Source organism: Onychomys torridus, chromosome 17, assembly GCF_903995425.1.
Source record: "Onychomys torridus chromosome 17, mOncTor1.1, whole genome shotgun sequence".
Classification (NCBI taxonomy): Eukaryota; Metazoa; Chordata; class Mammalia; order Rodentia; family Cricetidae; genus Onychomys; species Onychomys torridus.
The window spans coordinates 3,167,534-3,239,622 of NC_050459.1; positions in this window are offsets into that span (position 1 = coordinate 3,167,534).

Here is a 72,089-nt window from a genome sequence, read left to right on the forward strand (position 1 = left end):
TTTATTTTTTACTTCTTTACTGATGAAAAGTGTCAAGGCTAAATAACTATTATACTCAAATTTCATAAGATTTGATGACTCCTATGACCCTGTCTAAGGCTGTAGGTGGAGAAAAAGCAGTGTCTAGAGGAATGCATTCAGAGAAATAATAGATTTTTAGTGATTAAAACATATTGTAAAGTTACCTTACCTCAAAACATCTGAAATTAAAAGATAAATTGATATCTCCAGATTTATTTTTTAGTGATCCTAGTTGAATATGCTGATTTATTATATAAGAATTGAGATTATTTTTTTAATCATTCTGGGTAAATGGATTTCATTAACCCATCTAAAATGTACACAATCTAGCAAATGACATATAAGAATTACAGTAAAACTATTTATAATATTTCATAACACATAGATAAAAGATTTCTATTCCAGGTGTTGAAGAAATCATAGAAAAAATGCTGTCAAGAGCCTCAAGGTAATTCTGTGTCAAGGAGTTATCACCAAACACACTGACCTCAGTTCCATCATCAGGTCAGAGAGACTGACTCCTAAATGGTCATCTTACCTCCACATTTACAACCATTCATTCTCACCACTCCAACTAAGTAATAGAATGCATTTTAATACAAGATTTCAAATGTCATCCATTGCAATTTAAAGTATTTTAGTGGCAGAAAATATGAAAAGACAAGGAAGATGTTTTCCAGTTAATATTTTGATTGTACATAGTATGTTGAAATCACATGAAACCTACAAGCAAGCAATAAATAATTTAGAAGAAAGATCAATATCTAGGTGTTGTAGCAAATGCTTAAAAGCTCAGTGCTTAGGAGGTAGAAGCAAGGAGATCAGGAATCCCAACTCATCATCTTCTTTATGGGTAATTCAAAGTCAATACTAGTGACATAAGAACCCATTTCAAAACAAAACCAAATAAAGAAAAAGATAAATTACTGAAAATATGTCAAAATATAAAAGTGGTAGTTCATAGATGGGTATATGAATTAAAACTGGGTTATTAGTTTGGGTATTAATTATTCAAACTTTATCCAATTTTTATAAAGTCACTTAAGTATATATATATATATATATATATATATATATATATATATATATGAGTTTTAAATGACCATAATGTAATGCATTAAGATTCAAATACACTTTGAGTCCCATAGAAAATGACAGCAGTTGAAAATAAAACCCAATCAACCATGTTCATCCTTTTGTAGACATCAGAAATACAGCAGCAATGCTGAAAGCTGGTTCACAAAGCAATGCACAATGAAACAAAAAGCACACAAAGCCACATGCTGAGAGCATCCTTAATGTTGGGATCCTGGGTACCACATTCATAATACTGGTTACCAGGGGATGCTCACATCTTTCCTTATATGACTCTTGAGTAATAAGACAATGTAAACAAAATCATTAATAATTTAACTCTTTAATGAAGTTTACTGTACTAGTAGTATAGTGAATTTATAGAAAAGATAAAAATTAACAGGAAAATCCTAAGAAGGTCTATTACATCTCCCTTATTTGAAAAGCTACTGCAAATTAGAAAATTCAGAGAGGGAGAAATGCACTATCAGAGATACAAAGTTTGTGAAAATAAGTATATAAAATAGTCCAAATTTCCCCACTTTAGAAGAAGCTGGAGAGATAGCTAGTGGTTTATACCACTTAACACTTTTGTAGAAGACAAAGTTTCCTTTCCAAGCACTCACATCATGTGGGTCATATCAGCTTTACTTCCAATCCCAGGACATCTGAAATCCTCACCTTTCCTCTTGAAGGCATGTTCATATATACACAAATAAAAAAAATCTGTAAGAGTGGATTTCTTAAAGTAAACAATTTTTAAAAAGTAGAGTCTATAATGTATTGCCTTACATGTCTGATTGCAGAAGGATATACCATACTTGGGATATTATGCAAATGAATAAAGTTATATTTTATTTCATAATATTATTATGAAAAGATAACCATCTTAATTCAGTGTAATTAAATTTAAAAAATATAACAATTATTACTGTAGGAAAGACCATGGTATCTATTTTCTTGGTAATATAAGAATTAACAAAATTTAGTGGCTGCCTTTCAAGAAACTCAGATTCACTTAGAGTTGCTACTGAATTTGCATAACTATAATATGAGGCACATGTGGGCAAATATTTGGCTGGGGAAAGTGGGCATATTAATGTAATTTGCATTGAGCAATTTGAACTACATAGCGGAGAAAGCAATCTACAAGGCTGGGATGGGCTGTGACAGGCTAATGAGATTAGCAAAGAATCACAATAGTTACTTACTGAAACTTGTGTAAACACTTCTTATTCAGTGGAGGCTAAATCAGGCAAAAAAGGAACATCCAGCTGTTTCAAGCGGACCTCCACTTACTCCTGTGAATAATTTGAGCAAACTTCAGAAGACCATTACAAACTCACATGTCACAAGCAACATTAGAGAAGAGAAATGTTGCATGTCTAAGGAAAACCTTTCTCTGTAGTCTGGATTGCTTCTGTTAAGGTGGGTGTGTCAAAGAGAAATATAGATATATTTCTGTAAAGCTTTATTGAAGATTGCTGGGGATGCTGTGAATGTGTTGCTCTGATTGGCTAATACATAAAGTGCTGATTGGCCAGTAGCCAGGCAAGAAGTATAGGTGGTACAAAGAGAGGAGAAATCTGGGAAGTAGAAGGCGGAGGCAGAGAGAGATGCTGCCAGCCACTGTGATGAGAAGCAACATGTTAAGATACCGGTAAGCCATGAGCCATGTGGCAACTTATAGATTAATAGAAATGGGTTAATTTAAATATAGGAACAGCTAGCAAGAAGCCTGAGCCATTAGGCCATACTGTTTATAAATAATATAAGTCTTTGTGTGTTTGCTTGGGTCTGAGGGCTGGAACAGGATAACTTCAGCTACAGAAAATCACTTGTTTTTACCAATTTAATGATCAAATAGGTCACTAGCAATCCCTTTGAAAGTTTTACATCTACTTTTACCCAAGGGCTGGTGTCCTTTGTAGCTATTTGCATATTTATCTATTGTTTCATGACTCAATAAAGTCAGCTGGTACCTAAGGCTTCTCTGGCTTGGTTTCTGTCATGTACAATGTATTTAGGACAAAGCCCTTTCTTTGTTAGCATTACCTTCTTATGAATGTAAATCATTTTCAGTCAAAGCTGTCCATTTCCCCAATTGTTCTAGGTTTTTTGTTTTGTTTTTTTATCAGCAGAACATGATAAGGATGTTTGTCAGATATGGATAATGTCAGATTTTGTCATAATCCTGCAAATATCACATCTACCTAATTAGCTTCAGGGATAACTGTGTTCAATGACTAAACATATAGTGTCTGTTCCAAGATCATAGAGATTTGTAGGTTCTCTGAGTGGCCTTGGACCCATGAGCCAAGTACTCTTACACAGCTTCCTTGTTTCCAATAGAAAATATTAGAGTTCTGATCTCTAGGTCTATAGAGAAGATATGATGGAACTCTAACTACTGAGATGGGACACTAGGAACATGTCGAGCAAGTATGTTTTATGCAGCATCAATACCATGAACATAGACCCTGTACCAGTGTGCAAAACTGATAAACAGTCTGTCAGTATTCTTATGGCTGATTAGGAAGGAAGTAAAAGACACAGAAAATACCTCCATCCAGTGATTTTCTTGCATCCATTATTCGTGAGAAATATTCTTCCATCATTTAAATTGAAACCACAGGCCAATAGAACATGGGAAATGAAACCAGGGATACTCACATCTTATCCACACCCTTGCCTGACCTTAGGAAAGCACTTCTGTTACCTTCGCTGTTTCAATTTGTTTATATGCAAATAAGGGAAATAGTTCACACTTGTGGTTTCTTTAGATTAAAGGCGACTTTACAAGAGAAGGTATTCGACACAGGGAATGGCTTAAAATAAATTCTAGGTGTGTCTAACAACTACACTCTATCATTAGCTTAATTATTTTCTAATCTATATTACTAGTACATTAATTTTATGAAAGTGATGTATTTTAGCATATTTTCATAGCTAGCTAGTGCATGTAATCTCAGTTAATCATATTTTCTCTTTACATTCATTTGTCACCTCTCCTCTTCCTTTTCCTCTAAGATTCTCCTTTCTTTACTTTCTTAATTGCTATAGATTTTTAAGAGACCACAAAAGAGAAACAAGAACATAATCATTTCAATTTTTTCTTTTAAAACTTTATTTTTTTGCTGTCATTGTGTGTATTTGTGTGTGTGCATATATGCATATGTCAGAGTATATTTGAGAATCAGTTCTCTTTCATTTGTATTGGGGCATATTCTCTCAATGTTTCTGCCACAGCACTGCAGTCCAGGTGAACTGGTCCTGTTTTATGGGTGCTTCTCCTGTGTCGGCCTCTCATTTCCCTGTAAGATTGGGGAAATTACATAATCCAACCTCTGTACTCTGCATTTTATGTGGGTTCTTTAGATCAGACTCAGGTTATCAGTGTGATCTATGTATGTTTTTACCCACTTAGCAATCTTGCCAGCCTCCTATTGTTATCTTTGAGATGTCCAAGCTTGGGGAGACACCTCAGTGGGAAAGAATGCTTGCTGATAAGTATGAAGACTGGAGTTTGATGTTTTGTCTTTTTTTTTTTTTTTTTCCCAGAGCTGAGGACCGAACCCAGGGCCTTGCGCTTGTTAAGCAAGCGCTCTACCACTGAGCTAAATCCCCAGCCCCAAGACTGGAGTTTGAATCTTCAGCATATATGCAAACTCTGAAATTGGTTGTGAACCTGTATAACAGCAGTGTTACAAGAGATGAAAACAGAAGGATTGCTGGGACTTGCTGGCTACACACCCAGTTCACTGTTTAATAAGAAGCCTTGTCTTAAAGAATAAGGTGGAGAATGAAGAGCAAAATGGCCAAGTTCTCCTCTTCCCTCCATTTGGACACACAGAGGCATTCACCGGGGTCCCAAATACACACATTACATTTATCCCCACCCCTTCATCTGTCACATACAGATACACAGATGCGCACATACACCATGCTTATACTTGATATTCCTGGAAAACATCACATAGAGGTGGAAATAAGTTTTACTATTACTTTCTAACTGAATTCTTTTTGGAATTCATATGAAGATCTTGCAAATGGACAGAAAATCTGACCCTTCAGCCACCTGCAACAGGGACTCTGGAGATGAAATTTGACTATCAGTTCTTCAAAAAGATATTGTTGCCTTTTTTAAAGTGAAGCTAAATTGAGGGTCACTGATTACAATCTCATTCATTAATTCCTCCTTCCTAAAACTCTACCCAGAAATAAATGATGCATGACTCAGGGCGATCTGAGCCAGATGTAAAACTACATGGTGACTGATGCGTGTATTTTGACATTTTGTCTTGATAAATGTCCATTTCTCAAACTGAGAAAATATGCAGTTGATTACTTATAAAGTTACAATCGCAGATACAAAATCATTTCAATGGTTGACTTTTTTGTTTGTTTTTGTTTTTTAACTAGAGACTAGCAGGGAGATAGCCCCACCTGCCTTATGTAGGCTCGCTCAGAGTTGGGGGTCTAGCCTGCTCAGAGCTTCCCAGAAGGCAAGAAGAAAGCCAGCCCAGCAGGAGGACAGCAATACCTGCCTGATGCAGGTTCGCTCAGCAGGGGAGAAGAAAGCCAGCCCGGGTCCCCTCATTTAAGGAAAGGAGGGGGAGGAGGGGGAGGAGGGGGAGGAGGGGGAGGAGGGGGAGGAGGGGGAGGAGGGGGAGAGTTAGAGAATTGGAATGGTTCATACACCATGAAAAGATACATAAATGAAGAAGTCAGATGAAGAAGATTAGGCAGATGTTTGAGGCCAGCTTGTCACCTGGGTCTATGGTGAGGGAGGTGAGAAGTAGGCTGGGAAGGGAGATCTGCTTAACAGCTCAGGGAGTGGTGGTGGTGGTGGTGGAGGGGGACCATTGCAATGGCCAGATTAGTCTGCTACCAAGGCTCTTGGATTCTGAAGTAGCCAGAGACTGTGTTGAAATCCATGGCTCCTGTTGCCGTCAAGTGCCATGCTGACTCCAGTGGGCTGGGCCACCTCTGGGTCCATGAGCCATGCTGCTTCTGGGGCTGTACTAACCTGGATGGCCTTAGCCATCGTCTGGGGCCATGATGACAACCCAGGTCTAGGTTGCTGGCAAGGATCATGTCTGTGCCTATGGTCCTACCGCACCTGAGATCTGTGTTGATGTCCATGTTCCCATGGATCCACCAAAGGCCACATGAAGCCAGAGGTCTGGGCCCCATCCTGTGGCCTTGTTGGTATCCAGGGGACATACTGTCATCAGAGTCATCCTGATCTGAGTGTCTGGAGCTACCACTTGGAACAAGGATGTCGACTAGGCTAAGAGGCAGCATGAGGCCATGTGTGAGTCCGTGGCCACCTACAGCTGAGGTCTGTGTTGAACTCTGTGGCACTGGTTGCCTCTAGGGGCTATACTGAGGCCCTGATCTGGACCAGAGCCTGTGGCTTGGGTGGAGTTAGGGGGGCCACACCACACAGCAGATATGGGTGGCTTGTGCTACCACCTGGGGCCAGCGTGTCATCCGTGCCCAGGCAGCTGTGTAGGGCTATGTCTGGGTCTGTGGCCCTGTAGTGGCCAGGGTCCTGGTAGACATATGTGGCTCCAGTTACCACTGAGAGCCATGAAGAAGCCTGGAGTCAAACCAGCCAACTGAGTCCGGGTTGGTGTACGAAAACCAGGATGCATTCATATCAGAGTAGCCTGTACTGCTTGCTACTCAGTGACATGGTGATGTCTTGGCCCAAACTACAGCTGAGGGCCACGTTAGGGTCAATGGCCCCACTGGAGCCAGGGTCTGTGCTTGATGCTCTTGTTTGACGCCACTGGGGGCAGGGTGACAGCCAGATCCAGCTGCTGCTAACGACCATGCTGTGGTCCATGGTCCTATTGCGACTGGGGTTCTGGCCTGAGGTCTTTCTTGATCCTGAATTGCCACTAATGGTCAGGCAGAGGACCAGGGTTGGGGCCACAGCCTGAGGTCTTGGTGATGTCAGACGAACAAACGGCTGCTGGAATCATTCCCACCTTGGTGGCCATTCCTTCCACCCAGAACCAGGATGTTGTTGAGGCCTAAGCTGCTGCCAAAGGCTGTGTCTGGGTCCATAGTCCAGCCACAGCTGGGGTCTGTGTTGGTGTCTGTGGCCAATGTCAGAAGGCCTTAGGAACTATGCAAGATAAAATCAGGGGGCTATTCTGAGCCAGTGCCCCCTTCGCTGCCCTGGTAAAGCTGGCCTAGCCTTTTGTGGGCCACTACAGCAAGAAAGATGGCCCTTGCACTCGGGATAAACCTACCCTGAGGGCATGCATGTAGGGGAATTGACTCTGTCACTGCATCCAAGGCGATGGCCACAGTGGCTCAATCTGACCTGCCTGGCTAACACCTAGGCCTACAACAGGGCTTTGGTCCTGTTAGAGCTCAGGAAGAGACTAGTCCTGTGGAATGATAATGGCAAGATCTCCAAGACACAGGATACCCAAGAAGAGCTCTGATGAGGATCCAGTGAGGATGATGTACCAAAAACCAGAGGCCTTGAACCAGACAGACCAATGATTCATTGCAATGAGCAGTTACCAGTCAAGCTGATGAGACTAAAGGGGTATACTATATGATACATCAAAGCCTCGAATGTCATCAGGACAGATGAAGAAGTGGTGGAGAATCAGGAGAGGAGAAGCAGATATTTTTCTGTTTCTGGTGTGGTTTTTGTTCTATTATGGTTTATTGAGAGTGGGTTGTTTGTTTTTGTTCTTGCTTTTGTTTGCTTGCTTACTTTGGCTTTCTTTCATGGGGGAGTATGCAACAGGGATGAGGGAGAGCTATGGGGGAAGGTGAGGTGAACATGATCTGAAACCCTCAAAGATTCAATAAAGAAGTTTTTTAAAAAGATGCATATCTATGTCACTGTGGAAAGAAAATTGGAACTTGAAAGAACTGTACAGATGTATGAGGCAAGAATGTAAGGATTGCTATGGGCATAGGTACACAGATGCTTTGGACCTGTGAGCTACTAAGTATTTGATTCAAATTGTCACATTTCCACATTCAAAAGAATGTGGTTTTACTTAAGGCCCTATGTCTGTGGTAAGCACTTATTTCATAGCATTTACTGTTTACAGAGGAAAAGACAAGTTGAACTTGATTTTTGTAGTAAATCTGAATTATGGTTCTCATGCTATTTTATTGACTCATTATAGAAAGATCCTATAAGGAACCTTGATGTAAATTCCTAGTAACATACTTAAATTCAACATAGGTGAAGAATAAAAAGTTGAGGCTCACTTAAAGTTCTAGTGGGAGGAACCAAGAAATTATAGTCATTCTTGAGCTATGCAACATCTTTATATTTTAAATTTTTATTACTTTTAAAATTTTTTTGGAGAGACATATGGATAAGCAGTTAAGGACACATAAGAACATAGTCACAAAAAATCTATTTAACATACGCTGAAAATAACTAAGGTTTTGGTCCAGTTATGTGGGAAACTTGAATCCTTCCTCTTTTTTTTTTCACAAATCAGAGCATCTGAATTCTGTTATCATTAAACCTTAATTAGCCAAATGGAAAAGAGGTCACAGACTTAATTTGGATAATGAGGATTGCAGATAAGGATGGAAATTTCTCATGTAAATGACCCATGAATGCAGAGAAGTAAGGTCTAATGCAGACAACAGAGCTTTCTAGATAACCAACTTTTCCAGTAGTTGAATACAAATGCAGTTCAAAATGCAATTAGAAATCAGTTAAGGGCAGATTAGTGCAATATGAAGATAAAGTACAGAGGCAGACTCATCTCAACAGAGATGAGGCAGCATGCTCCTTTTAATCAACCAGACTTCTGTTTTCTTTACTTACTTATGCTTTATTTGAAAAATAAATTCCACGTGCATTTATAGTACATGGAATTTTCTCATGGGCAAGGTCACTATGGGAACACAAACAATTTGTTATCTAATGTGCTATTCCAATAAATACTGAGCAGACATTTTCCTCCCTGTTGGTCCTGGTGGACCTAAGTCAAGTTATTCTTGGTTCACATCCAAAGCCCTTACAGCATCTTATATCCCATTGCACACTATATTTATGTCTATTTGATGCCAAAATTGGATGATCAGCTTAGTTAATATAGTTAAAAACCTATCATGGAAAATAGGGAAAAAATAAATTGAATAATTGAGTTAGCTTCTTCCTTATTATTTGTAACAACATTGTCTAGTAAAAGAAACACTAACTGTCCATTGTTTGATGGGACATTTCTTGCATTTCTTGAAAGAAAGTGAAATTGTTCAATGATTGAAACAGTAAGCATATGTTACAAATTCTCTAATTTGAGCCTAAATATCCTTATCTTTCTATTTCTATATTAGTCGGGCATATTTTCTATTTGGAAATGTATCTGTACTACAACAAAAATTCATCTTGAAATTAAAAATTTAAATGCAGTAAGTTCACAGCAAATTCATTTTGTAAAATATTTAGAATAGTTAAAAGAAAATTATTTCATAAATTATTGGCTTTATAACACAAATATATACATATACTTCTATACATTTTTGTAATTTAAATAATATATCTTTTGTTTTAACAATATAATGTGTTGAGATTATCCTTTCAAGACTTGAAGTTCTTGGCACATGCTTTCTTTGAGATAGAGACAAAGTTTAATTCTAATATCATCTCAAGTATATAGGCATATGTTCACCTGTCCCTGGCTATTAAATGACAAAGCCACACCAAGATAAAAAATTTTAATTAATGGTTAAACACACAGAGTAGAAGAGCTGATTACTTTCATTCTTCAGGTGAAAAATATAATCAGATACATATCATCTGAAGAATTAAAGTTTATAGAAACAAATTTGGATTTAAAATTGTTGTATCAGTTCATTGTAAAACAGTTCTAAAACAGAGAAGTTCACTGAACTTTACCCAGCTGACAAGTGGCAGAGCTGAAATACAAATACAGTATGTCGATAAAGATTCTGTGCATAGAAGAGTTATACCACACAGATGCTATGGCAAGTGTGTGACTTCACATGATCTAAGAATCTGTGGGGACCATTCTGTAGATATTTTTAGACAAAGCAAACAGTTATACAAGCGAAGAATCCATGGCAGGATGAAGAAAATGAAAAGACTAGAATGAACAGAGATATAAAAGTGATCAGTGTTATTCCCAATGGAAAGCAACCTCAAAATTTCCTTTCTGTATCAGGAAGCTTGCCATATCTCATCTAGTTCAGTATTATGGCATACCTCTGATTCCATAGACTAGGCCTCAGTTTTGTTCAAGCAAGGTTAAATTTATATCTGTTCATAGCAACCAAATGAGGCTTAACTAAGCCAAATGCTTTAATTGCATTAGAAATATATTATACATGGTACCAGATGTTGAAATGAAATAATGGCTACAAAATACTGTTTAAGCAGATTTTGAGACATTTAGAATTATGAATTATGATAATTCTTAGTAATGTAAAGTCAAGGACAGCTACAGATGAAGCAACTTCGAGAATGTGGGCTGTAATTGAAATATGCAGTAAGGTGATCACTTTGGAAAGGTGGGGGCTGGAGAAGAGCGGGAAGTCAGGAATTAGATGAATATAGGAAGAGTGGGGCAAAATTAATAATAAAAGCATCAACTGAATATCAATAAATAATATGGATATAAGTGTGTCTTTTCTTTCTAAGTAAATGCCCAAACAGACCAAGAGGAATTAGCCAATAGTAATTATTTGAGAAGAAGTCTCAGGAAAGTAAAAGTAAAATGAATTATATTTTGACAAGGGATATGAGCAAGAAAGCACTAGAAAAGAAGTATTGTCAACAGTAGTAAAATATACTTCACTTTTTAACTATTTGGGAGAATTTAGGTTATAACATTCAGTACTATTTATTTTCTATTGAAAGTCTTAAAATTTATGGCAATGAAAACATTTTCATGTATAAGTTATAAATACCTGAATATCAATTGCAGGATCTGATAATGATTTGAATGCACATATCTCTAAACCAGAAACCTACTACCCTAGCATCTTTTATGAAAAGTAAGACTAGCCATCATAGATAAGAACAATTTTTAACATATTTAAATATTTTTTTGGAATTTCATACTGTTGAAATGCATTTATGTCATTCCAGACCTGTTTTCCTCTCTCTAGCCTTTTCTGTGCCCTTATTCCATCTCAAATTCATAACATCTTCTTTAATTCTTATTTTATATATATGAATACATGTATGTATATAAAAACCAATGAGTCAAGTTAGTGTGACTCATGTATTTGTGTTTAGTGTTGAACACTTGATATATCTATAATTTTTATTAAGGCTATGTTATTGATATACATTTACAGGGGCATATTGTACAACTATATAAATAAAAGACATAAATAGATACATATATTCTCACACAAATATTGTTTAAAGAATGAGTGGTTTATCAATTTGATAGCATGATTTATTTTTACCAAAACCAAATGTATATCAATATATAGATAATATATTTGTAAATATGCTTATTTACAATCAGTTGAAATGTTACATTCTTCTCTGTGGAAAAACAACCGCCAATTATTGTTATTTTTCTTTTGTAATTTAAATGCACCTCAAGGTTCAGTTCTGAAGACAAAATCTATTTTAGTTATTCCAATTAGGTAGAATTTTGATATAGTAAAATGAAGGCTACAAAGAATTGTTAGATCACACACACACACACACACACACACACACACACACACACACACACACACAAGTGAGTGAGTGAAGGTGTTAGAGAAACTGTCCACAAACACATTTAGTTTTTGATAACTTCCCTATTTAGCCATGAATTTATCCTTCTTGAGTTTTTGTCTTTTGGTAGGATGGGTTCTAGTCTTGTTTTATCTTGGTGCACGATACAACTCCATCTAACCTACATGTTCACATGGCCTCTCTTGCTTGACTGTTCATACAATGAGTTTCTGGTGTCATCTGAGTCTATATCCATTTACATAAACATCCCTGGAAAACTTTCTCTCATAGCAGCATTTCATAGAGTTAGAATAAAGGTCTTGTAGGTTTCTCAGTCTGGCCTCAGAAGTTACAAAGCAACAACCTATTGCACTAGGTCAAGGTAAAGAAAGTCACTGCGAAACTTCAGTCAAGGTTCCATCTGCTAGTGGGAGGAGAATCAAAGTAATGTTGAATGGAGACAGCCTGGGGTTTGTAGCAATGTGTGATATTCTTGCTAACTCACACCACAGAATTAAAACACTGAGTGATGACTTGTTAATATAGAGTGATATAGGTGCATCTCACCCAGGAAACAACAGGCTCACCCTCACCTGAAAAAGGAAAGACAAGAAATGAGGATGCTCTATATTTTTTCAGCCTTTCTGTGAGACTACCATGTTAAGATAGCACACTAGAAAAACCACAGAGCATTTGAATCACAGGACCCATGGCACAACTGCACTCACTGTTCCTATGACTTGATTATAAGGCACAAATAGAAACATGCAATTAGAGGATAAATCTGCACAAAAGCATTGATCTTCACTTCGGCACAGGATGAAAATGTCATTAACATTTGTTTTCATTTCTTTCCATTACTTGGGGTTCCCTGTTTACCTCTGCACTCAGACATTTTGTGGTCCGATTGACAAATGATCCCATGTAGGATCATATATTTGAACACTTGATGTTCAGCTGATGGCACTGGTTGAGGTTATGGAACCTTTAGGAGGCAGAGTCTTGCTGGAAGAAGCATGACACTAGATAAAGGCTCTCCCATTTCAGTCTCTTTACTTCTGTTTGGGGTTTGGAAATGAATTCTCAGCTTGTGGTCTTGCCACCATTCTTACCTGTTGCTGCGTCATCTCTGCCATTATGCTCTCTCCAGCGCCCTGGAACTGTAAGCTAAAATAAACATTCTTCCTTAAGTTTCTTTTGGTTATGGAATTTTATCACAACAACAGAAAAGGAACTAGTTCAGCATGGTAGTTACTCAAGCAGAGTTGATATAGAAAGCAGCAATACATAACATTTCTTCTGTCCTGTTCCAATGTAAGTCTGAGGCACACAGTTTTGGTCTTGTCTTAAGCCCTTTTGCACCTTGAATTCCAGGAACAGCAAAGGCTACTTCCAAACTGTAAGTGCACATCTATGATAATAAAGAAGCAGGATCCTAAGCAGACCCTCTATGGGAACCACAGTGTTTCCTCCTATCCACAGAGTGATTAGTCAACTAATAATACATTAGGTCATCTTGCTCAACAAAGATAAGGAAATGGTGAGATGAATTTCATTTTGACCATGATTGCTAATAACTATACATAGTTATTGTCCCTGTCCTTATTCTGCCTCTTCTTAGACCTTGTGCCAATACCTTGAAAGACAAACTTGGAATTACTTTGCCCTCTATTTTCTCCTCTTTGTTATGGGTATGGATTAAATATCCTTTCTCTACTCACCATTATTCTTTATTTTCAATTTGGAATGTAAGAAATACAAACCTACTCTATCATAGCTGTGAAACTGAGCTTTACTCCAAAAAGTCTAGTTACATGACAAATCTCTGCAGGACTACTAATACTCAAGGTATGGGACAAACTCTGTATCCATCAATACATGAACCAATTAAAAAATAGCTGCATATACTTCAGCTTTTATAAGGACATCCTGCCATATGACCAGGAGGACATTGAATCAAAATTATAAAAATACCAAGTACAGATGAAAAATTACGATTGATTTCACTTTTAGGTGGGTCTCATCAAAGATGGTGAGATAGATGTAAGTAGAATTAGATGCTAGGTACCATAGGCTAGAAAAAAGGTTGGGATGATCCTAATCAAAGGATACAGGATAGGAGCAATAAATTCCAGAGATGATTTTATATTATAGTAACTATAGTCAATAATAATAATTCATCCTGTAGCCAGGTGTGGAGGCACACATCTTTAATCCCAGCAAAGTTCATAGGCATTCAAATCCCTAAGGTTAAAGTCAGCCGGGTCTACAGAGTGAGTCCAGCACAGCCAGAGCTACACAGAGAATCAATATCTCAAAACTCAGAGAAGAATTTTTAGTATTCTCAGCATAAAATCATGATACCATTAGGTAATAAATCTATTAATTACTTTAATTTTCCATTCTGCAATGTATGTGCATTTCAGAGCATCATAATTTGTGTGTAAATTTAAAAGTAACAAATTCACTTAAAGATAAGGATTTTGCATCATTCACCTTAAGGACTATCATTTAATGTAGACATAGCTTTTGCATTTCAATATATAATGTACTTAATAAAAATGTAATACATATTTAGCATTATAAGGCTATTAGATAAATGCTTGTTTACAAAGAAGAGTATAGATCCAGAAAGATGTCTCAGTGGATAAAGGTGCTTGCCCTCAAGCCTGATGATCTGAGTGGAATCCCTGGGACACATGGTGGAAGGAGAGAACCAACTCCTGAAAATTGTCTCTCGTCTCCCTACCTGTACCACAGCACTCATGTGACCTCCACAAATAAATGTAAACAAAAACAACTTAAAAGAAGGATACACACTTAAATTAAGCACTCCTTGTATATATTAATATTTTGGCAAAAAATAAAAAAAATTCATTATTCAAAGAAATTTAGAAAATATGTTCAAAACTACAAAATATATATCACCTTTGTGATTATTGCAGAATACTACAAGGATAAAAATTACTTCAAGCACAAATAAAACCAAAAATTTTGAATCAATTGCTTTTGTAAAAATGATAAATTATAATTTTATTATTCCTTTATATAGTGTTTGCTTTTTTTTGCCTCTTGTAACAATTTTTTTATTATTATACTTTCATATACAATGTCAAATAGTACACAAATAAGATCTTGAAATAGTGAATGCCTATACAAGTTTATTTTTTTTTTATTTTATAATTATAAATGTTGGTTTTCATGTATGCATGAGCACCACCAGTACACTTACTGTTCATGTAGGGCAAAAGAAGAATCAGATCCCTTGAAACAGGAGTCACAGTGTTTGAGAGGCACCATCTGGATGCTGAGAAGTATATCTGGATTCTCTGCAAGAGCAGAAAGTACTCTTAACTTCTGACTCATCTCTCTAACCATAATTTTTTTAGAAGGATAGAAAGGTGTAATCCAAGTGATAAAACTATGAGAATTTCCATATGACAAAGTACTGTGCATTTCTCTTGCATCATATTATCAAGCATGTCCAATAAAGAACTGGCCCACATACTCCATAAGGTAAAAACTCACAATAAGAACACATGAGTCCTGTATCATTTTCAGTAGGGATGTACAGTTTTGTCAGATGCAAAAATGGGCATAATGGTTTCCTCAGATGATTATGGTGGAAATATGTACAGTCATATTTTAATGAAAGCAGCACTGGTGAGTGAGTTCAGGTAACCCTTGCATATATCAAGTTTCTAATACTGCTATTCACAGCTTGCAAAGAAAATATATCAGCATCCACTCTGAATTTAGGAATAATATATGCAAAAGGTTTTGTGCTTTTAAGAAACATAATGATGTTATTTTATGCTCCATCACTTCGTGTTTGAGGAATATTTCCTCTTTGAAGTCTGGAGTGAGTTTCAAACAGAATGCAATTTTCACTAGTTTAATGTAAATGAAAAGTGAGCGCATGATTTAAAAGAGATGGGAAATTATATTTTTATACATATAAAATTATATTCCTTATATATTTAGGTCTACATAAATATTTCTAATGACACAAGAATGAGGAAGGAGATTTATAAAATGACATAAATTACTCATGAGCTCCAAACACTATACTTTAAATGTTTTAATTTGAACCTCAAATAGTTCCATATTACAACTTTTGTTGAACAGCAGAAACCCCTTATGCTTACACACTTTTTCATACTATTCAGTGAATGATAATTTACAGCACATTTAAATATGTAAATCTGGTTGAAAAACTTACCTTTTGATTTTCTCCTTATTGTCCTTTCAGCTACTTATTTGCTTCTTTGTTTTGAGTCATAGATAACAGTCTTCCCTTACTTCCTCACACTCTTTGATTCATTCTTCATTCATTCTCAGATCAATCTCTATAATAAACTTAAATGAAGTCTTAGAAGCTTCATTCTGAAGAGTGTTTTTTTTTTTTTTAGCCAGTTTATGTGATCCCATAGGAGTCCTGCTTAGTTTATTCGGGGGGCCATATTCTTCTGGTTTCCTCCATCCCCTCAAACTCCTACTTTTTTCCACCCCCTCTTCTGTGGGGTTTCCTGATTTCCAAGGGGAGGGACTGAAGGACACCTCCAATTTAGACTCTCCTGCATATTGTCTGTCTGTGGGTTTTTGCCCTGGCTCCCATCTGATGCTGGAGGATGACTTTCTGATGATTACTGGACAAGGCATGTATAACAAAACATCATTAGGAATCAATTCATTGAATTTTTTTTTTTTTTTTTTTTTTTGCCAAGTCATGTTTGGTTCTACTCTAGGTCTCTGAGCTATCTAGTCTCCAGTGTCTGGCCATTCTGGCTGTACAGGACATGGGCTCCCTCTCATGACTTGGGCTTCAAGTTAAACCTGACATTTGTGGGCAGTCTCACAAGTTCTAGGCCACCATTACCCCAGCACATCTTGTAGACAGGACAGATTGTAGAGCAAGGGCTTTGTGGCTAGATTGGTAACCAAGTTTCTCTTTCTGTAGCATGAAGAGTAGTACCTTCTTGTATCAAAGAGGCTAGAACATAGGGGTGAAGGCTCCAAGCAGGCACCAGCTTGACCTCTCTACAGTCAATGAACTATATGAATGTTGTATTCTGCAAATGGTCCCCACTGTCAATTTTTGGAGAGTGTTCCTCTGTCCTAGCATCAGCCAGAGTTGTTTGGGGATCTCCATGAGACTCTGTTGGCCAACAACTCAACCGAATACAACTCAGTCCCATCACTGGAAGCCTTGCCTGGATACAAAAGATGTTTCAGTTCAGACTATATCCTCCATCACTAGGAGTCCTCACTAGGCCCACCTTCATAGATTCCAGGAAGTTTTCACTGCACTAGATTTCTATACAGCCCCACAAATGCCCTCCAATTTCAGCTGCCTCTTCCCATACTCTCTCCCACTCCCAATCAACCTGATCCTTCCCACTTTGCTTTCCACCTGTGTGCAGTCCACCAGCAAAATCCATTTCCTCTTCCCTGAGAGATCCCTTTATTCCCCCTAGAGCCCTCCTTATTAGTTAGCTTCTGTGCTCTGTGCATTGTCGCTTATTTAGCATTTACTTAGCAGCTATTCTCCACTTATTAGTGAGTACACACCAGTTTTGCCTTCCCTGGTCTGAGTTACCTCACTCAGGAGGATTTTTTTCAAGTAGCATCCATTTACCTGCAAACTTTATGATATCATTCTTTTAAACAGATGAGTAATGCTCCATTTTTAAATGTAATATACCACAAACTTATCTATTCTTCAGTTGTGGGGCTTCTAGGTTATTTCCAATTCTTGTCTATTATGAATAAAGCTACAATGAACATAGTTAAGCAAGTGTCTTTGTGGTACAATTGAACATCCCTTGGTTATATGCCCAAGGGTGGTATAGGTGAGTCTTGAGGTAGATCAAGTCCCAATTTTCTGAGGAACCACCACATTGAATTCCAAAATGGCTGTGCAAGTTTGCAGTCTCACCAGCATTGGAGGAGTGTTCCTGTAAGAGTAGTTTTTATAATGGTTGCCTTAGTCTCTATAGCTACCATTCTTCATCAATGCTTTCTAATTTAGTCAACAAAATTCAGTGCCATCGAACTCTCATTTCTACTTCTTCAATATTGCAACACACAAAATAATAGTGGGAATAACTCATTGTCAATGGTTCCTTCATGAACAAAAGAAAACATTTTTAAACAAGCCCACTTTCTAGTAAAAAGCAATTGCTGCTTAAATTTCCAGAGATAGTAGTCACTCATTGTGTAAAGGATGGTCTCTTCTCTTGATTGTCTAATTACTGTTTAAATGAATGCTTGATTTTCATAGTAAATGAACAAAAGAGAGAGAGAGAGAGAGTCACAGATGCCCTCTAGCTTCATTTCAGCATATTATATTACTAGTTGAGACCTTGACAGTTCCTAAAGCTCTTTATATTAGCAACAAAATGAATGATCTGGGTAAGATAAAAAATGAAGTTAGAAATTACTATTCTAAATACATATTAGAGAAGTAGTTTAAGCCCTGTGCCAAGTGTAACATACTAAATGGAGATGTACTCCAAGATAATAAGTCCAGTTCCATAAACCAAAGCTTGGAGTTAGAATGTGAATGGAATTCAGAAAGAAATAAAAGTAACTCTTACATAATCAATGGTGGAATCAAATCATTGAATTTCTGCATTCTAATGCTACCCAATGTCTTCTTAATTTCTCTTTATTTAAACCAGTGCGTATTTTTAATTGGCATTTAAGAGTAATTTTGTATCACATGTGTATAGTAGTGTCCATATGTGTAGATTCATTTCTCATGTGTAATCTGCATGGTCTATTATGCATTAAAGATCTAGCATTGATATTTGGAGGATGAATGAACTATAATTTCTTGGCAAAAATACAGCTGACACTAGTTTGGTTATTTGTTCCGGTGCTTTTACCAATCATGATCTCAATATCTCTTGCTCATCTCTCTCTCTCTCTCTCTCTCTCTCTCTCTCTCTCTCTCTCTCTCTCTCTCAGATTAGACTCCCAGAGCTCTACCTGGGTCCTGGCCATAAATCTCTGTATCCACTTCCATCAGACACTGGATGAAAGTTCTATCATGGAAATGCATGAACTGTGAAGCAATGGCTGAGGAGCCCCCATGGAACTGGATCAGGACCTCTGAATAAATGAGACAGTTGATTAGCTTTAACTGTTTGGGAGTCCCCCAGGCAGTGGATCCAGGGCCTGTTCTTGGTGCATTGGCTGGCTTTTTGGAGCCTGGGGCCTATGCAGAGACATTTTGCTCAGCCATGGTGTAGGGAGGAGGGGACTGGGCCTGCTTAGGCTGAGTCTGCAAGGCTGGGCTGACTCCCCAAGGGAGACCTTACCTTGGATAAGGTTAGAATTGGAAGTAGATTGTGGGGGAGGGCTGGGGGTGGGAGGCAGGATGACAGGGAATCCGTGGCTGGTAAGTGAAATTAAGTATTAAGTTAATTATAAAACAAAATATTAAAAATATACAGCTGAAAGTACTACATAAACTTTCAACTAATTGTATATTCAGGGTTATTAATCAAAAGAGATAAGAATATGGGTTGCACTGGGTGGTGGTGGCTCACGCCTTTAATCCCAGAGCTCTGTGATTTCGAGGCCAGCCTGGTCTACAGAGTGAGATCCAGGAAAGGCGCAAAACTACACAGAGAAACCCTGTCTCGAAACCCCGCCCCCCCCCCAAAAAAAAGTGAGTGAGTCTTAGTTGGGACTAAACTAAAAATTACAAAGCTGGAAAAGTAAACAGGGCAAAATTTCAATTCTGGGAAAGATTGTAAAAAGCCTTAATTTGGTTATATATTTACTAGGCAATGGCCAAAGTTTTTAAATAGGTTAAACTGACACTAACGTTAAAGCCACTGATCTTGCATATGGAAATACATGGAAACAGAACATATTTGAGGCTGTTATAGTAAATTATCCCATTCTCTTTGGTCTGTGATTCAAGATATACTAGAGAAGCCAAGAATTGTGGAGATTTAGGAAACCAGAAAACGTTGAAATGTGTGAGCTCCACTGGGAGGTTCACACACTGCTTACACAGTCTACAAATGAATGCTTACATGATCATTTTCCCAACGACAGGCAGCACACTAATGAGAGGCAGCAGAAAAGGGAAGGCAACTTCAAATTATCTTCATTTCAAAGTGTTTGATAGAAATCCCTACTTTGTTGTCTGCATTGTTGGAGAGTCTCAAACCTAGTAAAGAATCAGGAGTTTAGGCATCACTTCCCTTGAAGGGAAAAGCACATTGTGCAGCAATTTGACTAAATGGATCGCTCCAAGAGTTTAGGGATTCCATGACAGAGCATAGACCACAAGTGTTCTTTCATATTATTAGTTTGAGTCCTAGAAAAAAAGTGATTAAATTAAGCAGTAGTCTTCTTTAAAGGTAGTGTGATTTCTAAAGGTACAACATATTTTAAACACACACACACATCTATTTCTAAATTATACTAATCAAGAATATATTTAGCAGAATGAAGTAATATCTTCATTTCCAAGCTTCATCCACCATCATTATCTCCACCTGGACGTCATCTCCAAGCATCCATCATCATCACCATCATCATTGTCAATATCTTCTTTATCTTCCCTTAAAGATGTGTCTAGCTATAGAGAATAAAGTTGTCTTTGAAGTAAACAAAAATAGTGTCATTGCTAAGCAGACAAGAAAAGGATTCAGAAAGAAGTTGAGAATGTTTTCCTACTCATTTTCTATTTGTGGTGGTTTGAAAGAAAACTGGTCAGTATTTCCCTATACTTTAAATGAAACACAAAATATTAAAAAAAAAAAACCCTATAGAACCAAGCTACCACTAATTTATATTTTGATTACTACAGTTAAAGCTGTACTGGAGATTCAAAAGTTATTAGAGTTACACCATCTGAGTAAAATAATCAAAGCAATATTAATAATAACTGTCACTGTGTATGTGGGCTCCAAAATAAATTTTTACTAATAAAACTATAATTGATGCATATTTACATCTAAGACTTACTAATATATATCATATTCACTTTCACTTTAAGAACAAAAACACTAAATAACTTACCCATTTTACAATTGAATCTGTTATATAATAAAAGGGAGGGCTTATCATATCAAACCTCCTATTTTCTTTTTTTAAATTATTTTTATTTATTATATTTGTGTTTTAATTTTACACATCAGCCATGGGTTCCCCTGTCCTCCCCCCTCCCGTCCCCAACCTTACCTTCCCCCCAGCCCCTCCCCTCCATTCCCATCTCCTCCAAGGCCAAGACTCCCCTGGGGATTCATTTAAACCTGGTGGATTGGGCTGGAGAGATGGCTCAGCTGTTAAAGGATAGGCTCACAACCAAACCTCCTATTTTCAATCTTCCTTTTTTATTATTCTTTCTTCCTGTTTGTGATCTAACTTTTTAAATGTAGTGTTTCTTTGATCATTACCCCAAACATTCAGCTACAACAGCAGTTTTCAACCTGCGGGTTGCAGCACATTTCAGGGCTGAATGACCCTTTCATAGGGGTTGCCAAAGGCCATTGGCAAACACAGACATTTACATTAAAATTTGTAACAGTAACAAAACTATAGTTATAAAGTAGCAACAAAAATAATTTTATGGTTTGGGGATCACCACAATATGAAGAACTGTGTTAAAGGGTCACAGCAATAGGAAGGTTGAGAACCACTGTGCTAGAAGAGGACAAAGAATTAAAAGCAGAAGTTTAGAGAGAGATTTCAGATCAGCCTTTCATATCCACATTGCTCAGCAAGTGTGATTCAAGTATAACTGATGAAACTATGAACACAATTCATGCATTAAAATTCATTTTCTTATAATAAATAATGTAAAGAAAAGCCATTTCTCATGCCATGAGAACTAAGCCAGGTCATGTGTTCATTTCTGAGAACCTTGCTGGAATGTCAGGAGCTGACCTCTGTGCTCCCAGGCTGACAGAGGAGCAGACTGCACACAGTAAGCTCAGAGCAGTATATATGCTACTCTGAAATTCCGTTGCTTATTTGTAAGTTGGAAGACTCTTTAAGCTGTATGACAGACAAGTCTCGATGCATTGGGTGAGACTTCATGATGCTCCCTTAAAAACTACCACTCACTTGTGAGCCAAGCATTCCTCCTTCTCCAAGAAAACACTTTGGAGCAGTCTGCCTCACACAGCTGGTTCAGGCAAGGCTGATGCCACTTGTATCTACTGCTTACTAAGGTGACTATTGTTTAAATTTGCATTAGACAAACCATTTAAAAAGAAACTAAATGCTGATGATTACAATGTCTGCACTACATTAAATTTGTTAATTTGAAGCAATAATAATTTAGGATTTTAATTATAAGCCTGAGAAGCAGATTCAGAAATGTCGTTGGCACGACTAACGCTAATCTGCCCTGTAACATTTATTGAAAGCAATATATCCATTTTAATTACAGTGTGTGTCAAGTAACCCACTCTCTTGTTTTTAACGTATGATCTCTTAATTTGCTTGATTAAGTTGACTTACCATCTGTTACAATTTTTGTTGTGTCGTTTTCTCTGGGCTTCTCATTCTTTATTGACACTAAGAGCTTACCTAGAGCCCTTCACATTGTTCTTAGTAATCATTTACTCAATGCTTACCCATTACATTTCTCAGCGTGTTGTGCATCATCACTTTCTCTATTCTTATTACCTCAAGGGTCACGGATTTCTGCTTCACTACAACTGCAGATGTTGCCAGGATTCAGGAATGTGTTGTCACATGAGACATGAAATCAATGCCAATTTTTGTGTCTTCTGTTAAATCAAGTGCCCTTTTCACCATTACCTCTATAGTAAAATGACTACTTCCAGTCGTATTTTGTATTAATCTGCTTTGTGGTGGTTTTGTGTTCCCCAAAATATTGTGCACCCTAATAAATTTATCTGGGGTCAGAGAACAGAACAGCCAGTAGATACAGAGGCCAGAAAATGGTGGCACTCACACCTTTAATCCTAGTATTCCAGAGGCAGAAATCTGTCTAAATCTCTGTGAGTTCAAGGCCACACTGGAAACAGACAAGCATGGTGACTCATGCCTTTAATACCAGGAAGTGAGCCTTTAATCCCAGGAAGTGATGGCAGAAAGCAGAAATCAGAAAGGTATTTAAGGCATGATGATGAGGAACTAGAGCCTGGTTGTTTTTAGGCTTTTGAGCAGCAGTTCAACTAAGAGGCATCCAGTCTGAGGACACAGGATCAGCTGAGGAACTGGCTAGGAGAGGTGGCTGTGGCTTATTCTGCTTCTCTGATCTTTCAGCATTCACCCCAATACCTTGCTTCAGGTTTGCTTTTATTAATAAGACCTTTTAAGATTCATGCTACATTGCTTTTCTTTGCTTCAGCATGGCTCCACAGTGAAGACTCTGTATATACTATTAATTTAATGTATGTTCAACTTCATGAGGTTGCCTTTTATTTTTCTTCTTATGACTGAATCTGAGGCATGGTCTTTGTTGAGTACATTCCCTACTGTAGTACCACAGTACAGTAGTACATAAAGTACCACAAATTGCACTCTTAATGTCAATGGGTGAAGAGTCAGTAGACTCTATATGTCTAATTGATCATTTTCAGATATATTTAAATCTTAGTTGAAATTAAATTGGACTTCTGTACCACTCATATCAATTCTTTCATCCTAATTTTTACATGTTAAATTTTATAATCCCTGGAAGAGTACAAATATAGTCTGATAACCCAAAACATAAACATATCTCACTAAATATCAAGGAAATGGGTTTCAAAGAGTGACAAATCCTTTCATTTAAAAATAGGTATTCCACTTAGTAGTACTGGAGGTAGAGCCCAGGTCCTCCCATACACTAAGTCAATGTTCTACTAGGGACTACATCATCAAACCAAGCTTTACTGCCTTTACTAGGAGAGTGATTAACTACTAATACTCACTCTTAGTTGTTTTCATTGTTAAATGAAAATTAAATGGATGCTTGTCCCAGCTTCTCTTACCACATAGTTTCTGACATAAGCATAGCTCTGATAATCCTGTTCTGTCTATATCAGGACAGGCAATTCACTGGTTTTCTACTTGTTTTTGCAGTGTACTTTAAGAAGTATTTTATTAGACTTTGTAGTCATATGAGATTTAATGTTCTGAAAAGAAATTATTTAAGACCAGCTACTGAAAGCTGCATATAGTTGTTTAAACTGCATTATCTAGAGGGAAAATGCCATCAATAATTATACTGTGAATTTATTTAAGGAGTCCAAATCCCAAGTTAAAATAAACCTTATTTTGTAGAAAGCAAGAACAAAGGTTCACAGCAAATAGTCCTGTTCAAATATGCCATTGATTTTCAGTTAAAAACTCATTCAATTATTCTTTCTAAAAAGTGTACCTTGGGGCTAGAGAGACGGCACAGAGGGTAAGGGTACTTGCTGTGCTGGCATGGGGACCTGAGTATGAACCCCAGACATGCACATAAAAATCCAGGCACAACTCTGCATGCCTGCCATCTCAATATTTAGATGAAAGCCAGGCAGATCCTAAGAGTTTGCTGGCCAACTAGCCTAGCCAAAACTGAACTTCCAGTTCAGTGAGAGTACCTGTCCAGAGGGAATAGGTAGCAAGAGATAGAAGACATCAATGTCCTGATTTGGTTACTGTATTTGTGCACAAAGGCATGGGCACAAATACATTCATTCACACATGACGCACACACACAGGAAAAACACATGTATGCATACACAGACACACAGACACAGACACACACACAGACACACACACACACACACACACACACACACACACACACACACAGACACTCATGTGTGTCCTAGAAATTGGGTTGTACAGTCACTTAAAGTCATTTTTGAATTATCATTGGACCACTGCTTAGGAAAGAAGTTTTAAGATGACTAACACAGGACAATGATAAGGGAGTTTTAACACAGAAGAATGACATTTGTCCATTTTGGAGTTACAAGAGTGACATGGGACTAAGACCTATATTTAAATACACTTCAAAGTCCATTGTATTAATTCACCATAGGGAGAGAACCTAGAGTTTGTGCATTTTAACCCAAGAACAGAAATTTTATCTCTGAAGATTAAGATTTATTAAATATAGAACATTTGGAATTGTAAAAAAATTTCTTTGATACTATGAATATATCTCTATGTACAAACAGGTTTTTGTCTTTGCAATTATTTAACACAGGTATCAGAATAATAGCTGCTTCATTAATACTGTATGTAATACTGCATTTCTACAGAGGAGGCAAGGTATTGGATAATTCATGAACATTATATTAAATGATAGCATCAGAACTAAGAGACTGTGGGATTGACATGTACCAAAGCACAAGTTATCACAGCTATGTATTTTCAAGCTTGTAATTTCTAATATATTCCCATAGATTTTAGAGAAGTACATTAGCTATGTGTGTGGTATTATTTTTGAATTGCTTCTTATGGTTGAGTTTTGTTGGTATAACTGAACTGATTCAAACACTCATGTAAAGATAATAATTTTTAAATTTATTTTTGTGTGCATTGGTGTGAAGGTGTTGTATTCCCTGGAACTGGAGCTATAAACAGTTGTGAGCTGCTATGTGGGTGCTTAGAATTGAACCCAGGTTCTCTGGAAGAGCAGCCAGTGCTCTTAACTGCTGAGTTATCTCTCTAGCCCCCAAGATAATAAATTATATTTTCAAGAAAGCAGCATAGCTTTATCTTTATCGTAAAGAAAATCATTAATATATTTGCAATTAGTTTTCATTTTCAAATGCTATTATAAAAAAATAAAGAAATAGCAAAACAAAACAAAAAAATCATCCAAGCAATCCTAGATTAAGATTGTCTTTCGTTTGAACACTTATACATACTTTCATGTAGAAAAACTTTGTGCTTATTAAATGTTGAATGGCTGTTGGATATCACAAGCACACATGTGTCTACTCAAATATGATCTATAGCTCTCTATTTCCTACTGCCAAGCTGAAAGTTTTATTGACTATTTTAAATTCACTAAAGCACATTAGAGTTCTTATGCCAATATTAGTCTAATAAATTATCTTCTGTGTGTGTATCAGATATGAAAGGCACAGGTGATAATTAGACACATTGGACTTTAAAGATGTGAGACTGTTGGAAGATATATTATCTTTGCTCATGAAATTAACATTCAAAGTTCAGATGTCAAAGAGATGCATTTTCCAGGCACAGATCAACTCCCTATAAATGATCCTGAGAGGCACTTTAAAGAAAGGAATTATGTATATGTGTGTGTGTGTGTGTGTGTGTGTGTGTGTGTGTGTGTGTGTGTGTACACTTATATATATTTGGCACAGGAAATTATACTTAACTAAAAGCATGTTTTAAGATGGGCATTAACAAATTAGTACGGAATGCTTCACTCCTGTTTTACACTCCCAAGCACTTAATGTGAATGGACCTACAAATCACATTATCATCACAGTCTGTACCTTTCTCAGATGTCATAGCAACAGCTGCCCCAGTGACTTGGAGAGTGCCAGAGGCTAACAGGGACATCTGTTTGCCGACAAGCTCAGATCAAATGACAAATGGTAGACAGAGACATCAGGGCTTGGCAAGGTCAGAGGCCTTAGGTATTTGGTCCTTTCAATTGTAGACACAGAGTTTTTCTTCTTTTGATGGACAGACAGGAAAATGACTAACATCAAAGTAGTTAATGATGATTCTAATTCTTCCAGAATTAAAATTAAGTGCGGTTTTGAATGGAAAATGATACTCTTGTGATGGACAGGTGTTTGTGGACACACCAGGATCTGTGTAGACTTTCATTGTGCTTTGAAAATAACCACAAATGTTTATTTTACTCTGACCAAGAAAGACTAAAAGGTTACAGATGTCATTTACTTTTAACACGAAAGGGTAGGCTTTTAATTCTAATTTTAAAGGTGTTACTTAAGATATTAGTCCTGTTATTTCAAATAAGCTCTCATTCACTGTCATTTATTATTATTATTATTATTATTATTATTATTATTATTATTATTAATGTTCTACAATTGAACTACAACTCCTAGCTCTGAACACTGATATTGTAGTGAAGGTAAATATAAATATTAAGACTTTTCTGGTCTCAGTCACTTTAAATCATTTTCTAAATCCAGTAGAGAATGTAAATTCTCTATCAAATTATTAAGAAGGATATGTGCTATTCTTCTTTATGTTGTTTCCTCCCAAAATGGCAGAGATAGATTTTGTCTTTCTTGATGCTTTAAGAATGATGCCAGAAGCCTTTCCACATCAAGTTTTAATTTTGTTAGGTTTCATCAAGCCATCTTGAGATGCCAACCTTTGGTTAGTGATCCTTGATGATTAAGAAGGATTATGGAACTTCCCCATAGAGCTGTTCTTTATTTTTCAATCTATGGGTTATTTTTTATACTATTTCTTGAATATTTTTACTTTATTTCCACGTTTCTGTGCTACTTCTGCTACTACTAATCTTTCTTGACTTTAATGTAATCAGTATAATTCAATGATTTATTGGCCCTATTAAACAGCAATTAATAGTGATGTCCCCTGTTCTAAGAGGTTTATTATGTGCAGATGAGCTTATCAATTTGATGGAGACATGCATTTAGAACTTTGCTTTTTCCCCCAAATTTCAGTATTTATGTATTTATCCAGTCCATTAAATCATTGATGTATGAGAAAAGGTTTAAAGCAAATAGCTTTTTTCATCATGTCTAATAACTCATTTATGAATATGTTTTCTTTAGATATTTTACACCTTTACTTCTTGCACTGTTTTGAAATTTGTTCTACTTTATATTTTAATCAATGCAGGATAGCTCTTCTAAAATATAACCTTCTCTTTGTAATAGTAAAATAATAGTACATTTTGTAATTTAATTTAAAATGAACTTAATGAAAAATCTTGATTATTACTAGGACAGAAATATGATCAATTCCTCAACAAATTCTTAAAAATCTAAAATTTTGAATTTAAATATTTGAATAATATTAATGTGTTTAACTGAATAACAAAGGAAGCATAAAATAGTGTTTAAAGTCATTAAGATTTGGGTGATTTTAAAAATAACTCATTTGCATGAAATATTTAAGAATATGTTCTTTGTTTTTTATGATACACTGAATTGTCTTTTATTTCATACTTTTTTTTTTACAAGCTGTGATTAAACTATTAGAACTGCTATTGTCTTTACCCTGTGTATCTTGTTGTATTTTCCATTTACACATCTGTATTAGTCAGAGTTCTATAAAGAAACTGATTGTATTTTTCGGGGGTGGTTGGGCATTATTCATTATATAGGATTAGTACAAAGTGCTTTGGGCAGTCCAAGAAGAATAGAATCTGGTAGTTGATCAGTTCATAAGGCTTGATGTGCCTGGAGTCTCAGACTGACCCTGATGGATGATTTCTGTAGAATTGTTCATCTTCAGTTCACTGTGAAAGACCAAAGAACCTGTTTCTAAACTTGGTAAAGAAATGCCATCACAATGAAGTAGATAAACTAGTTAGCATATAAATTTGAAAACAAGAAGATGGGGTACAAGATTCTTCCCCTATGTCCTTTTATCTGAGCTGCCACCAAAAGTTCCCACCCAAACTTATTCTTGTTCTTTCCACTTCAGATAATCTGATTAAGAATATCTCTCATGTCTTTCATGTATTGCCCACTGGTATGTTTTTAGTTGGTTTTATATCCAGTCAAGTTGACAACCAAGATTAGCTCAAATAATGTTCTAAGTGACTTCAATTTTTCACCCATGACAGCATGTTCCTCCCTTTGGTATTTCCTATATTGTGAATACAATAGATAAAACCCTAACATATAAAGAACAAGAGAAAATTAAAAGTCCAGAGGCTTGCTAACTAGCACAATTAGAATGAACACCTGTCTTGTTTTGTAGGTAAGCCTACCAGGATCATTCCTTGTATTTCCCAGGTTTCTTTCAGAAGTCACTTCAACTGTTACATGGTTTTCCCTTACTCATGATATAATTGAAGTTGAGTTAGCTCTGCTTTGTAGTATTTGTAAGGTTTAATGAACAGGTTTACAAAGTTTATAATTTAGCAGTAAAATATTTGTATCTCATTACTCATTGAGTAATTTAGTAATATATTTGAATTAATACAACTGAAATTCATTTTAACATTTCATTTATTTATTTTTAATTTTAATCATGTTTTAAATTTATTTTATGTTAAATTTTATTTATGTTTTGCCTTCACATGCATCTGTTCAGTATGCACAGTTCCTGAGGAGGCCAGAAGAGAGCAATTGACCTCCAGGCCTGGAGTTATAGATGGTTTTCAGATGCCTAGTGAGTGCTAAAAGAGAACCTGGGTCTGCTGGAAGAGCACCCAGCACTTTTAACTGATGAATCACTGCTAAAGACTCAAATTTGAAATGTAGTAATTTTAATGTTGAACCCTGAAATTAATGCTGAAGAACAGAAAATACATTTAATGAGAAAGATAAAGGAAAGAAAGAAAATATTTTAATTAACTATTAATCAAAAACCTGAAAAAAGTTAATGTGATATCTACCTATTGAATCATCTAGTTTATGACTTACCAACTCAAGTTCTAACATGGCTTTTTTAATCGAATTTTAAGTGCTCATGGAAAAGAAGATTTGAAAACAAATTATTGTATTTGTTAATTTTAGATACATTTTGAATTCATATACAGTCATGAGGAGTCTGTTGTTGCTCAAAATACAAAAAGTTAGGATAAGGAGAGTTTCTCCCATGAATAGTTTATATCCCATACTCAGAATACACTTTAAATCAGTTCAACAACATTTGGTCATCAATGGTATTTAGATAATTCATTACTGCTTTGTACAGATATAAAAATGATGCTATTATATTATAATCTCAAAAATCAAAACAGCTAATTAAAAAAATATGTTACCATTAATGTAGAATACACACACACACACACACACACACACACACACACACACAAGAGAGAGAGAGACAGAGACAGAGACAGAGACAGAGACAGAGAGAGCCAAGTGTTCTTGAATTCTAATATGTAGACCTTCAAATTTATATTTCTTGAGAAAAAAATGAATGAAACTTTGGTTCATGGATGTTTATCTAGCTGTGGTCTAATAACCTTGTGAGATTTCCAGGTTGCTTACAAAATACCCCATAAGATAAACTTAACCAAGTGAATGTTTATTTTGGCTTAGATATTTGGAACTTGCCCATGGTTACATTTGTTTGGCTTCATTGCTTTTGGGTATATAGTAGCCTTTACACTTTACCAGAGTAGGAGACAAAGGAAACTGCCATAGCTAAAACCAAAAGGAACAGGAAGGAAGTTTTCTGGGTTTCAAGGTTTTCTCTGGGGGAACATCTCAACTGACCCCTCAAAGAATAAGATTGAAAATGAACTCAGTTATGGAATGGACCTCAAGAAGATGAACATCCAAAATACAAACTGTAGCAGGAAGGAATAAAGAAGCATAAACTTGAACCCCATAACTTTCATAACATACATAAAAATGATGCATATGTCACATGCAGATAATATCAAATGCCCACATAAAAACATAATAATACAAGTAACAGTATACAGAAAGAGCAGGATGTATTTATGTATATATATATATATATATATATATATATATATATATATATATATATATATATATACACATGATTATATATATAAACAATTATTGAAAAGGAGGTCATTAATTTGAAAGAAAGCAAGGAGTAATATGTGGGAGGTCTTGGAGGGAAAAGGAGAAGAAAAGGGATGTAAGCACATTATAATCTCAAAAACTCAAAGAAAAAAGAAAAAGAAAAGTAAAGAAAATAGGCACAGTTTGTGACTTCCAGTATTCACTGTGATCTGAACACAAATCTATAGTGGGGAAATTCCAGGCTATGTGTGGGTAAGAACTACAAAATACAATAAAAAATCAGCACAAGGAAAGGACACACACCAGCAGATCTGAGTGCTGGTGTGACTGTGATTTCAACAACAGCTATCTACAACTGAAAAATAGTTATGGGCTTTTTTTTGTTTGATCTATACTAACTTGTATGTTATGAATACTATATATATTTATGTCATTGTACATCATGGAAGAATTATTTCTATTATAGTGATTTACTCACATCTACTTTTTCTTATACATACATATACAACATAATAAAGATCAATTTCAAAACAGTTTGCATATATCTTCTATACATTAAAAATATACCACAGCATAAAAGCAGTTCCTTTTAATCTCATGAATGTGAAGGTCCAAGGGTATATCCCATTGTACACCAGTAGCAAAGAGTAAGTTTTGCTGTAAGTTTTACCAACAGGAAAGTTTACAAAGCCCTTGTTATCAAAATGTCATTGCATTCTCTTGATTCACTGTTTCTTATTGATTGAAAAATCTGTTTATTTTTTTCATTTGGTTGCCAAACATGGATTGTATGTGAATATTTATAAACTATATGGTCAACAACCATAAAAATTATGGCATTCCCTTGTGTGAGGTGAAATATAATCGACTTGCTGGGATGCCTCTTCTTCTGCATTCATTACCTTAATGCTTTCATTGCTTGATCCATTTGAAATTACCTTTAGTGGATGTGATTTCTATTACCCAATATAATGCAGCCATCATAAAATGTCATCTCAGATGATAGAACTGTGAGTGGGTTTCTGAAATAAATTACACATGCACTTAAGAAGAACATAAATAATGATTTTCCAATGCTAATGTGAATGTTAGCAGAATTCTCAGGCATATTTGTTGCCTCTTTTATTATTGTTTTCTAGTAGGTAAATATATAAGAAAGTGTTTGGCACTAGCAAAGATACCAGTCTCAAAATATCTAAATCTAATCATTATACTATAAAACAAGTCACATGTTCTACAATTTGATCATTTTTCAAATATGTATTTTTGTTTTCTCCTTATCTGGCAATTTGATTGGGCCCTTTTGGCAGTTATAGATTGGTTCCTATAGACAGGGGGCTGCATTAAGGACTAATTGAGTTCTCTATAAAAGTAGGCCTACTGTGACTTCCAGTATTCACAGTGATCTGAATACCAAACTATCTCTAGTGGGGAAATTTCAGACTATATGTGGGTAAGAACTATAAAAAAAGAAATCATTACAAGGAAAGGACACACAGTAGCAGATCTGATTAAGGCTGTAAGACAACTGAGGCTGCTGTTGCTTGGAACTCAAGCAGATAGATTCTGAAAAATCAGTCATGGAGGTGGTTGCTTTTGATAAAACATGAGAAAATAATGTGTTCAACCCATGACAGCTAGCCACAGACAGAGAAGGGGTCCTGGGAGCTTTGGTAGCCAGCTGAACTAATGCTCTTTAGCTATAACATGTTGAACATAAAACAGAAAAAAATTAAATGTATGTATGTTTCAATTTTGTATCTACTGGGAGCATGGATCAACCCATTTAATCTTTGTGGAATTGATTTTTCTTTAGGATTAGGATAACTATCCTGGAATTAAATGGATAGAGAAACAGTAAATGATGTCAATGTGAACTATCAAATATAGTGATGTAATCATGGGGAAAAGCCATCAAAGGGAAGTGAGTATTTTGGCTACTCTAAAGGGAGGGATATCTGGAATTTGTTTTGTGTAAAGTGACCTTGCCTAGTAAAATGTTAGTGAGTGATGACACAGAAAATTACCGTCAGTATTCTTTGGAATTCATGCCTATTCTTTTTGGAAAATGGCTTTCCAAGTTTCTTAGAGTGTGCAATAGTGCCTAAAATTAAAAGAAAAATGATGACCTTATTCCATCCCACAGTTTTATTGGTCTTTGTGAATTCCACTGATGTATTATTTTTGTTTGGGCTCATGAAAGCAATCTTTTTATGAGACCACCAGTGACAATGTGGATACGGATGGAGGCTGGGCAGTGTAGCTATATCTTAAATCCTTCACACATTTTATACATTTTCTCATTAATTAATTTTTTTGCAAATATAGAGATGCTAGTGCCAAGCATGAGTCTACTTTGGGATTAAGGTGATGTCAACCATCCTCTAAAATTCCAAAATAAATGTATTTTTTCTATCTAATATACCAAGATAAAAGTAATGTCATGATAACAAAACATGAAAGAGCAAGAGCGTAACTTAAAGAAGCATTGCTTCCTAATTATTGTAGCAGTGGAGGTAAAAATTATTCCTTCTTTTCCTCAGTAGCACTAACCATTCAGAAGCACACACATGATGATTTATGACAATCTACTTCTCACTTCTAGTGAGAAAGGCCAATGTGCTTTCAAGTACTGTATAGGCCTCAGTAAAATAAATCAAAATTTTTCTTCAGCTTTCAGGACCCTACTCCCTGTTTTACTCACCTACCTCATCCTGAGTGATGTTGGAGTATGAAAATTGTTACACAACTGTTTATAGACACAGAAGGAGATACTCCAGAATGAATGAATTTAATAAATACATTTCTGGTGGCATGAAATAGGCAGGTTCCATAAACAAAGAAAGCATGTGGTTCTGAAGGCTTTCATGTTGGTGTAAGATATGGTTCTGTAAAAAAAATACATCCCAATTGTTTTACCTTAAAAGAGGTTTTATCTCTAATACAGATATGGCCATAAATGGGACTAAAGACAGTCCAAGATGACATCTCTTGATATGCAATGTTTCAGCTGTCTGCAATGAAGACAGTCTTAGATTCTTTGCATGGGTGTGGTTTTTTTCAGGGTACTTTAGGTCACAGAATCCAGGTTGGCCAGCACAAAAGAATAAGCAGCAGATTTCTTTTTTCTTTTTTGGTTTTTTGAGACAGAGTTTCTCTGTGTACTTTGCACCTTTCCTGGAACTCACTCTGTAGCCCAGGTTGGCCTTGAACTCACAGAGATTCACTTGCCTCTGCCTCCTGAGTGCTGGGATTAAAGGCCTGCACCACCACCTGGCAAGTAGCAGATTTCTTAATGCCACCCTTACACAAGGGTATTTTCAAAGGTCTTCACTTTTAACTATTTGCATTCATTCTGTTCTTTTTTTTTTTTTTTTTTTGCTTGACACTCTTATTCTCCTCATCATTTTTCACCTGCTTCTTAAGCTATTTCTAATTTTTTCTTTCTATCTTCTCTGGGAGATAGTGTATATGCTGCTGTCATTCAGAATATGATCCCCAATGGCTGTGGAGCCTGCATGGGGCTTGACTAGGCCTTCTGCATGGTGAGTCAGTTATGTAGTTTGATCTGCTTAGGTGGCCCCTGAGTGATAGGATTAGAATCCATCTCTGGTGCATGAGTGGGCTTTTTGAAGCCCACTACCTATGATGGGACTCCTCATGCAGCCTTGAGGCAGTGGGAAGGGTCTGGACTTACCTCTACTGGATGTGCCTCCCCATGGGAGGCCTTGCCTTCTTGTGGAGGAGAGTGGGGGTTGAGTTAGGAGGGGAAGGCTGGGGGCGGGCAGGAAGAGGGGGATCTTTGATTGTTTGTGTAAAATAAATGAAAAAAAAACGTAAATAATAAAAAATAAAATAAAAATGAAAAAGAAGAAAGAAAAAGAAAATCAGAATGCGATCTCAAATGGGAAGGTCATATTAACTGAAAAGTTATTTTATCATTTATTTGTGGATATGTATATGTCTCTTTGTCCTTGTATATACACATGTATGTGCATACCTGACAAGGGCAGAAGAGGAGACATCATGAATCTGGAGCTACTAGTAGTTGTGAGCCACCCAGTGTGGGTGTTAAGAACCAAACTCCCTTTAATCCCAGCACTCCGGAGGCAGAGCCAGGCAGATCTCTGTGAGTTCCAGGCCAGACTGGGCTACAGGTGAGTTCCAGGAAAGGCGCAAAGCTACACAGAGAGACCCTGTCTCAAAAAACAAACAAACAAACAAACAAAACAAAACAAAAACAAAGAACCAAACTCCAGTCTTCTCAAAGAACAGAAAACAATTTTATTTGTAGAAGCATCTCTCTAGCCCACTATGAGCTTATTTCAGCCTCCTCAAACTGAATTCCCACTGCTGTCTACAACCTCATGACCTTCCTTCAAGTGCTTAGCTCTGCTCCACCTTTCTGTTGTTGTATGTGATATCTTTCTCCTCCCACACTTTTCTTCCTTCCTCTGGCTTTGGCCTGGCTACTCACTATCCATGGAGAAGGCAGCCTTTCTCCATCTCTTTGTGTTCCTCCAGCAGAACACCAGACATGATCATGGAAAATATAAAAGAAATGATGAGAATGTATTATTCGCAACTCTAGAGGTTTGGAAGTTCAAGACTGATGCAGCAACAGTTTGTAAGTAAGTCTCCATTGCCGCCTATACAGTGCCATCTAAATGTTGCTTCCTTCACAGGGGAGGAGCCATCTGTCCTCACATAGAAGTCCAACAAAAGTGAACAATTACTCTGATGAGCACTTTTTACAGGAACATTGGTTATTAATGAATATGAGTAAAGTTCACAGACTCTAAACCAAAAGTGTTACACTAGACATTGTCTAGCAGCTAAACTTTGGGGGCCATGTTATAATTGCATCATAACCCTTTCAGGAACCCTTCTTTCTCACTATTCATTCCAGAATCAATTAAGTTTCCATCACATTCTTCCAAAGAATGACATACATATCCCCATTAAAAAAGAAACTATCCTGTCAGATACAACTCTGTGTACATTTCTGTACCACGCAACATCCAAATCTAACACTCATGCTTAGTACACAATGCCATGCCTTCTCCCAGCTATACACTCCAAACACACTAAGCACTCTGTGAAAGGTGATCTCAAGATGGATTTCTAAAACAAGGAATACATTTTTCTTCCCAGTAAACTTTGATCCAGCATTTGGATGAAATCAATTGACATATAAGGTTATAAATGATTCACCAAAAAGAAGCACAATACATTAGTTGTTAAATATTCTTAACAAAAATGTAAATGTTCTTGTTTTTGTCTCTGAAATATGTAATTGAAATGGTTAACATTAAAACATGCATGTAAAAATAATAAATAAATCTGCAAAAGCAATTACAACAGCTTTCTGGGTAGGAACATGTGAACCCCACCATCTATGTCCTTATATGATACAGGATCAACAGGGAGATGTCATGAAATAAACATAATGTAATAAGCAAAAACTGCAGAACTCTGGTTTAGCTTTTCAAAAATTTATTCAATGTCTGCTTCTAATTTACTTCAGCTTGCTTATGTCTTCAGTTTCTGTGTAGCCGCTCTTCTCTCACTATAGCTGCATATTGTGCTGCCTCTGATAAAGCCTCCATAGCTCAGAGCAGCCAAGTGGCTCCCTTCCTGTAATTGTAGTCTACTCCATACCTCACGCATCCTGACCAGATGCTTACTCTTTGCTAGAAGTGGGTTGCTGAAATATTCAACTCCAGCCTTATGCAACAACTGGCCATCTGTCTTGCCATTGCTTTGAGAGGCTGGCAATTCAGTTTCTGGGAATTTCATTCTCAGTGCATACATTCAATAAAAGCATCAAAGATCTTTAGATTAGTCACATTCTGCCAAATTATGCTTACTGGAAATGTATTGAGAATTAGTGATCAAATTAAAATAGAAAGCCAAAAGTGACACTGTCATTCATTCATGCAGATGGATATATAACTTCCTAGTGTGTATGGTGCACAATGTATATTTATAAATATTAGCACAGAACCAGCATATTATGACTAATATTGATGCCTGGTTGGACTTAGACGAGTGTTTTTTATCTCATTATTTTTTTCCAATCATGTGGAAGGAATTTTTCAAGCTACAGTATATGATATTCTCCCCAGTTAGAAAGAATTTGTATTGGTTACATTTGTAAACAAATTTTATTAGAGTGTAAGTTTAAAAAGAATTTCACAGTTGATGGAGTACTGTAATTCTTCTAACTCGATTTGAGGCTGGGAGAATAGAGTCTGAAGTGAATTGAGGAAGGAGGCTGGACTTACTCTGTATCTATGTGTATTCTGCACTTCTTGTGTCCAAGCAGCAGTCACTGAATATGAGGGAAATATCACATAGTTTTCTGACAGGGGACAAACCTGACATGCATAAGCAGCACACCACCTTCTCAACATCATGAGCTTAGCACAGGCAGAATAGATCCAGATTTGAAACACTAATTTAGTGTATACATTTCACAGTTCTTTTCTTTCTAACAGCTTTATTTAAGGTGCCTCATTCATGCTGTCAGTTTTACATATCATTAAAAAAAGTTTCATTTTTAAAACAATTAATATCCAGTGAATGACAAATATTTATAGTATATCCTTCTACATTTTTATATAAGTATTCATATAAGGCCATTTTAATGATTAAAATTATGAACATTTCATTCTTAACTCCAAAATTTTCATGACCCATATAACTGCATGTTTCTGATTGTTCTTTCCTGTAACCCTTTACAATCTACTTCCAATTGATTTTCTTTTCCTAACATTAATTTTTGCTCTCTATAATTTCATAGGAATGAATCAGATAGGGATCATTTTCTTATCTATCATCATTAACTGTCCTGTCGACTTTAAGAATCACGAAAATATGATTCCTGTTGAAATATGTATCAGTTATTTATTCTTCTTTAATGGCTAAGTGGTACTTTATTGTGATGGCAAATACAATTCACTTACTTTCTCTAATAAGAGGTGCTTAATGGTTTGTATCTAGTACAAATGAAGACTTTTTATGAATGTGTATTCATATGACTTCTAAGAGAGATGCATACTTGTTTAAAGTCTAAAATGATTAGGGTTGGAGGTGAGGTGGAGATAGATGCAAGAAGAGTAAACTGGAAAGTATTATCCATGAGCTCTAAGTGAGCCCTGTTAGGGAATTTATTCTAAGGTGTGCTACTTTTGTTTATATTGCATTTGTTTACCTCTGTGAAGCTGTGTTACAGTGCCTGTCTAAAACATGTGATAGTCTAATAAAGAGCTGAGCAGCCAATAGCAAGGCAAGAAAAAGGGTAGGCAAGGCTGTCAGGCAGAGAGAAGATATAAAGGACACAGAAGATTGATCAAATGGCAGGCAGTATAAATTTCTTCATAGTGCATGAAGAATTTGTGGAGATGGACCAAATATTTGACAGGATTCAAATTTTTAGAACAGCGTTTTGTTGCTGTTGTTGCAGTTAATTGTAAGATTCTTTTCTCACTTTTATGGGAATAATTCTTTTCTTATACAATAGATCCTGATTACAGTTCCTTCCCCTCTGCTACTCCAGTTTCTCCCATGACCTCTGCTAGCCTATCCAGACCTTCCCTCCTTCTGTCTCTCATATGAAAAGAACAAACTTCTAACAAATATCAACAACATAATAAAGTTTTAGCATAATTGCATATTTTAACCTTCCTCATATGCATTATGGAATTATATTACTAGATATAGGGGATGCAAGTCATATATTTGATTAATTTTGACCTTTATCAGCACAAAATGATTTGCTTTTCTATGATGACAATCTTTTCTATGATGAAAGACTTTGTCTTTCAGTGATATTAATTTGGACAGTCCACCGCTCTTTTCATTAGTGCCCAGATCATACATTCCTTTGCTTTTACTTTCTTTAAAGCTATTTACATCTTTATATTAAAAGTGAAGCCTATAAATGGGTCAAAATTTGCTCCAATCCACTGACATCTTGCTCTAATTTATAGTAATAAGACAATGCACAGAAAATGTGATTGCCAGCATGTTTAGCTCTCAGTGTGTCATTTGCTCTTTGGTTTCTGTTTGGCTCCCTTCCTCATCTTACTTCTATGGTTTGTACTCATCATGAACTAAAGATTCCTTTTGATGATTTTTTAATCTCCTTCATTGTGAGCTGTGCCTTTCTGTTGTGTTCTTTAGTATGTGGGGTTCATATTACCCTACCCATTGTTACAATATGACAACTAACATTCAGTTGGTACTATATTGCTTCATGTGCAGGAAAATTCTTACTATGCAGACCCTCTAAAGCCTCTTTATGAAACTGGTGTAATATAGCCATACATTTTATATCATAGACTCCACATAGTTTCTGATAAACTCTCTAAGAAGATATTTAAAAAATAAACAATTCTAATTTACCCATCAATGTATTTTATGAGTCACAAATGATCGTGAGGTGACCATATAATGTCCTTAGGAACAAAATTTAAGAGACTATCAAACAATTCATGGGAGATGTTAAGGAAATGGCTCAGTGTTTAAGAATGTACACTTTTCTTGTAGAGGACCAGAGTTCAATTTCCATCATCAACATGAGGCAGCTCACAACCACCTGTAAGTCCAAGATGATCCTATGCTTCTCACCTCAGCAGGCACTCACAATCGTGTGCAAAAACCCCAACACAGATACACATGTGTACATATAATAAAAATAAAACAAGGCCGGGTGGTGGTGGCCAACGCCTTTAATCCCAGCACTCGGGAGGCAGAGCCAGGTGGATCTCTGAAAGTTTGAGGCCAGCCTGGGCTACCAAGTGAGTTCCCGGAAAAGGCACAAACTGCACAGAGAAACCCTGTCTTTAAAAAACCAAAAAAAAAAAAGAAAGAAAAGAAAAGAAAAAAAACAACTTTAAAAAGTGCTAAAGGAAACATGAAATTTCTAGAAAGAGGAATAATACTAAATGATATAGTTAATATTAAGACCAAGATGTCTGTGATGAGCAAAGGCATGATCTGACCATGCATACTTATGGCCCCTAGACTCACAGATTACACAGCCTGTATCTCTCAGCTGTAGTGTTGACTAAAACGGTGACAAGTTGCTTTAGCTGCTTTCTACAGACATTCCAAACCAATAAAAAGAATCAGAAATTGTTTTTGGTAAGTAAGTATGTAATTCTGAGAATGTGAAGCAATTCAAATTGTGTTTATTAACTTTAACTTATAGTTAACTAAACTTGATTTCGCAAATTTTCTATAGTATATTTTAATGAGAAAAATAAAATTAAAATATCTACCCCACTAGCATGTGATTATGATAAACAGTTCACTATAATTCACTTATCATATTTAAAATGTTTTCTTGCTACTTTTTCCCTGTCAAATATATCTGTAAACACACTGTTTACTGTTGTTCAAATCTTAAATTGTCTTTTAATAAAAAAAAAAAAAAAAAAAAAAAAAAAACCTCAGAGCCAGATATCAGGTTGAAAACTGAAAGATCAGAGAAGCAGAACAGCCAGCCACTAGTTCTTACACCTATGAAATCCTAAGCCTAAAGAGAGTTAGTTCCTATTTCCTCAGACCTTATATACCTTTCTCTGCCCTGCCATATTATTTCTTGCGATTAAAGGCATGTATGCTTCCCAAGCAAAGACAGGAGATCTCAAGTGCTAGGATTAAAGGTGTGTGCTACAACTCACTGACCTCCATGTCTAATCTAGTGGCTGGCTCTGTCCTCTGATCCCCAGGTAAATATATTATGGTACATAATATATCACCACAGTTTGCTTTTGTCCTAAATATCTTTACTGATAATAAAAAAAGATTGTCTCATAAATAATTATTAGCAAAAGATAATAAAATTGGAGAAATAAAATGAGAAATGTAGTGGATGATTTAACATACTAAATTTTATACCAAAAAAAAAAAAAAACCCTCATCATTTAAAATTAGGATGCTAAAAGGTCTGGAGAGATAACTCAGTTTTTTAATAGAAATTGGTGGTCTTCATAGACTTGAGTTCAGTTTCACATACCCATGTTATGTAGCTCACAACTATTAACCTCAGCTGCACGTGAGACTCAGTACCTCTGGTATCCTAAGCACTTGGCTCATGTCTGCATACATGCCACACTGCCACACTGCTGCATACATGCCTAACATACACACTGATGTTGTTGGACTTTCTTTTGGGAATGCCAGGTCCCAAATAATGACATGGAGACCTTTTACTAATTATGACAGCTTGGCTCTAGCTTAGGTACGTTCCCAACTAGCTCCTATAACATAAATAATCCCATTTATATTAATCTATGTTCTGCTACACAGTGTGTTACCTCTCCTCAATAATGTAGGTCCAATTTTCTCAGTGTCTCATTGGCACCTGTCAGTTACCTACATGCATCCTCTGAGCTCCTCTCTCTGCCTGGAAGTCCTGCCTCTCTCTCCTGACTAGCTATTGGCCGTTGAATTTTTTATTAAGCCAATCACAGTGACACATTTTTGCACAGTTTACAAATATCCCACACTGACACATGATTAAAACTAAGATTAACCTTTTACAAAGTGCTTTAGAATTAGCAACTATAGCATCCCATAATATAACATATGTATTGGTGCTATACTTAATCACGTGGGGAGAGTTAAATTAGAAAAATAGCACATGACATTACTAAACAAAGTGCATGTTTAATATCGATTTCCTTGAGATGAATGAGAAGTCACTGTGAAGATATATTGGACAAGTATGAAATGACTGCAAAGGAATGCATATATAATTTGAAATTCAAACATAAATATAGAAGGAAAGTAAATAAAATAGGCCTGTGTGAGCCACCAGGCAAGTGAATCAACTGCTTTGGGAAATCTTAAAATAATATCATATTTAAAATAGAAATTAAAAAATAAAAAATTACACTCTTCAGATCTTTTATCTGAGTATTCAAATGACAGCCATACAACTCATCTGAGATGATTTTTCTTTTTCAGTTTAATAGAATATTCTGGACATTGCTCATTTAGAACAGAATTAAAATTCAATAGTTTGTAAATTAAAATTCATATAAGTGTGTAGATCCTAAAACATATTCACAAGTTTTACTTAGTGCTTTTTTATCTAAATTAAAAATAGCTTTTAAACATAAAAAATAATTCTGGTGGCTGTGATATTTAGAAGTTCCATCCAGGTTAAAGTAATTGCAGTTTATAACCACCATTTGGTTGATAGGATTTCTAAAAATGGCATTTCCTCACATAACAGGATAATCAAAACAGCATGTTTTATGAATGTGAGTATGGAGTTGGCAATTGAACCCAGGACTTCACAAATATTAGATAAATACTCAACTTGGATGCATAGTCTCAATCCTAAACAAAAGATAGTTAAATGCTTTGCTGAGTGCTAGTGTGTAAAGAAGATGTATGTACTTACTGTTTGCAACTTGACGAAATTGGACATTCATGAAGCCATTGCCTTAGTCAAGGTAATAAAAAAAGATATGATGTTTACTACTATTAAATCCATATAGCAGTAATAATTCAATATAAATTAACATATAAATCAATGAAATGATTTTTTCTTTTTTTTTCTTCCTTTTTTTATTTATTATATTTGTGTTTTAATTTTACACATCAGTCATGGGTCCCCTGTCCTCCCCCTCCAGTCCCCCAGCCCCTCCCTTCCATTCCCATCTCCTCCAGGGCCAAGACTCCCCTGGGGATTCAATTCAACCTGGTGGATTCATTACAGGCAGGACCAGTCCCCTCCTTCCAGGCTGAGCAAAGTGTCCCTGTGTAAGCCCAAGGTTCCAAACAGCCAGCTCATGCACTAAAGACAGGTCCAGGTCCCACTGCTTAGGTGCCTCCCAAACAGTTCAAGCCATTCAATTCACTTATCCAGAGGTCCTGATCCAGCTGGATGATCCACAGCTTTGGGTTCATAATTCATGTGTTTCCATTAGTTTGGCTATTTGTCCCTGCCCTATTCCAATCTTGGTCTCAACAATTCACACTCTTAAAGTCCCTCCTCTTTCTCGACAATTGGACTCCTGGAGCTCCATCTGGGGCCTGGCAGAGGATCTCTGCATCCACTTCCATCAGTTATTGGATGAGAGTTCCAGTATGGCCATTAGGGTGTTTGGCCATCTGATCACCAGACTAGGTCAGATCAGGTTTTCTCTCAACCACTGCCAGTAGTCTACAGTGAATGTATCATTGTGGATTTCTGGGGACCTCTCTAGCACTTTGCTTCTTCCTGTTCTCATGTGGTCTTCATTTATCATGGTCTGTTATTCCTTGTTCTCCCTTTCTGTTCTTGACCCAGCTAGCATCTTCTGCTCCCCTGAGCTCTCTTTCCCTCGAACCTTACCCTTCAGTACGTACTCACTCATAATAAGATACTAGATGTAAAACAAAGATGACTAGACTGCTATGCAACTCCAGGGAGGCTACCTAGAAAACAGGACCCTAGGAAAGGATTTTTTTCACTACACATTCTTTTTGTTTACTCAGGTGAAGTTCTAGAAATGCTGACATTAAAATATTTTTAGAACTGGTGATGTATTTTTCATTCCTTCTCAGTCTTTTTTATGGCACTGTAGATTCTATCTTTATTTACATTTAGGCTCATCTTTTTCTTCTTCTTCTGATTATCTTTTAAAGTATATGGTAGGCTAGATACACCGATAATGAGTTGTTTTGGGCTTCATCCATTTCTGTTTCTTGATTTTTGTGAGGTATATTTTAGAAGGTATATTATTCTAAGACAATGATGCTTCCTGTTTATACATTACAAATACCTTCCCTACTTAATATTTACATATTCTTCTAAAGACAAATCTATTATCATTAATTTACTTTATATTAACAGATAAATTTCCCCTTTCTGATTTACTTTAAAATTGATTCTTTATTATTGGACTGAGTAATAATGAATATATGTGAATAAATTTTCTTTATATTTTTATGTATTATTAGTTTCAGAAACTTTATAGATCTGATGGAATTAATATATTTTACAATATTTCAGTCATTATTTCCTTGAACAATTTCTTCTATTTCTTTTCATGAAGACCAATATTCCAACATGTGACATCATCCTATCGATTTCTTCTGTTTCCTTTATATATTTTTCTTTTCTGTCTTACATTTTTGGTAATTTAAAAATACTTCAATTTCATTTACATTTTCATCTCCAATGTAAAGACAATCTAGATTCCTTATTATATTTTTCCCATCACAGATATCACAATTACATGCATCTTCATTATTATCCTTTTAATAGCTTTCCAAGTAACTCTTTGAACATGTGATGTATACTGCCATAGCTGTAACAATGTGCTTACTGGTCATTTTAATGTCTCTACCAGTTTGCAGTTGCTTTTCAATAACTGATTATTTTTTCCAACTATTAATAGTTCTTCTATGCTTCTTTGCCTCTAGAGTTTGATTAGGTACCGAACATAGTGAACTTTTTACAGAGTGGTAGGTACATGTTTTTATAATCTTGAAAATGTTCTTTTCTCTGTTCTGGGACATGTAAATTGGTAAATGGTTTTATGTTTTTCTTGGTTTTAAAGTTGTTTAGCAAAGTTAAGAACAGTAATCTAAGCAAACTCTGCTACTAAGGTAAGATCTTTCTGTTCACTCTTCCCAGTGTCCCATGGTCATACTTTTCTTATGTCTGCTAGAATAAATAGAAACTCTTCTGTTAGCATTGTAGCTAATAAAGACTTTCCTTCTAATCACTTTGAGGAAGCTTTTCATCCTTATGAATGTTTTCCTTGATCCTAATTTAGACCAACAAAGTCATTCTGCATATCTCAGGTACATGTGAATCATGTCTGTTTATACTATTTTATGAACTTCCTAGTTGTGACTCATTACTTCATCTTCTTCACTGAGAGCATGTAGAGTCTAATTCTTGGCTCAATCTCTTTATGTTAAGTCTTAGAGACAGCCAAGGCTATCATCTGAGGCTTATGTGAGACACACTGTGATTTTTTTTTTCCTTTCTGGGAAGTCCAAACTAAGATATTTTATCAAATTCATGTCAATAGTATTCACATATTTTCAAATTGTGGAAATGTAAAAAATGAAAAGTCGCCAGGCAGTGGTGGTGTACACCTTTAATCCCAGCACTCAGGAGACGGAGGCAGGCAGATCTCTGTGAGCTAGAGGCCAGCCTGGTCTACAAAGCAAGATCCAGGAAAGGCGCAAACCTACACAGAGAAACCTTGTCTCGAAAAAAACAAAACAAAACAAAAAAACCAAACAAACAAAAAGAGAGAGAGAGAGAGAGAGAGAGAGAGAGAGAGAGAGAGAGAGAGAAGTCTCTGTAATTCCTAATGAATTCTCTGAAATGTTTAAAAATACTTTCTAAATTGATAAGATAGTTTGAATAGGTATGGTCCCCATAGACTCATATGTTTGATTGCTTGGTCCATAGAGAGTGGCACTATTAAGATGTATGGACTTAATGGAATAGGTATGGAATGTTGGAGGAAGTGTGTCACTCTGTGTGTGTGTTGAGGGGGGTTGAAGTCTCATATACTGAAGCTATGCCCAGTATAGAAGCCAGTATCCTTCTGCTGCCTGTGAATCAAGTTGTAGAACTCTCAGTTCCTTCTTTGAGTGCACACTGCCATGTTCTGCCATGATGCTAATGTATAAACCTTTGAACTGTAAGTCAGCCCCAATTAAATGTTGTCTTTTACAAGAGCTGTGTGGTCATGGTGTCTCTTATAGCAATAGAAACTCTAACTAAAATTATATGCAGAGAATGAATACTGCAGGGTTTTTTGTTTGTTTGTTTGCTTGTTTTGCTTTGTCTTGCTTCCTATAGCCACTAAGTATATGTCAAATTCTTTCAAATGGGCTAATGAACATAACATATACTTCTGGACTGTTTGTATCAGAAAAAAAATTCACTATTGCAACAATAAAGTTATTCCCATGGATATGTCCCTTCTTTTTTCTCTATTAAATAGTTTAAAAGTTCAGGCTGATAGGACAACTGCTATGCATAGAACATGGATTCTTAAGTCAGTCTGTGTCCAGTCAGTAGATGAAAGGTAAAGAAAGTACACTTTCTCCCAAAACACATTAGCCTGGAATGGATAACAAATCCTTAAGTTGCCACTTTAGTAAAATTTGTCAAATATCTCCCAGAAATATCAAAGTAGTATCCAATAAAATCGTTAAGTGAAAACCATTTTTCTAGCATAATTGTATGGTAGAGAATAAAATGTGAATTTGTCTAATGAGTTGACTATTTTTATCTTAGTATCTCAAAGGGAAAATCTCCAATTTTGCATTCAAGTTAAATTTAATATTAGCACTGCTGCTAATCTGTCCTTAGAACTACCCTTGACATTCTGTATGCAATGATTTTGAGGTTGTCTTGAATGTATTTTCTTAGCCAGTTGGGCCAGATTGTTTGCATTGCCTAAGGACTTGGCAGTTAAGGGCCTCACAAGGGGTAGCATCTAGTCAGGGAGCTAAACATGCACTCTAGTATCTAATGGGTGCTGGTTACAGAGTGGACCACCTTTTTGTAGTGCATAATTGTGGTTGCAAATTACGTAAGCACATAAAAGCAAATGATTAAAGCCCAAGATGTTGAGATAATCCAAAGTGCATTATTCTTTAATTGAATACAAGCATGTGATTTCAGCAGTAGATAGGCTGTTTTATGATACTCTCAATTTTAACCAGAAAATCTTGGAAATACCAATAATTATTCTCAAATATGTGTCTTTCTGCATCTTAGATTTGCTTTTAACAGTATTTTTTCTTTTTTCCATAATTTAATACAGTATGTTTTCATCATAATCACTCTTGTCCCCTAACCCCTGCCACATTCTCCTCCACTCCCTTACCCTCTCAATATCACGTCTTTTTTTTTTTTTAAACCCATCTAGACAAGTTTGTGATACCAAATAAACATCCCCTGTGTATTTGTGGGGCATTGTTGTGGTAGCATCCCTTGAACCACTGTCAACTTACCAGGATCACACCATTAAAGTAAATAAATAAATAACTTCTCCTCTCTCAGCAGCTATAAATTGACGAAAGCTCCATAGTCAGAGGTGGGAATGTGTGCCCAGTTCTTCTTACTCCATGTTACTATTTTGCCTGGCTTGAGTTTGTGCAGGTCTTGTGCATTCTGCTCTGAGTTCATATGTGCAACTGTCTTGTGTTTGGATAACACTGCTTCCTTGTAACATCTGCCACCTTGGGATCTTCAACCTTTCTTTAACCTCTTCCGTGATGACTCCTGAGCCTTGGGTGGAAGGGTGTGATACAGATGTCCCAATTAGGCCTGATCACTACAGTCTCTTATTCTCTGCGCATTGATCAGTTGTGAGTCTTTGTTAATAGCTTTGTAGTACAATTTTTTTTTTTAACAAGAGTGGGTATAGTGATGAGTTATTTGGAATTGACATATTTTCAAGGTTAACTCTAATGTAAGTTTTGTGGACAGTTATAGCAATTTTTTTTCTTATCAAATATTTGGTAAGTACCAGTGTGCTTCAGAGGATTTATGGATGACCTTTGTCATGAGTGTAAAGTGTTGTTTCTATTTGTCAAATGTGTCTATGACACCTACATCTCTTCTGTCTTCTTGTGTAAGAAGCATGCCATATGACAAAGGATTCTAAAGACTTTCCTCTCAAAGTTCCTAAAGAAAGCTTTAAACATTGATTCATATAACATGTGAATTCTAAAGTGATGTATAATTACAGATTCTTTTTTTTTAAGTTGATGCAATTTAGGAAAAATGTAAAAGAAGAACAATGATAGGAAAACAAAGCTTTAAAAATTGGACATAAGAAAATCTTTACTATTAAGGTTACCCACTTTATCATGAACTGTGAGCATCCTATACTGTTTATCAGGAATTCAAATTCCTTATCTGCAACTTGAAGCTAGAAAAGTTAGAAATAACCTTTCCCATCAGTTAGTAAGGAAAGAATATTTTTGCTTCTGGTCCTCATCATCAGACAACCTATGGTTTACACATAAAAATACTCTTTTAAAGCAAATAGCCTTAATGTCAGGTTAAATGTCTCTGTGTATTTTTGAGTCAAGCTATCCCTAGTACATTTGTTATATTTATATACTTTTTAACTGTATATAATTTATATATATATATATATATATATATATATATATATATTTAACTAAATCTGACGTTTTTGTAAATGCCCTTAAAATTAGAAACTGTGGCTTTATAATTTTCTACTTTGTTCATTAGAGTAAAAGAAATATTTATACCATCAATAGAATCCCTTTATTAAAAAGATTCCTTTGATGTCTCCTGGTAGAAAATTATAACTTAAAAATCTGTCTTGTTTATTTTAAATACGGTATCATAGGCAATATAGCAAATATAACAGTAGGTACAATGTGAAAAGTACAACCACTGTGTGGTTATTAGATACACATTGAACCAAGTGGTGTTTGCCATCATGAAGAGTGGAGACTTTCTCCTTCAATGTGTTGTACCCATTTATCAGGAAACTACTCTGTGTATATTAATAATTAGAACTACATAGATGAAGATTGTCCTTATAGATAGAAAAGATATAGTTTAATTTAGCTTTTGATAATGAATGTGTGTGTGCGTGCGTGTGTGTGTGTGTGTGTGTGTGTATGTGTGTCCCCACTGTGTTTGCTACCTTGCAAAAACTGCTTTGCATTATTGTTTTAGCAAGATTAATTTTTGTATAATTTTGAAGCAGAAGTACAGTGTAGTATCTCTGAGGCTAATGACATTTGTTATCAGTAGATTTCTCTCTTTTATTTAAGAAAATGTTGCCATTTTGAATATTTACTTTGGTTTAGAAAATTAACAACAGCACTATAATGAAAAATGTTGTTTTCTCTACTTCATTGAAAGGAATTAACAAAGACATAAAGAAATTAAATGAATAAGTCAACTTAGAGTTTGAGAAGAAAACTAAGACCAAGGGTTGTCCTTCAATTAATACTTAAATAATTGAGAGTCAGAGAACATTGTAATTCTATGTATATTAAGAACATGTATGCCTTTCCCTGAGTCTTCTCTCTCCCCAGTTCTAATATCCTGCACAGCTACAAACAAAAGCAGGAAGTTGACTTCAGGCTGTATGTTGAACATATTTAGATTCTGCTAGTTTTAAAGACACATGTGAGTCTACACACCTGTGTCTACTGCTAATGCAGATACTTATATGACTGTTGTAGTCAGGACACAGAGCTTATCTTTTTCAGAACAACTTCATGGCCTTACCAGTATCTTAAATCTCTGTGTTTATTCATCCACTCCATCTCTATAATCTTATAATTGAAGAATTTTAGGTATTGCAGTAAGTAGCTAGATACATGCTATCTAACCTAAGTCATACATCCATCCTAAATATTCTACAGAGAGCTGTCATAGCTACTGCTGGAATTGTGTTTGTTAATACTTTGTAATGATACATCCTACTTTCTTTCCCCATTCATATACTGACATGAAATTTAATTATTCCTAGTTTTATACCATTTCAGGTAAACTTGATACATTCAAGATTTGAGGTGACATGAATTTTTGTTCCTCTGTTTCTTTTCCTGGGCCATAATATTAGCAAACTGTGATGTAGACAAAAGTAAATATAATTGAGTGGTAGGAAAGCTTAATAAGATTCTTTGTTACATGGCTCTCTTGGTTTTACACACTAGCTTATCAAATTAATGCCCATGAGATAGGTACTGAAAAGAAGGCTGAAATGGACATTATTTCATTTCGACAAATCACCAATTCAGTGTGTATTAGCTACAATGATTTTGGGATTTCATGCATGGGTAAAGTTAAACACTTTCCTCTAGAATAATTGTTGAATTTCATCTTTTGTGAAATTCACATAAATATTCATCCTTGAATGCATTGACATGGTCTACACTTTACTATTGATTTGCTTAATTTTATCTTTAGAAGTGAATGCATTTAATTGCTTAAATCAATATTCGAAAATTATTTCTACCAATTGACAATGAAACAAACTTTATTGGGAATGTTGTCTTTTATTCAATTTGCTACATTTATAGTAGAGTAGACTTATAAACACTCTGAGGGAGGGCTTTAATGAGCCACAGATATTCAGATGAAAAGCACAGTTCCTAAGTTTCCTTATGTCTGCACAATTTAATGGCTAACTGTCAAAATTAGCCAAACTTGTTTCCATTAAAAACTCTAGGGGTATTGAAATAACTTAAGTTCTGGTTCCAGATTGGATATAAAATACATTGAATACAAGGAAGAAGGAAACCTCAAAACCACCTTCAAAACACAATGAAACCCTAAAATATTTCTGAACTTTTAAAGAGTCCCATGGGTAGAGAGAAAAGTCTGGAGATATTGTCTTAAAAGGAACAGATGAGAGAGCATTCTCAGGCCACATCCCTCAGGCCAAATAGACTGTGTGATTTTTGCCTATGGCACCATTTCCACTTTCTGTTTTGCTTAGTTCTAGTACATTTAATAAAATGTAATAAAGAATATTTGCTTCAGTGATCTTACTTTCTATTGCTCTCTCAGTGTATCCAGCTTATGAAGGCATAATGAAACCTTTTTAAAAGATATAATGTTTATATATTTGTATGTGTGTGGGTCTGTGTGTGTATATATTGTGTGTTCATGGGTTCCCACAGAATCCAGAAGAAGACATTGACTGTATGTGAGGTAGAGTTATAGACAGTTGTAAGCCACCTTATTTGGGTTCTGGGAAAGGATACCTGGTCTTTAGCAAGAATAGCAACACTTTTAACTCCTGAACTATCTCTCCATCATCAGATACTGGCCACCATTTCCTGAGACTGGGTCTTCACTGACCTGTTAGCTTACCAAGAAGACCAGGAAGGCTGGTCAGTAAATCTCAAAGATAAATCTGCAAAACTGGGATTACAAGTCTGTGCCATCATTCCCAGCATTTTTTAATTTACTCACGTCATCATGCTTTATCAGCTGAACGATCATCCCAATGTCAGATAAGGAATTAGTAATAAATATTTTATAAAAAAGGTTAATGCATAAAAAATTTTCACATGTTCTCTAAATGACATAGTATGCAAACATTTTTATTCTCTCATACAATATGTCCTGACCTCAGTTCCTCCTCCATCCACTCCTTTCACTCCCCCTCCTCCTTTTCCCTTCAGAAAAGAGCAGGTCTCCCCAAGATATCAACCAAACATGACTTGGCATAGATCTCTGCAGACTCTGTGATTGCCTCTTCAGTCTCTGTGAACCCTGCTTAGTTGATTTTGTTGACCATATTCTCCTGGTGTCTCTCTGTTTAATGTTTGGCTGGCAGGTCTCTGCTGTGAAATAATCCTCTTGTATACTAAAAAGATTTGTCACTTGAATTGGTTTAATAAAACACTGATTGGCCAGTAGCCAGGCAGGAAGTATAGGCAGAGTGACCAAACTAAGGATGATGGGAAGAAGAAGGGTGGAGTCAGGAGTCACCAGCCAGAGTAGAGGAGCAGAAGATAAACACACCATGCTAATAAAGGCATCGTAATGTGGCAGAAAGTAAATAAAGAATATGGGTTAACTTAAAATGTAAGAGCTAGTTGGTAATAGGCCAGAGCTATTGGCAAAGCTTTAATCCATATAAGCCTCTGTGTATTTATTTGAGACTGGGTGGTAGGGATAAGAAACACCAATTTACATCTGCTCCCATCACCTGCCAGAGGAAATCTCTTTGATAACAATTGGGCTAGGCACTGACCTATGATTATAGCATAATACTATTAGGAACCATCTTATTGATTATTTTTTATTTTTATATTTTTGTCTATCCTATGTCTTTGGACTATCTAGTCTCCAGTTCCTGGTCATCCATCCCTTACCCCACATGACCTCCATCTTGTAGTGTGGTACTCAAATTAGCCCAGGCTTTGGGTTGGCCACTCCATTATTAAGAGTTGTTGCTAGGGTCACTCTTGTGACCTGGGAGTTTCTACTGCTCTAGGTTTCCATATTGTATTCATTACTAATTATACAGGAAGACTGAGTTCTCTGTGGGAAGCATCATCCCTAGGCAAGTGTTCTTAGCTTGTATAAGCTGAGCATGAACCACCCAGCAAATCAAAGAGAGAGCCAGCAATCTCTGTTCCTCTGTGGTTCCTTCTTCAGGTACCTGCTTTGAGTTCCCACCAAGACTCTCCTCAGTGATGGACTGTAAACTATAAGCTAAAATAAACATTTGCTTTTATGTGCTGCTTTTGTTGGGAGTGTTTCTATCACAACAACAATGACAAACAATAAAACTAAAACATCAACCCTGAAGATTTCCCATAGATAAGGCAAAGTAACCCCTCGCACACAAGAATAACATTGCAGGGCATGAAGACTTATCCTTAACACACAGGCCCTTTTACTGAAGCTCAATTGCTCAGGAGGGTGAGTTAGCACCTATTCCCTCTACTGTCTTATCCCTCTCTTCCAGATGAAGAGTTGGGGATGGAAGCCACAGGGTGAAGGAAGAAGCAAGTTAAGAGGAAAGAGCATCAGGAATATTGCTCTTCAGGCTTCCACATCTGCCAGTGGGACATAGTAGCAATAGCCTCATAGACCTAGACCAGTAGCTGTGGGTACTCAATAGCTAAGAACCCTCTGTTGCTTGAGAGGAGAAGAGCTTTAGTGGACAGATATGGACTCTGTCCCAGACACACAACCTTTGACCTACAGTCTGTCCTGCCTATAGGATGGAACAACAGGGGCTGGGATATGGGGAGTAATGAGTGTGGGTTGTGGGTCAGGGTAGGGGTGTAAAGGTGTCATGGAGATTGTGGGAGTAGCCACCCAATGACTGGTCTAGCCTCAGACCCATAACATAAGAGTGAGCTCACTGGTGACACTGCCTGTAGTACCAGGGCCCAGAGGCTGGATGGCCTAGAGACCTATGGTAGAACCACATACTGTATGGTCCCGTCCAACTATCAAAGAGTCTTGAAGGGAGGAGTGGGATTAAGAAATAATAGATATGAAAAATAGAGACATAGAAGTAAAAGACAGAGACACAGAATAGCATTGTGATGGCTCTGGGTCAATATTACAGTAGCCTCCAGTTTATTCCTCATGAGCTTTTTATATACTAGCAAGGGGAGAGGTAAAGACTTCTCCTTCTCTAGGACACCATGGTTCAAGGTACAAAGTACAGACAAGTGTAAAGATTCCCTTAATTCTCAAAACATCTAGTAGCCACACCTTATGGCAAAGCATCCTGTAATTAGGCCTTGAAGTAAAAGACACCTGGTAACCAGGCCTTTGGCCAAAATATCCTAATTATGCAGCCTTGCAGGGCAAAACAAGCTTGAGTCAAGATAGAATAAGGCCAAACTATGGAGTGTCTGTGGACCCCCACAAAACACAATAGTAGGAAAAAAAGTGCCAACATAATGATGCCTAGGAATAATCTTCTATATTCATAAATTGGTGACTATCCCAAGTGTTCATCCAGTAACTGATGGAAACAGATGCAGATATCACAGCCAAGTTTGGGGAATCCTGTTGAAGAGAGGGAGGAAAGTCTGTAAGAGCCAGAGGGGTCAAGAACATCAGAAGGGAACCCACAGAAACAGCTAACCTTGGATAATAAGAGTTCAAAGAGTCTGGACTGACAGCCAGTGGGCCTGCATGGGACCAACCTAGGCCCTCTACATACCGGTGAGAGTTGTGTAGCTTGGTCTACTTGAGAGAGGCCTAGCAGTGAGAAGAGGAGCTGTCCCTAACATGTTGGCTGGCTGTGGGGAACCTATTCCTCATACTGGGTTGCCTTGCCCAACCTTAATAAGGAAGGAGCTTAGTCCTACCTCAACTTGCTATGCCATGCTTTGTTAACACCAGTGGGAGGCCTACCCCTTTCTGAACAGAAATGGAGGATGAGTGAATGGGGGTGGGCAGAGGAAAGGTGGGAGAGGGAATGGGGGGAGAGGAGGGAGGGGAAACTGGGGTAGGGATATAAAATGAATGAATAAAAGTAATTAATAATAATAATAATAAAGATTGGCTGCGCCACCTTGCCCTTCCACTGGTGATGTCACGGAGTAGAAGGAAAAAGAGCAGTATCATGGGGTTGATGTGAAAAGATAATGTGAGAAAGTAACAGCAGGTTCTCCTGATGTTACAAGAAGTCAAAATCAGTCCATAGAACGCCATATAACAGATAATGCTCACAGTTGTACTGAGAGACCACAAATGCAACAAAGTTCATACTTAAGTTTCATGACTTTCAGGAGATTCTTCACTGGTGAAGTATGTGGGACTGGAGAGATGGATGGTCAGTTATGGGCATTTGCCACCCTTCCAGAGGACTTGGAGTTCTTGTTCTCTCTACTCTTCCAGGGAAGCTGAGATCCTCTTTTGGCCCTGGGGCACTAGCACATACCCATGGCATATATAAACAATCACATAAATAAAAATAATAATAAATTTTAAAAATTGAAATATATCCTATTCTTGAGGGGACTATTAGGATTTTTAGGCAAAACAGTGGCAAATTATTTACTTTCTTAGAATTCACATTGAGCACCTAGCAGATTTTAGCAGTGTCATTCAGGACATGCTGTAGGAATACTCTCCCTCAGTGTGCTGATTGTGCAGGGAGTTTGCTTCCTATTCTAGTGGGAATATAACTGTGGACTTTATCCTTAATTCTCTATACAATTGGATAAAAGAGCTTGAAGACTGTTTTGTGTTACATACTCTTTTGGATCTTTACCATGCTTTTTGTGCCTAATTCTGCTAATGTGTTTGTTTCTCCTTAGAAAAAAATCAAGGAATGTAGCAAGGCTGCGATGCTGATTTAGCTGAGACTCTCATAAACATAATATAAATGAGTCAGAGCTGGGGATTATTAGTGAGGCAGAAGAAGGAATTTGTGATATCAATTGGATGTTCAATGAACTTGAGCTAGTAAATCATGTGCTTAATTGTGACTAAAAAGAATAAATTAATAGGACATGAAAAAGTGTCAGAGTGATTTTGCTCATCAATATGTCTTGAGGAATTTGATTGTGGGCTCTATAGCCATTTAGCATATTTTTAATATGACTATTTTGCCATGACATCTACAAAAAAAAACATATGATGAAACCATGGCTCTGATGTGATAGGATTTGGATGTGGAGTCATGGGGAGGCAATTAGTTGAACAAGTTCTTGAGAGTGAGCCATCTTCCTGGAATTATATCTTTTTCCAGAAGAGACATCAGATAGGTTATTTTTTGTCCAGGTGAGCAAGGAGTGCAATGCCCATATAGGAAGATGACAGTAGCCTGTAAGCCAAAGGAAGGCTTGATAAAATGAAAGATAGATAAAAGCTCTCACTCTCTAGCAGCTAGAATTTTGAGAAAATACATTTTTTATTTTTAGAACCAGGTAGTCAATGGTATTTTGTATAGCAAGCCATATTGAGGGTATTTTTTTTATTTTATGTACCTTACATATTTTCAAGAATGTATTATGGTTGCATGTGTACCACAGAAATTTTTCTGCCCTAAGCAAACCAATATGTTTATTTGTGTTGCTTAAAATTCAGTGCTTGCACTGATATCAGGGATCCCTAAAGTGTCTTCATCTCCTTTTAATTGCCTACCTCTTTCCCATAGTGGTCCACTATTATATCCCATTAGACAAAGCTGGGCCACATAAATACCAATAGCCTTCAGCAAGTCTGGGAGGATATGCATCATGTTGCCTAGACATGTTTCTATTGTCAAGTAAACTGAGGTGTTCTTGAAGAAACAAAGGGAGAAAGGGAGACTAACACAAGGCAGGAAACTAAACTACAGATATTTCTCACAAAGGTTTTCTTAATATATTTAATGAGAATTTCTTGAAGATATACTGTATAATTGGACAGTGAGAAAGAGAGAGAGAGAGAGAGAGAGAGAGAGAGAGAGAGAGAGAGAGAGAGAGAGAGGCAGAATGGCAGAATGGGGAACTATATTGCAGGGAGGAGGACAACCAGCAAAGGGGTAAACAGTGAAGGAGATAATGATAAGAACGAAGTTTATTCTGGAGTGGCACTGAACATTCCCAGCACGCTAAAGAGGCAGGCGTAACTCTGAGTTCAACACCAGCTTGTTCTACTTAATGAGACCCTGTCTTGAAGCAAAGCACTCAAGCAAGCAAACAAAGAAAAAGGTATAAATTCATATGTATAAAAAGGTCTCAGTGAAACCCATTTCCTTGAATTCTAAGTAAAAATGATTATTTAAAAAGGAGTTCTCTTACCCCAAACAAAAAATGAAAATCTTGTATAAGCATCTATACTTTTCCTTTAAAACAATTATCTTCTTAGCTGTAATAATGAACATGTTCTAGAGAGTGTTATATCAATATCACAAATAAAGTAAGGAAACTTAGAAACTAATAACAGAAACTAGAAAAAAAAAGCAAACAAAAACAAAAACTCAAGATACTCCAATTCATTTTATTTGTCTGTCATGGTAGCACTTATGAATTCAGCTGTCAACCACAATTACAAATTTTGCTTTTACACAACCTTCTATTTCAGTCATTATTGAATTTTCAGCAGTTAGGGGCTCCTAGAGAAGGGTTCCTGACACCAATGGGAAGACTTTGGATGGAAGGTGTTGCTCTCCTGCGCTTTACCAGGCCCTTACTGAACTTAAGCATACAAAAAAAAAAAAAAAAAAAAAAAAAAAAAATGTGTGGAAGCATAAAATTTGGCAGCTATCTTGTTTCTAACAGAACTGAATTTAGGCTGTCAGTGGAGTCCAAGGTCATATTGGCATGATCATTGACAAAAGGAGGAGGAAGGATAAAAAGCATTCTGTTTCTATTCTTCAAAAAAGATTGAGTTCAAATTGAATTATCAAGTCTTCAACAAAGCAAAGTTTTTGGTAATTTTATCAATCCACATTGGCTTATGTCTCAATATACTCCTATTTATCAGTTTACTTTTTTAATGACAGTAATTAAATACTTTATTTAGAAAACAATCTTCCAGGGTGGCGGTGGTGGCGGCAGCGGCAGCAGTAGTGCACGCCTTTAATCCCAGCCCTCGGGAGGCAGAGCCAGGTGGATCTCTGTGAGTTCAAGGCCAGCCTGGTCTACAGAGTGAGATCCAGGACAGGCACCAAAACTACATGGAGAAACCCTGTCTCAAAAAAAGAAAGAAAGAAAAAGAAAAAAAAATTCTTAAACTAAGTTATTTAGTTGACATGTTTCCAACAGGACATCAGAGAAGATTTCTCACATAAAATATTTAATCTGCCATGAAGAAAATTAGGTACACTTGTTTACTCTGAAGCCTTAAATATCATTATCATATTATTATTTATTCCCTTTTGATGACCTTTTTACTTCATTTATTTCATTGAACATATTTTATGCATGATGGTGAAACCAAGCCCAGAGAAGAGAAAGTTGGTGCATTTAAATAAGGCACAAATAAGGTAACACCCTGAAGGCTGCAGAAGTGGATGGAGGGTGTATGGTAATCAGTTCATAAATTATACACAACCCAGCCCTTTTCACCTGAGGCTATTGCAGAATGTCCAAAATACATCTATCTTAAGACACCCATCAGTGGTTTGAGCCAACCTCATAGTCCATTTGGATCAACATAATCCTTTAGACAGAGCTGGATATTGACAGTAAAAATTGTTAAAGTATTTTAACCTGTATGGATCAACACACTATTTGTTTGTCTGGATTTCACTATTGACTCACTCAATTCTGTCTGGGGGCATTTTACCAGCAATAGTTAGGATATTTTATCTCAGGGCATATTCACCCAGTAATTTAAAATATCTATGAGTGTCTGTACATGTGTGTGATTTGTTTATATGGGTAAATACGCATGCCTGTTTGCCATGGCCTATGTGTGGCAGTCAGATGACTGCCTTGGGTGTCTTTTCTTACTGTCCAATGTTTGAGACAGGTTCTCTTGTTTACAGCTGTGTGTGTCAGGGTGGTTGACCCACAAGCTTTCAGGGATTCTCCTAACTTGGTCTTTCACAATTGAAGAGAAGCACTGGGATTATGAAAGCTTGCTACATATCCATTTCCATCTTTTTAAATAATTTACTTTTATTTTATGTGCATTGGTGTCCTGTCTGCATGTACGTTTGTGTGAGAGTGTCAGATCTTGGAATTACAGACAGTTGTGAGCTGCCATGTGGGTGCTGGGAGTTGAACGCCATTCAGTGCACTTAACCACTGAGCCATCTCTCCAATCCATTTCCATCTTTTATGTGGGTTCTTGGAACTTAAACTTGGGTCCCTATACTTATATATCAACTGTATCACTTACTGACCCATCTTTCTAGCTTCTTAGCCAGTATCCTTTGTTCTCAAATGCAGTAAACTTTGTTCTCACAGAATACTGGAAATGGAAGAGAGAAAGCAAACTTTCAGAAAACACCATATGCAAGATTTTAATGAACTTGGGTTTATGAGTTGAGATCAGTAGCAGTCCAAAACTTTAGTAATTTCACTCTTCTTGTCTTTCTTTCTTTCTTTTTTTCCCCTTGTTTTTCAAGACAGGGTTTCTCTGTATAGCTTTGGAGTCTGTTCTGGAAATCGCTCTGTAGACCAGGCTGGCCTCGACCTCACGCCTCTGCCTTCCAAGTGCTGGGATTAAAGACATGTACCACCACCACTGGCCTTCTTCTTGTATTTCTTAAAGGAAAAAGAAAGCCTAGGAAATTTCTAGATGAAGTGAAACACAGCACTGCTTAGATGTAAATATGATTTCAGGACAGTTAATTCCTCTTCCTCTTCCTGTATTTCTTATTTTGTGATAAATATTACAGGTTTCAAATTAATTAATCATAGTTATTCTGGAATTTTCCATTCTTATGAATTATGTACTAGAGGGTTACTTATTTTCCACATATTCAATGTCCTTCCCAAGACATTTCTTTAACAAAAGAAATAGAGGCCAGTGAGATGGCTAAGGGAGAAATAATCTGGCAGCCTGGGTGACCTGAGTTTGATGCCCAGGACCCCCATGGTGGAGGAAGAAAGCCTATCTGCCTCCTACAAATAGTCCTTTAATATGCCATGGTATTTCCAGTGTGTGTGTGAGTGTGTGTGTGTGTGTGTGTGTGTGTGTGTGTGTGTGTGTGTGTGTGTTTGTATGATGGGAAAACATAAATAACAGATCATGTCTGTGAAGTACACAGCTTCTTAGAAGCAGCATGGGAGATGCTGGCATAACCACTAAGCACTTAGGACATCACTTCAACTGATTCCTGTACTTCCTATCATTGACAGGCCATTACCTTATTGAAAAGTCTGTGCATTTTTCATAGCTTGTGTGTGATATGATTCTTTATTTTATTTTTGATTCTCAGAGACATGTTCACTGTGTGGCAACTTCTACAACCTATTTTGTTACTAATTTTCAGGTCTATTCATTGACGTATTTCCCTATGCTTTCCATCAGGAGACTATTCACTCTAGTTAAGGCAATGATAAAGAGAAGCATCTATGAAAGTCCAACTCAGTGATGACTCATTGAGTTTACTGGGGTCACTTACAGGAACATGGGTGATTCAAAGGCAGCTACAACACCAGGAAGTTCAGTTGGCAACTTATGGGAAACTGTACAGTTGAAGAGTCCTACGTGGTGCATGAAAAGTATCTCCTGGAAACTTATGGGTAGACTCACAGGCACAAAGTTCCCCTTCCAATTAAGCTTCCACCTCATACATAAGTTCTATAAGGGGAGTGTCCTCGTGAGGATCTCATGAAGGCTCCTGAGCTCTGAGCTGTCTGACTCCTGTCAGTCTCACAAGCCTTATGGGGCATTCATATCCCTCCATATTAATAGAGCTAAGGTCTGACATCTTGGGGTTTTCATATGGGTGATCACAGTTACTCTAACTCAAGACAGTGATCATGACATCTAATTCCAATGAAGCAGATACACAACACACTGGAACAAAGGTATATCCTTAGGTTTTCATAAAGTATCCCTTCCTGTTAACAGTTAAAGCTTTTACCAGATTTCCTATAAAAATGCTATCTATGTCTAGCTACTTCCTTCTCATATATCAAGATTAGTATTTCATATTTGTACTTAATCTTCTAAGAAGCTATACATTCCACAGTTCTGCATATTTGACTTTTCTTAATATGCCATATGCTTTTCCTTTCTCCATCCTCTTTGCACCATGGGTGATTATTGAGTTATAGCCAAGTCAGATGCGGTAACCATGAACTGCTGTCTGTCTTGTTCATTGCTCTGCATTCCTTTCTTTCAATTTAAATCCAAAGAGTGACTTGAGATTCATCTTTATCAAATTCCATATCCTGGGTATTCATCCAGCATTCAAGTATCTTCAGATAACCTGAATCTCAATTTTGTCATCAACTGTTATATTACTTATCCTTCCAAGTTTTAAATCATCTCAAATTTGGAAACTGACACGTTCAGCCTTGTTCATAATCTGCATCCTGAATCTTCCTCACAGCTGGGGCCAATTGATCTGTGTCAGCAGGCAAGGACAATTGCCTATTCTGAGAGCTGTCTTATCTTTTTCTAACAGGAAATGTTTAAACAATTTCAGTCTCAATTTTGGCAGAAACTTCCCTTGGTAACATATGGATATGACATAGACATACATATAAATTTTGGACATTACTGTGCAGATTTTAATGGAATTTAATATTGGTAGCTAAATTATAATGCAAATAACTTGGAATATTGAAGAGACATAAAGAACATTTTATGTTATTTTCATGTGCAATTGTGGATACTCAATGCAAACTAAAATACTAGTTTCACTACACTTATTTAAAGGTTATAAACATAAAAATCAAATAATGCACATTTTAAAAATGAAGTTGAAAGCAGCAAACACAAATCCAATTCCCTTTAGCTGTTAAATTATGTAATTTAAATTTTCCTAGAATTTATGAAGTCTGTCAAACTAAAATCAGTTCTCATAGTTAAGAGACTAATGTATTTAGCATAAGCTATTTAACAAGTAGAAGTTCTTGTTGCAGATTTGAAATTCTTCCCAATATTGAAAGAAGAGAACACTTGTGTGATAATTTCTCTCATCTCATTCACAAAAATGGCACAGTCATTTCAAGAAATGTAAGTACTTCACTTTCTAGCATGAGGAAGTTGGCCTTCTGCTGGCACAGTGGAGTTACCTCTTCTCTTACAGCAATCAATGTTTCTTGTTCCCACTTTCTGCCTCTTCCCACCCTTAGTGGGATTGGTGGAGGAGTCAGGCTACAGTAAATCTTTCTTCTCCTCTGATATACCTACTGAGTCACAGGCTCTTCTTCTCTGTTGTGCAGGTTTAGAAAGGAGAGCTGATCCTGGTGTATTTGGTAATCCCATCTTTTCCAGCACAGAGAAGGCAACTGACAAATACTTAAAGAAGTCCTACCATTCTATCTGCTATGATTATCTATAACTTAGTAAAAACTGCCATTTTTAAGATCCCAGCTTACTTTATTGAATTTAGCTTTTTATAATTTTAACTTTTTGTTTCAAATAGACAACTAACATGAGATCTAATCTCTTAAGAAATTTATATCTCTCCAGTATTCCAAGTTACATGCAATATAATTTAGCTAGCAATATTAAATTCCATTAAGTTTAAATTATAATGCTCAAATTTCATATTTGTTTCTATATCACATTGTTGTAAGTGCAGATCTGTACACCAGATCTTTAGAAACTACTTTTCTTGCTTAACTAAATCAATACCCTTTGAAGAAAAAGAAAAAGAAACTTGATATGTATGAAGAACAAATACTTAGGCATCCAAATATAAGAATATCTGTCATTCTTCATAATCAATGTTTTCAACTGGGAACATTAGAGCAGAGCAAAGAATAATATTAGATACTGGTAAGATACTTGGCCTCCTTTTGAATAGAAAAGCATTTCACATACTATTTGTATTATCTACCATTAAAGGTTCTTCATGCTTGTCACCAAATGTAAAGCCTTAGAACTGTAATTTTTACCAGATACATTTGACTGAATACTTTATAGTACCCCAGAAAATATCCAACAGTGATTACACACAACAGTTGTCTTATACTGAATTCTAGTGATTATAATAGGTTAATGGTCTGATGTGTATGAACACAGTTGTATAATGTAAAGGTTGCTTTTGGGGTCTTGTGAATTCCCTATAATCACCAAGACAAGAGAATTTATAACTTTGAAGATGAAATTTCTGGAAATTTTCTTAGTAATAACCAACATTTTTGTACAATGTCTGTTACTTGCAAGTTTTTTTTATTATAATATAATTTAAAACAATATCTTGAGTTATTCAAGTAACCTAACATCATTCATTTTTCTCTCTTTGCTTTGTTCAGTATTTAACATCCACATTTCTCTATGAATTTATTTCACTGTATTTTTCCCTGGAGTTTTCTGAAAGCAGAATTGGTTGTAAAGAGTCAGGTCCTCTGCATATATGATAGCTTTCACCTTAGTTGCTTTTTTTAATTTTTTTTAAATTTTTTTATTTTTATGGGACTCCTGAGTGTGTGAATGAATGGATCTATGATTCTTATGCCTGCTCTTAGGACTCTTTTCTTTCCATTGGACTGCCTTGTTCAGACTTAATCTCATGGTTTTTGCTTTATCTGATTACATTTTATTTTGTCAATAAATAAATTTACTCATTTGTTAAAAATTAAACAAACAAATGAATCCCCAGGGGAGTCTTGGCCCTGAGGAGATGGGAAGGGAGGGTAGGGGATGGGGGGAAGGTGGGGGTGGGTGTGGGAGGGGGGAGGACCGGGAACCCATGGCTGATGTGTAAAATTAAAACACAAATATAATAATAATAATAGTAAAGAAAAAAATCAAACAAACAAACAAAATATAAAAAAGAAAGAAAGAGGGGAAAAAAGAGAAAAAATAAAATGGGATTGGTTATAAGAATCATGAAATTTTACTTTTTCATTATTTTCCTTACTTTAATAAATTTAAGCACTTTGTTATCTAAAATATTAAACATTCTTGATGATACAGCATACATTGTATATAGTAAAGCATGTGTTTTGAGAAAATAGACTTTCTAAAGCATTTCTGAAATTCTGACCCTTATTATGGTGACTTCTTAATTATTGACCGTACATGATGATATCTTTCCGATCATTTTAAGACTATTTGGACTTCTTTTAGCTGTTAATTGTGTCAGTATTAACATGTAGAAGTGAAGTTCAGACCTGCTCAGCTGGAACATCCCACTCTATATTACAAAGTTGAGCAAGTGGCTCCACTTCTGTTTTGGTAATGAAGCATCCCAAAGATCAGGCATTATATTTTTCTAACAAAAAAAAAAAAAAGAAAGAAAGAAAATTTTGCCATTAGATAATATTTTCTATTGCTATTCTAATAAAATATAATCTTTCCTTGAAAACACATTTATTATGTAGCTGTCAGTTTAAAAGAAAAGATTGTACACTTCAGTTTTGCCTTTTAATAAGTAATGTATTCATGATTTATCTCTTCCTTTTAAGATGAGCGAAACAATGTACCAGAAATGTATTAAAATGTATTAAAAACACTGATTTTATATGAAAATAATAAACAAAGAGAATACACTTTTGCTTCTCTTCTGTGCAAATATTTTTAAGGGACTTAGAGAAAGAAAAAAATGGGGTTTCATGCTGCTAGGCCATAAGTTGGAGTTAGTATTTTCATAAACATACCAATCTACTCAAAGACCAAGCAATTTGGCATCTAGTTAAGTCCTGGAAGGTGGTATTTGGTGCCTTTGATCACCTGGGTTGTCCAGCTGTGAGCACAGGTCTCAGGATGCTGAAGACCCATCAAAACCTGGGCTAAGTGTGAAGCAGGACAGAGCTGCAGAGACCGGCTTCTTGTCTGACAGGCTGGAGCAGTCCAGCAGTGAAGCCATTCTTAACGCTAGGGAGCACACTTTCCCCAGGAATTATCTCGGGACAGGAGACAGAGGAGGCTTCCCATCTGCACATCAGCTCCAGGCAGGGCGCCAGCCTGCTGCCTGGGAGTGACAAGGCTCACAAATAGGACCTCACTGATGGTAAACAACGACAGTTCTGTCAGGAATCTGAGAGGCTTTCATACCTTGGCATGTGCCGAAAAAGAGGCAGAGTTATTTTATTTGTGGCATATAAAAATGACAGCGTGAACTCTTCACCCTCTTTTCCCCCCTTTAAACAAATCAAAATTAGAGCGTTAGCAGGTTTATAGTTGCGGGAATGGAAAGGAGGAGCCTTTAGGAATTTGAAACTAGGGAGAAAAAAGTTTTTCCTTAACTGAAAATATAACTGACATTAACTATATTTCAGTTTTAATGACTCTGTGTTTGCAATGATCTTAACATAAAGCCCTCTCTTAGTCTAAAGAACATGTAAATGTTATCTGGCGGATACAGAACAAACAGATACACAGAAGGGCATCTGATGAGACAAACCCTGAGATGAGTTAGATTCTACTGAGCAGAAAGTAGGATAGAAAGGACACCTGATTACCTAAATGGAAAGTCAAAATGAACTCATTCAAAAGTTCGTTATATGTCTAATATATAAAAACATTACCTTATATATTATTAGAGACAAGGCAGGAGTCTACTCCCAGGAGCTAGCTGTATATTTTTAGGGGGAAAGAGAGTGTGTACATTGTACCGTGATGTGATCAAATAAAGGACCAGGGAGAGCTATATACTAAGTATTTCTTTTTCCCAGGGCATCATGGTAGATGCTGGGGGGCAGTAAGACTAGAAAGATGTGGCTCCAGACAACATGTAATGCAATGAAAAAATTACACATCTGTGTTATATCTTTATTGGAAAGGAAAAATCACAATATGATTAGCACACATCAGACAGAGAAGGAAGGTGGTGAAGTGGTATCCTTAACAACAGAATGAAACAAAGTTACCATGTCAAATGTTTAAGTAAGCTAGTCCTTGTCTCTACAAAAACATTTTAAAATAGGAAAATAATATTAGGACTCTGATATACCAAAGTAAAGATATATTTAGGCACCTCTAATCAAAGTGACTCCTCCCTTGCTACCACACTCTGGGTTACTGTCGTAGGTTTTTCACGTTGGTTGTCTACACTGCCTTCTCACTTTCTAGTAAAGACCTTTTGGGATTGTGGCTCTGGAAGTTGTCAGTTATACCTGCTTTTTACTGTTCTAGGTGGAAGGGTAGGAATACAACCCTGGTTTGCACATCACATATTAGACCAAAAGTTCAGAAAGACACAGTAAAATTAGCAAAACCCTCTCCTTGCACATATTTATCAGAATGTTGAAAAACTGACCCTGTCTCTTTCCTCTGAGGTGTCTATGAACGATAAAATACATTAATACCTTTCAGCCTGCATACCCCTTCTTTCTCATTGCATAAAGACCAATTCCAGGCAAAACAAAGAAATCTCTGGTGATATTTGTAATCTAAGAAATAAAGCTTGCCTGAAGATCAGAGGACAGAGTCAGCTATACAGTAAGCCACAGAGGTCAAGCAGTGGTGGCACACAACTTTAATCCCAGCACTAGGAAGGTTGAAACAGGAAGTCATATGACTGGGTAGAGAAAGGAATATAAGGTGGGAGGAGACAGGAATTTGCCCTCTTGCAGAGGCTCTGTCAGGCTGAGGAGTTGGTGAGGTAAGAAGTAATGACTGTGGTTTGCTCTGCTTCTCTGATCTTTCAGCTTTCATCCTGATATCCAGCTCTGGGCTTTTATTATAAGACCACTTAGGATGTAAGCAATAGGAGTCCAAATCTTATTGAGGGGTGGTCTGTTACTCAGCCCATGCATGTTTGAGTCTAGTGCCATCTAACAAAATGTCAATAAGTTCCAGCTGAGTTCCCATCACCCATAAACTATGATTAATAAATGAGTATAGAAATAAAGAAGCCTAATTAATGCATCAGTGCTTCAAGGATAAAAACATAAGGCAAGATAAAGTTATATGGCAAGTAGACCATGCATATCCTAGTATTGCTGGACTAGGTTCATTTATGCATCAAGTCCCTGTTTCCTACCCCTTGAGTTTCTTAATTGTTTTCCAATCTTCATAATAAATCATGTTTTAATATCCCCACTCTCATGTAATCACTATAGCAAAGAATACATGTGTAATACTTATGATTTAAATTTTGGTTTAAACAATATTATAGTGCTATTATATATTTATATATTAAGAATCAAAGCAGCAATGCTTTTCAGAGAAAGCACCAGAGGAAGCATTAGGCTTCAATTAGAATTCTAAATAAATATTAGGTAGCTCATCAAGTTTGGATTACTTTGTCAGTTTATTTCTTGTTAGAAAAAAAAAAAATGCCTAAGAAATTTTGTTTTGACTCATGACCTCATGGCTTTCCAAGGTTTGGAGTAAAAATTTCTATTGGAATTGTTGCTAGCAGTTTTGTGGGATGGAAGCCACATGTTAAGAGGAAATTAGTATCTCTCTCTGTGTGTGTGTGTGTGTGTGTGTGTGTGTGTGTGTGTGTGTGTGTGTGATATGTTTCTGCCTCTCCTTCTAAGGAAGTCATAGGCTTTCAAACAGGAAGTCTCTGCTTCAGTAATGTTTTCTCATCCTCATCATTTTACACAGTCCTGGTCTCTAGACAGCATAGCCAGGTGGAGTTTCCACCCTCTTTATAGCTGATACTGGGAAATGGTTTTCAGTGGAAGTCATAGGTACATGCAAATTGTTTGTTATGGCTTGAAAGTGAACTAGACTACCCTCAAGGCCAAGATGAGAACCTTGGTTTTCAGATGGTGCGGCGATTGAGAGATGGCTGAAACATCAGAGTGCTACCTTAATCAGGAAATTAATCCATTGATGAGTTCTCAGCATGGCTATTAGGATGCAGGTCCTAGATAGAGGAAATAGATCACTACAGGGCCTGTCTTTTTTCTCCTCTCTAATAATCTCTGTTTTCTGAATTGTATGGAGCAACCAGCTTTCTCTGTCACACACTTTAATGTGCACACAGAACTTTAACCAGACCTCTGTTCTGCTCAGAAGTGACTTATGTCATGTCTATTTCCTCCTTATTTGTCATCAATTTATCTTGATATCACTAGCCACTACCAGCAGGTGAGAAATATGGGAAGCATGTTTTTTGATAGATACAAATGTTTGTATTAATATTTTAGAGGAGAAACTACAATGAATTGAAGGTAATATTAAGCACAAAAAATTACAATATATTACAAATATTGTTCTTTTATGGAATAAAATGCACACAAAATAGTTATTCAAATATACAAACTCTTTAGATACCAAAGTTTCATTACTTGCCACAAAGGTCATCATTTAGAAATAAATAATTTTACTACAGAGTGAAGGTTTCACAATAGATGGACTCTATGATGTATTTTTCAACAAAATATCATAAGCCAGACATTCATGACATGGAACCAAATGATTTAAACCTTTCATTGCTTTTTTTTATCACTCACTTACTGATACAAACAACTGTGGAATGAGGACTTAATCTCTAATATATAGGAATTGCCAATATACAACCAGTTCAGAAAATATACAGCCTGCCAGCTTTACTTCCTGCTAAGTGAATATATATGTCAATAGCGTCATTTGTAATTCTTTGTAAAGATATATCACATTCCTCCTCAGCTCATTTATTTGTAGCCACAAACTTTAATTTATGTTGGTTTCTCTGTTTTCCTATCAAAATTTATAATCCCTTAGTTTTTTATTTTGTTTTTGTTTTTTGTTTTTTGTTTGTTTGTTTTTTTTTAAAGGGCAATGTAAGAAAACAGTTACCTGGTAGACAGAAAAGGAGATGTCTTAGCATCCATTTTTGATGGCCTGGTTAGCATCCCTGGATTTATAAGAGCTGCCAGAGTTTGACCTCTTTACAGCTGATAACACACTGAAACACTCTGCATTAACTTCACAACTGGTCACTTTAAATAGGGAAAGGAAAGTGCGACAGAACGTGAGCTGATTCCGGTGACTATGATGCTTATATTAAGTAGAAGAATTCAATTGTCCCTATTCTTGTAGTATGCAGACTATATAACACAGGTTATCAAAATTGCTACTTAAAACAGCTAAATTATCTTATGAGGAATAGAATTTGAGGAATAATGTTAAAAAACAGTGGGAATGGAAGGGAGGGGATGTAGGGAAGGTAGGGGTGGGGGCGGGAGGGGGGAGGACAGGGGAACCCATGGCTGACGTGTAAAATTATAACACAAATATAATAATAATAATAATAATAATAATAATAATAATAATAATAAAACAGTAATTTTTACTTAACCATAAAAATTGTTACTTAATTTCAAGTGTATCAAAACTGAGGTTTTTTTTTTTTTTTTTTCTTGTTAGGGAGCTGTGTGCCTAGGTATATAATGGATCTGAGATAAAAAAAAATTCATATGCCAATGGAAATTCTATAACCAGTCTGTGGACTTGATATATATTTTATTCACTTTTAAAATCAAACATTGAAGAAATAAGGGAAACAAATATTGATATAAATAAAATTATTTAAGGTCAAATATTCATTATGCAATTAAGACTCGATTTAAAGACACATCAGGGATGGAGTCAGCTTAGTGGTTCTGACTCTGCTCTTCAGGGAGTGCCATTTCGGTTCATGGTACCCAAGCCAGGTGAGTCACAACTGCCTGGAGCTAGCTCCTCAGCAACCTGAGCCCTCTTCCAGCTTTTGCTGTCAGGCACACAGCTGTGACATACATTCACACACACATGAGTAAAATAGTCATGCCTCTTTAAAATTGCAAACTGTGGCAGCAAACTATGATAAACATGAACTATGCATTTTAATTGTTAGTGCCTTAAAATAGTGTTCATATTTGAGCAATACTATCTGATGCAAGCAAATGGTAATTGTGTTCTTATTTGTGCTCCTAAAAATCATTTTCAGTGTGTACAACTTTGGAATGTGAAAAGACCATTTAGAAAAAAAAAAGGGAGGAAAGGAAGGACAGGAGTCTGTAAACGGAGGAAAGTATTTACCACCAGTTATTATTTGCATTGTAGAATGTTTTGTTAACTATAAAAAGGTTTATATAAATAGCAAATATGACCTTCTGAAGCTCAATGAGTGAAATACACACAAACATAGTACACATATAATTTGCTTTAGAGAAAAATACCTATTCAAGGTTTTAATCAGCAAATTTTAGAATAACATATCAGTAACAAACTTGAAAATTTTCTTCTGATAATGAAGTAGAGAAAACACATCAAACCTTCTAGGTTGATGTTGATTATTGATAGGTGATCAGGATTTCTTTTTTCTTTTTGGAAGAATTAACTGACTCATAGTTTATAAGGCTACTGTCCCTTATGGCATGGGAAGACATGGCAATGGCATGCAAGACAGCTGATTTCATGGTGTCTGCAATCAGAAGGCAGAGAAGGGTGAATCCTGATGGTTGGCTAGCTTTCTCCTTTTTATTTTCAAAGGACCCCAGAGGCTTGTTTGGTAATTATATACCTTGTCAATGGGGGAAAAAAATCAATATTAACCATTACAGTTGATTGTAGTGCTATGTGTGGGAGAGTCTACTTCATGTAACCCTCTATCATCCATAACAATTTTCTATGTGCCATCTCACAACCTTATCTCAGTCTGCTGCTGCTGCTGCTGCTGCTGCTGCTACTGCTGCTGCTGCTGCTTCTGCCATGGGGTCAGTGAACCTGGTTTGCAATGTCTTGCCAATCTCCAGTCCAAAAAATGAGGAATACTGTGTTCTAGCAGACAGGACATTCTTAAAGTGCCTTTATAAATGCTGTTATGAGCTTAATTTGATAGTATTATTATCACTGTTATTTGAAACCTTTCTACATAAATGGCAGCCATGATTTTTCCCAGACAATTTCATGGTTTGAGATCTCTTTACCATGTTGCTGTAGACTATACAATTGTAACTATAGATTTAAAAAGTACCAAATTTATAATAACTTTCTGAATGGTATAGTTTTCACTTCATGATATCAATATGGTTCTAGGAGCTAGTGGAGATATTTGCCTTTGTTTTTATAAATCTCAGCACTAACAGTACTGTTAGGTAAAACCCTGTCTCCATCATCTAATGGATGATAAAATGTACGAATGAATTTTATGGCGGATTAGCTCCTTTGCTGTCTCAGGAGAGGCTTGTCCAGTTGTTAGCATGCAAAATTCAGCAGCTGTGTTATAAGCATGTCAGGTCTGTATTTGTCTGTATTAATGGAGGAAGAATCACTACAGTGCTAAGTGCTTCTTCAAGTTTGGCCTCCTTTCTCCCTACTTTTAATTTTCTAAAATCGCATTGTCTAGTAAACAAAATAGAGTGTTGATGGCTGTTAATCGGCAAATTGTTAATTTTCAATTCAACTTTTTAAATTCAATAGTTTATTTTACTTATGCTCCCATAATATATAAGATAATCATTGTATTCATATATGCTGTGCTGGAATTTTAAAGGAATATCCTTTGTTTCTTGGGTGATTTATTACGCTGCACAAGAAGATCCTATGACCCTCTGAAACATTGCACTTAACTTCATTTGATTCTCCCTTTTGTCTTTTAAAAATGAATATGAAGTTTATTTCATCTGAGGAAAACAATTGGCCTGCCTAGCAGGACTACTACAAAATATCACATAAGCATTAGATTTAAGGTAGTTCTAATTGATCTTCCCAGTTTGATGTCATTCTAGGTTTGCCTCCTGGTCCTCACTAAAATATGTTTCCGTTGAATCTGAGGTAACCCTTTCCAAATATTCGAGACCATTTCCATACGCAGCAAGCTAAACTGTCAGTTCTAACACTGACTCCGTCTGCTGTATGTTCCCATTTACCTCTGATGGCTTAAGCTTTTAGCAGCATACAAAAATATTTCATTTGCATTGTGATCATTTATTAATTTTATAGGTATTTATCTTGCTCAACTTTTAAATTAGATATGAATCACAAAAGCAATGAGATGTGTGAAATCTTTCCTTTATTTCTATTATTTGTGTAATCTTTCAAGTACTGTGAACTTAGAGGAAAAGTCACTTATTTCAACTTTAGCTAAGATTTATACAAACACTTATGCAAAAAAATCACACACATCTGATGCAGTCTAGATATATGAATGCATACGCATATATGCACTTTTCTATAAGTCATTTAGTATGTAAGTACCTGATTTACTTTAAGAGATAACTTTAGATTTGTCCTTAACTCATCCTGGTTGTACCTTGTTTAAAGTGAATTTTCAGTTCAACCTAAGTCCAATTTCTATACAAGAAGTTATAACACCTTCTCATATTCAGGGAGAGGCATGAAAAAAAATGTGATCAAATTTCCAAGCTATTCTCAACTCTGCCCTTTATGACTGGTCCTTCATGGATATTGGGCAAATTAGTCTGTACCTTCACTGACTGCGATTATACTTCACCTATTTCTATTATGACGTAGAAGTCACTGTTGCTAGCACTTCGACATATTAACTCCATTATTGATCTCTACAACACAAGAGATTCAGCAGCTATGAATCTTTACTAGATTGCTGAATCCTTAATAGATAACAATCCTTACCAGTATGCTCAGAAAAGTTTTATTTTTAGGAACAAAGACATATGCCATTTCATGCTCATATATTTGGTAAATTATTTCCCTTGATATAGTAATCACAGGCCCTGTTACATGAAGTGCCATACTTTAACTCAAAGCTAGCTAAAGCAGGAAATGTTTTCCTGGGTTCTTTCATTCTCATTGTATTTTTATGACCTCCTAACTTCTCAGCATATCTATTCTGATTTCACACTTTTTCTATGATGCCTTTTGTTCCCATTGTCTAACCTAGAGATATGGGGTAAACTTTCTGTTTCTTCTAACATTCTAACCAATCAGGAAGCTAAGGAAGATTAATACAGGCTGCTGCTCAATTATATTTATTTCTGTATTTATATATTCTTAGATCCAGCCTGGGAAAATTGTAGTCCATAGTAGTTAGATCTTACTGCTTCAATTAACCAAATTAAAACAACTACCACACATTACATGTATGTATACCACCCCAGAGACCCATATACCTGATAACTCTGATTTTTGTCAAGCTGACAATTAACATTAAACATTAAAGGAGCATTTGGCCAAATGTGTGCACAAAGGGACATACACATAAAGACAAAGACACCACTGTCTTTGTAGTCAGCCTTAAATTTTACAAATTCACTTTCTGCTTTATGTTAACTTTGCACTCAATACATTTTCTTAGTTACTTTGGTAAGTAACTGCATTAGGCTGTCTCTGTCATAAAGTGATATAGATCTACATATATGGTATATACAAATATAATCTATAAGATATAAATATTTACATAATACTATGTAAATTTTGCTCAGCACATATGCAAAGAAAGTATTATGATCATATTAGATTTTTGTGAAGTTTCCTTTATAAATTCCATTTGCTTTTTTCTCTTAACTACCAAAATATCCAATTTCAGCTTTTTTTTTAAACATTTCAATCATGCTAAAATAATTCAATTTTTGTTCTAAAAACTTTCATTGTGGTGGTCTTCACCTTTCTAAAATCTTGAATGTTTGCTTTCCAAATCTATGCACAGCTGTTCTCCTTGCTTCTCTTTGTTTCTTGAACACAGTCTGTTATTTTCTAGATATCACAT